General features: G+C 47.6%; 6 protein-coding genes across 7 annotated transcripts; 2 read left to right on the top strand and 4 right to left on the bottom strand.

Annotated features, from left to right (window-relative positions):
* The first annotated feature begins 25571 nt into the window (after positions 1-25571).
* LOC120641034 (E3 ubiquitin protein ligase RIE1-like) lies at positions 25572-27933 on the top strand. The gene is made up of 5 exons (XM_039916996.1): positions 25572-26178; positions 26334-26453; positions 26749-26881; positions 26982-27140; positions 27456-27933. Exons 1-5 carry the CDS (start codon positions 25652-25654, stop codon positions 27615-27617), a joined length of 1101 nt encoding a protein of 366 aa, XP_039772930.1. The 5' UTR covers positions 25572-25651; the 3' UTR covers positions 27618-27933.
* Positions 27934-28401: 468 nt separating this feature from the next.
* On the bottom strand, positions 28402-30738 carry LOC120641016 (pentatricopeptide repeat-containing protein At1g15510, chloroplastic-like). Its single transcript, XM_039916971.1, has one exon. It carries the CDS (start codon positions 30585-30587, stop codon positions 28650-28652), a length of 1938 nt encoding a protein of 645 aa, XP_039772905.1. The 5' UTR covers positions 30588-30738; the 3' UTR covers positions 28402-28649.
* A 257-nt stretch (positions 30739-30995) lies between these two features.
* Positions 30996-34383, bottom strand: LOC120641023 (ankyrin repeat-containing protein At2g01680-like). Of its 2 annotated transcripts, none has more exons than XM_039916982.1 (3): positions 33974-34383; positions 32869-33278; positions 30996-32140 (listed from the first exon to the last, which is right to left on the bottom strand). In XM_039916982.1, exons 1-3 carry the CDS (start codon positions 34260-34262, stop codon positions 31256-31258), a joined length of 1584 nt encoding a protein of 527 aa, XP_039772916.1. In that variant the 5' UTR covers positions 34263-34383; the 3' UTR covers positions 30996-31255. The 2 variants fall into 2 exon arrangements, with proteins under 2 accessions (XP_039772916.1, XP_039772924.1); XM_039916990.1 differs by lacking the exon at positions 30996-32140 and adding an exon at positions 32173-32463.
* A 695-nt stretch (positions 34384-35078) lies between these two features.
* On the bottom strand, positions 35079-38008 carry LOC120641008. The gene is made up of 3 exons (XM_039916959.1): positions 37558-38008; positions 36109-37076; positions 35079-35572 (listed from the first exon to the last, which is right to left on the bottom strand). The coding sequence occupies exons 1-3, from the start codon at positions 37883-37885 to the stop codon at positions 35477-35479; spliced, it is 1392 nt and encodes a 463-aa protein (XP_039772893.1). The 5' UTR covers positions 37886-38008; the 3' UTR covers positions 35079-35476.
* Positions 38009-48285: 10277 nt separating this feature from the next.
* On the top strand, positions 48286-51793 carry LOC120641001 (glutamine synthetase cytosolic isozyme 1-1). Its single transcript, XM_039916949.1, has 10 exons — positions 48286-48542; positions 49283-49322; positions 49541-49644; positions 49740-49788; positions 50205-50311; positions 50400-50487; positions 50592-50720; positions 50808-50882; positions 50969-51220; positions 51302-51793. Exons 1-10 carry the CDS (start codon positions 48469-48471, stop codon positions 51452-51454), a joined length of 1071 nt encoding a protein of 356 aa, XP_039772883.1. The 5' UTR covers positions 48286-48468; the 3' UTR covers positions 51455-51793.
* A 12299-nt stretch (positions 51794-64092) lies between these two features.
* LOC120640994 (mitochondrial metalloendopeptidase OMA1-like) lies at positions 64093-68221 on the bottom strand. Its single transcript, XM_039916939.1, has 3 exons — positions 67104-68221; positions 66861-67012; positions 64093-64691 (listed from the first exon to the last, which is right to left on the bottom strand). The coding sequence occupies exons 1-3, from the start codon at positions 68028-68030 to the stop codon at positions 64442-64444; spliced, it is 1329 nt and encodes a 442-aa protein (XP_039772873.1). The 5' UTR covers positions 68031-68221; the 3' UTR covers positions 64093-64441.
* Between the last annotated feature and the right edge of the window lie 988 nt (positions 68222-69209).

Here is a 69209-nt window from a genome sequence, read left to right as displayed (position 1 = left end):
TGCGTTCGTGCTCTGGGCTGGAGTGGAGGCTGGACCCTGCTGTAACCATCAGTGCGAGCTGGAGCACTAGCTAGTTCGGTGTACTAGCCACTAGCCTGGAGGGGATCCGAGGCGGGAAGTGTTCGCGTCGCATCATAAAAAGGGACTGCTCCTCGTAGCCGGGTCCCCAACGTGAGATGCTCATCAAGGATTGTTCGACACATGCATGAATTATTAAATATAGTTGAAAAAAATAATTAATTACACAGTCTAACTTATTAGCATGAGATGAATCATTTAAGTCTAATTAATTCATGATTGGATATTATTTGTCAAGTAACAACAAAATATACTATAGTAGTAAAATTCAAATCTTTTCGCGAACTAAACACAGCCAGTTTACACCACAGGTGTTATCCGTCCACCATGCAAGGCTTCTACACCACTACACGAGACGTGTCGATCGGTGCGCACTGCCGTGCCAGTGGTTGTAGTTGTTGTTTGTAGCTCTCAACCTGTTAGTGTGCACATCAAAAGGTGTTAGCTCCTGCCTCCTGGTGCACACGCTTCTTTATAGCATACCGTGTCTGTCTGTGCTGATGGAATGCAAGCGAGAGACTAGCCTGTTTGAAACCCCATGCATGTCTGTGTGTGTGTTTTTACTTCACTGAAGGCTCAAGGGAAAAAAAATGGTGACGGATCGAGAAGAAAGTGCACAAAACGATAGCGTTGTCACGTGTCGTACTGGTCAATGATTAGATACGGAAGATAGAGGCCCTGTTTAGATCACAATATGTAAATCTCGTAAACGCAAAAAAAAACTCACATTGAATGTTTCGACACATGCATGGAGTACTAAATGAAGTTTATTTACAAACTTTTTGCATGGATGGGCTGTAAATCGCGAGACGAATCTAATGAGCCTACTTAATCCATAATTTTCAAAAGTGATGCTACAGTAACCATCCGCTAATTATGAATTAATCATAGATTAATTAGTATCATTAGATTCGTCTCGTGATTTACAACACATCTGTGCAAAAAGTTTTGTAAATAGACTTCATTTAGTACTTCAAATTAGCAAGATTCCATCACAATTTTTTTTTTGAAAAACATCTAAACACCGCCAGAATGGGACAGCATTTGCCAATTAAATCGCAGTCAGATCCGCCGTGCCATGCAGTCAGAATGGGAGTACTATAATCGACGACGGAATAATGAATTCGGTGGTTGGTGGAGTACGAGCTTTTCCCCATGGTCATTAGATCGCCTGCTTAGATTGCGTGGTCCCATCAGTATTGGACTACCTACACACACGCACCAAAAGTTCCAAGCCAAAGAGATACAGTCGTTAGGCTGGTCTTAGTGGGGATTTCATGAAGAGTTTCATGACATTAAATATCATCAATTTATTGATGTGGCAAGGAGAGAGAAAGATGGAGTTTCATAGGATGTGAGGAGAGTTTCATCACCATGAAACTCATCTAATACGGTTATCTAGTTTCCTGTCTAGATATCTATGTTCATAAAACTCCCACTGAAACTGGCCTTAGCATCACAAATCAGTCATCAAGAGCAGCAGCGACAGCACAAACCACATTCTCCCAACTCTAATTCAATACTTGTACGTGGGGGGACCCCAGACTGAAAAGAGATCGATCGACACAGGATAATGTACAAAAAAAAACAGAGGAAAAGCGAGGTGACGGACACATGACACGTGGCATGCTTGTGCTTCAAGGCCATCTGGAGGCTTGGAGCTGGATGTAGGCAGTTGAGCATATGCTTCGACCGTCGTAGCATAAAGTGAGGCTTGGATTTGCGTAGTGAGGCTTGGATTTGCGTATGTGAAAGATGCATGCCTCCAAACGGGGGCAAAGCAAGCAAAAGGCACGGGGATCACTGGCCCAATCGCCATTATGATGTGTGGGGGAGAAGGAGCCCCACAGCCCCACTTTGGTCAGGCCACTAGCAGCTAAAAATCATGTGAAGTTGTGCCTGTATACCGTGACCTTCTGCTAACAGTCTATAGTAATCACAAAGGAACAACTGTGCTGCACAGTTCTACAAACCAACAAAAACCTAGAGAGCCTGAAAAGAAATCGTAACCGGAGAGTTCTTTTTTCCTCTCTCTCAACATCACATGCATTTGCACAACTACTGTACTGTACGGTAGGCAACAATAATACAATATTACTCCATCCGTTCCAAATTATAAGTCATTCCAAGAAATTTAAAGAATCAAAATTTTTCAAGTTTGACCAAATTTATATGACAAAATAATAACATTTATGATACCAATTAAGTATCATTAGATTCTTTGTTAGCTATATTTTCATAGTGCACATATTTGATGTCATAAATATTTATATTTCTTTCTATAATTTTGGTCAAACTTTAAAATGATTTCACTCTCCAAAATTCTTGAAATGATTTATAATTTGAAATGGAGGCAGCAGTAGCTAGGCTAGGGTCACCACCGTGGCCGTACGCAGCGCGCACGGCGTGTCAGAATGTAAATGTCGGCGGTCAAGAGTCAAGTCCTGTCAGTCAAATGAATGGGCTGAGCCAGCAGGTGACATACGCAGTCTGTGCGCGCGCGCGCCTGACGACGACCTTTAACTTTCACCTCGACTGCACGCGCCTCCAGCGAGCCTCCAGTCTACCGTCCACTGCTTTCCAGTTTAGGATTCCAAGCTTGTTCATGCAGCAACAGGGTTGGTTTCAGGGACAGCCATGCATGAGGCTTCAGGAGCAGCGCCAGGCCACCGCCATCGCTTTCCGGGAAAGATGCCCCGGCGCCAGTCCCTTGGCAACAGCCGTCCGCGCATGGGATGAGCTGATGAGCCCCAGAGCCGCCGGGCCGTGGCAAAGGAATCCGATGCCAGTGGCCGCCGCCTGCCGGTAGGGTTCGCCGGGTTGGTGAGGCGCACCACGCACCGAGAGAGGGGGACACCAGAAGGACAGCGAAGGGGCGACGGGCGGGTGGATGCATTGGCGCCAACCGCCCAACCGCCAACAGGCCCGGCCAATGGCGCGGCACCGTCGGGCGTCGGCACAGCGCAGCAGATGGGCGTGCGTGCATGCGGATGCGCATTGGTCGATCCAAGGCCAAGACGTAGCTTGAAGGGTCGGACACCGCTCTGCGGCGGCGTCCGGCCAAGATAGCTGGCTGATGCGCCTCCGGTGACCGATCCCATGGCGGTGCGCCGTGGCCGACGGCCGAAGCAAGCGTGTGCCGCCGGAGTCCGGAGCTTGCCGGAGCAGCAGTACAGGCCAAGTCACCATCGCGGGGCTAGCTGAACCCCAACCGCCGAGGCGCCAACTCTCCTCAAAGCTTCACGATCAAGGCTTCCCACCCCGGCCGCGCTGCCGACGGCCGGAGGCGGGGCCATGCGCGCGATACGCGGCTGCACGCAACCTGTGGAGGTCGCCGCTAAATCAGTCACACGAATCGATGTGATCTAGATCAGCCGATCAGGGGTTTAGGATGGAGACCTGCCGTAATGGCATCTCGGCTGCCCGGCTGGCCAGTACGGGGTACGTAACGGGAAGGCGGTCTCCTCTCAGGCTGTCAGCTGCTAGCCTTCGCTGCTGCAAGTGGCGTCAGCTATCGCCATCGATCGGATCGATGGGACGTTGCTTTCGGGGGTGTGGGGTTGCCCATCGAGTTGGAGCGTCGTCCGGTGTTTAAAGATTTTTTTTAAAAAGAAAATAGTGTTTAAAGATTAGGGCTGTTTTGACCTATCAAATGGGTCCCTTGTCTTGCATGCTCGATGCCTGACTTTTCCCTTTGAGAATGAACACTTGGAGCTGTCCTTAGAAGTTGGAAACCTCAGCCATTACCCTGGTCTGGTGCAGTGGCGTATCCAAGAGTTGGATTTATTTATTTTTTATCGAAGAGTTGGATTTAGAGAGTTTATTTCTTCTTCTTCCTCCTCCCTTCTCTCATTTTCTTTTTCTTCTTTTCTTCTTCCTCCACTTTATCTAAGACTAAAAAAATGTTGGGTGCGCTTTGGCACCCTCTACCTCCACGTTGGATCCGCCCCTGCGGTATGTACAAGTAGAACTCCCCTCTGATCCATTCACAATTACCTGCACTTACTAGTGACAGTCTCAGCCCGAGCCTGAAGTCTGAAGTCTGAACCGCTCTCAGGTTCAGGTCTGACGAAACAAGTTCATCTTGAACATTTCCTCCCTTTTCACCTGGTCCGAGAAAATATTGGGAAACGATGTTTGGGCCACATGTGCCGATGTGCGTAAGCTTATTTTTTTCCCCAATCGCGCGGGACCCAGTCGGTAGTGTGAACTGGGCCTTGTTCACACCAGTTCAAGATGAAAGCTGCCTTGGATCTTTGGGCTCTCTTGGGCCGCACGCGTTTTTTTTTCTTTTTCGCGAATGCTTCCTCTCTCTCTCTCAGCGAGATATTTATGTAAAAACTTGGCCTCTTATAAAATTTTGAAGGAGTCAAAAAAAGAAACCAGAAGCAAATGCTGCAATGCAACTGTACCTAGATAGACGCGAACGAGACTGCGATAGAATTCGCAGCAGAGGTGACGATAAAACCAGAAAACTCGACGCCGCACTCGTCGGCTCCCAACTCTCAGCAAGTCAGCTTGTACGAGTACTCTTCTGAGATTGATGCCCAGACAGGCAGACAGCCCGGAATTCAGCAGCACCCTGCAGGCACCAGGCAGTCGATTCTTCTGTTGACCACTGCAACGATCCGTGATCGCAACAGCAGTAATTTTTTGTTAAGCAAAAGTATTCAATGAATGTCGTGACGAATCGTGAACTGCAAAATCGATCAGTACGTCCAAGTGTCTAGTACTCCATCCGTTTCAAATTATAAGTCATTCCAAAAATTTTGGAGAGTCAAACTAGTTTGATCAAAATTATAGAGAGAAATATAAAGATTTATGACATCAAATATGTGCACTATAAAAATATAGCAAACAAAGAATCTAATGATACTTAATTGGTATCATAAATGTTATTATCTTGTCATATAAATTTGGTCAAACTTGAAATTTTATTTTTGACTCTCCAAGATTCTTGGAATGACTTATAATTTAGAACGGATGGAGTAATTAACAAGCTGTCCACAGCCAGCTGTACATATATGATGATGTGCGGCTTTTGATAACCGGCGGCCTGCAACCAACGACCATTTTCAGACTTCCAGTTTCTCATGATGCTATCTGATGATACTCTACCTGGCTTGTTCAGGGGTCTTTGGCGGATAGGAGTACAACATATGTTTGGGAGTGCTCCGACTCCAGCTCCAGCTCCGCATGTCGCTCCGACACGGGAGAACACCAAAAGGCCACACCGAAGTAGTGGTTTCTGAACATCTACAGAGCCGAAGTAGTGGTTTCTGAACATCTACAGAGGAGTCCGAGCCGTTAGGGTGGAGAACAAAAAAAAGTCCGCGGCTCCAGCTCGTCCTAAGAGTAAGACTAATAAGCCCGCCGACTGCAAGGAGGGCGGGGTGGTGACGGGCCCGACTAATTTTTTATGCACAGCAGCAAGCGTCAGCAAATAGAAGCTCGTCAAACATGTATTCGCCCGTCCTGCCGTTTCGAGGCTCGCTCCTACTTTTTCTCTCTTCACGTAGGACTCTACGCCGGCTCCCCGCCAACTACTATACTTGCTCTAAACTGCAATGCATCTGCTAATTATTAAACGCGGCTGCAGGCCTGCAGCCTTGCAGGTCTAGGCTGGACTTCGGAGTAGCATCTTGTTACCGAACTACTACCGGAGAAGTAGGAATCGTCGGCGATATGGTGGAACTGGATGGATCGGATTCTCAGGCGACGGCGGATTACCGTCCCTGCCAACGCCGGCGACTCGCGCTCGGTTCAGTTTAGTCGATACATTCCTGTTCAACTTCTTCTCCACGCAGGGAGACATCTCATATACTACTTCCTCACCACTCTCTCACTTGGGCCTAGCCTGTTACATTCGCGATCCAGTCCGGCCCAACAAACCGGGTGTTCGGCTTGCGGTGGCGCCTTGCCGCTTCCCGCTCTCCCTTAGCTCTTGGCGTAGTAGTAGGTGCTGGTAACTGGTCGGTAACATCCCTTCCCCCTTGAGAACCAGTTTGTCCCCAAGCTGGAGCTTGTGGAAACTGTTGATGGAGAGCTTCTTCATCTTCCCAGGTGGACAACTCCACAGGCCAGTGAGACCATTGTACCAAAACTTGAGAGATGGTACTGTCGTGACGCTGAAGAAGACGACGATCCAGAACCCGCTGGGGCACCTGCAACTTGTGAGACAAGTCAGGGAAATGCTGACTTACCGAAACATGAGGATGCACGGCCTTCTTTAACATGGATACATGGAAGACTGGGTGAACAAGAGAATTCTCTGGTAGTTGCAGTTTATAGGCCACGGTACCCACAGTGGAGAGAATTCTGAAAGGACCAAAATACCGGAAGGCCAACTTGTTGGAAGACCGCTGAGCAAGAGATGTCTGAACATAAGGTTGCACTTTCAAATAGACCAGATCCCCCACCTCGAAACTCCGAGCAGTTCTCTTCTTATCGGCGTGAAGTTTCATGTGCTTCTGAGCACGCAACAAGTGCTGCTGGAGCAACTGCTGCATCAGAGATCGCTCTTGTAACCATTGTTTCAAATCTGGAATTTGACAACAGTCGATGCCATCAATACCCAACTGTCGTGGCTCATGACCATAAAGAACCAGAAACGGTGTCTTATCCAGAGTGGAGTGGTAGGATGTGTTGTACCAGAATTCCGCTAAAGGAAGCCATTGAGACCACTTAGTAGGACAAGCATGAACAAAGCAGCGCAAGTATGTCTCCAGACACTGATTAACACGTTCTGTTTGACCATCACTTTGAGGATGGTAGGCTGAGCTCATTCTTAAGTCGGTGCCAGTGAGCTTAAACAGTTCTTGCCAAAAATGACTTGTGAAGATGCGATCACGGTCAGAAACAATTGCAGCAGGAAGGCCATGCAGCTTAAAGACATTGTTCATGAAGGATAGAGCTACTTGGAATGCTGTAAATGGATGTGTAAGGGGTAGGAAATGAGCATACCGAGAAAACTTGTCCACTACCACCAAAATACAGTTGAATTGAGCAGACTTTGGAAGACCCTCAATAAAGTCCATGGTGACCACCTGCCAAGCACCATCTGCAACAGGTAATGGTGAGAGTAATCCAGGATAAGCAACTCGCTCAGACTTAGCTTGCTGACAAATTGTGCACTGGGCAACAAATTCCTTGATACTGTGCTTCAAACCAGGCCAAGCAAACAATTTCTTTACTCTATTGTATGTGGCCTCATAACCAGAATGCCCTCCAATGGCACTGGAATGGAGAGCATGTAGAATCTTGCTATGAAGAGTAGTACTGTTCCCCACCCAAATTCTATCTTTATACTTGATGAGACCATCTACCAGTTTGTAGTGACCCACTGGAGAAGATGTGGATAGAGTAGTCAATAATTTGGAGGCAGCTTCATCAGATAAATATGCATGTTGTACCTCAGCCAACCAAGTAGGTTGGGCCACAGAGAGGGCAAGCACTTCAGAAGTTGATGGATGACACACTCTAGAAAGAGCATCAGCAACTCTATTATCACACCCCTTTTTGTACTGGATTTTATATTGTAGGCCCAACAATTTTGTAAGTGCCTTCTGTTGCCAAGGAGTAGAAACCCTTTGATCATCCAGATGGATAAGTGATTTTTGATCTGTCTTGATAATGAATTCAGAATGGTGTAAGTATGGGCGCCAATGTTCAACAGCTAGCAAAATGGCGAGATACTCTTTCTCATAAGTTGACAGACCTCTAGATTTTGGTCCCAATGCTCTACTAACAAAAGCAATAGGATGACCTCCTTGCTGCAATACTGCCCCAACTCCCAGATCAGATGCATCTGTTTCAATTTCAAAAGGTTTGGTGAAGTTAGGCATAGCTAACACAGGAGTAGATGTTAAGGCAGACTTCAGAGCCTGAAATGCTGATTCTGTGTCAGGTGTCCAGATGAAAAGTTCCCCTTTTTTCAGCAAATTGGTTAGAGGTTTGGAGAGGACACCAAAGTTTCTGACAAACTTTCTATAGTAACCTGCCATTCCTAAGAAGCTTCTCAGGTCCTTTACATTCTGAGGTATAGGCCAGTCTTGGATTATTTGTACCTTTTTTGGATCAGTAGAAACACCTGATGCACTAACCACATGACCAAGGTACCGAAGCTCTTGCTTGGCAAAACTGCACTTGGATAACTTAACTTTGAATTGATGCTCACGCAAAATAGAGAATACTTGGCTAAGATGAGTAAGATGATCAGACCAATTCTGACTGTAAACAAGAATATCATCTATAAAGACTACTACACATTTGCGAAGTAATGGTGCAAGAATATCATTCATAACCCCTTGAAATGTACCTGGACCACCAGTGACACCATATGGCATAACTTTGTATTCATAATGACCATTATGAGTTTGGAAGGCAGTTTTATAAGCATCATGAGGAGACATCCTGATCTGATGAAAACCAGAGCACATATCCAGTGAAGAGAACCAACAGGCACCATACAATTCATCTAAAACTTCATCAATAATTGGAAGAGGATACTTGTTCTTGACTGTCAAAGCATTGAGTCTTCTGAAATCAACACACAGACGCCAATCTCCAGTCTTTTTCTTCACTAGCAGAATTGGGGAAGAGAAAGGACTGACACTGTGCTGAATCCACCCTTTTTGTAGCATTTCTGTGACTTGCCGTTCAATTTCGTCTTTAAGTGCAGGGCTATAGCGGTAAGGTCGCAAGCGAAATGGTTGAGCACCAACAACTAGAGGAATTTGATGATCACCTGCTCTAGGAGGTGGTATGGTGGTAGGTTCTTGAAAAATGTCAGAAAACTGAACTAGCAATTCTTGAATAGCAGGTGGAAAGGAAGATTCAGTCGATGGTTCTGAATCCACAGCCAAAAGATGCACCATGTGACTGATGGAGTTGTGTTTCATCATTGCATTAACTTGAGTTGCAGAAACTGAAGATCCAAGTATAGTATGAACAGGAATACCTTGCAACCGAATAGTGGAAGAGTTGTGCTCAAACAATAACTATTTGTGTTTCCAATGGATTTGCATGGGACTAAAGGATTCGAGCCAATCCATGCCCAAGATAGCATCATAGTTGCCCAGAGGAAAGATCTTGAATGATGTTTTGAATGTATGACCTTGAATTGCCCAAAGAAGATCAGGGATTTCATGAGTACACCACAGCATATTGCCATTTGCAACTGTAACAGGGAGGGGTTGAGGCAACTGTTTCCAGCCAGGAATGTTGACAGCCAACAGTTCATTAATCACAAAGGTTGAAGTTGTGCCTGTATACCGTGACCTTCTGCTAACAGTCTATAGTAATCACAAAGGAACAACTGTGCTGCACAGTTCTACAAACCAACAAAAACCTAGAGAGCCTGAAAAGAAATCGTAACCGGAGAGTTCTTTTTTCCTCTCTCTCAACATCACATGCATTTGCACAACTACTGTACTGTACGGTAGGCAACAATAATACAATATTACTCCATCCGTTCCAAATTATAAGTCATTCCAAGAAATTTAAAGAATCAAAATTTTTCAAGTTTGACCAAATTTATATGACAAAATAATAACATTTATGATACCAATTAAGTATCATTAGATTCTTTGTTAGCTATATTTTCATAGTGCACATATTTGATGTCATAAATATTTATATTTCTTTCTATAATTTTGGTCAAACTTTAAAATGATTTCACTCTCCAAAATTCTTGAAATGATTTATAATTTGAAATGGAGGCAGCAGTAGCTAGGCTAGGGTCACCACCGTGGCCGTACGCAGCGCGCACGGCGTGTCAGAATGTAAATGTCGGCGGTCAAGAGTCAAGTCCTGTCAGTCAAATGAATGGGCTGAGCCAGCAGGTGACATACGCAGTCTGTGCGCGCGCGCGCCTGACGACGACCTTTAACTTTCACCTCGACTGCACGCGCCTCCAGCGAGCCTCCAGTCTACCGTCCACTGCTTTCCAGTTTAGGATTCCAAGCTTGTTCATGCAGCAACAGGGTTGGTTTCAGGGACAGCCATGCATGAGGCTTCAGGAGCAGCGCCAGGCCACCGCCATCGCTTTCCGGGAAAGATGCCCCGGCGCCAGTCCCTTGGCAACAGCCGTCCGCGCATGGGATGAGCTGATGAGCCCCAGAGCCGCCGGGCCGTGGCAAAGGAATCCGATGCCAGTGGCCGCCGCCTGCCGGTAGGGTTCGCCGGGTTGGTGAGGCGCACCACGCACCGAGAGAGGGGGACACCAGAAGGACAGCGAAGGGGCGACGGGCGGGTGGATGCATTGGCGCCAACCGCCCAACCGCCAACAGGCCCGGCCAATGGCGCGGCACCGTCGGGCGTCGGCACAGCGCAGCAGATGGGCGTGCGTGCATGCGGATGCGCATTGGTCGATCCAAGGCCAAGACGTAGCTTGAAGGGTCGGACACCGCTCTGCGGCGGCGTCCGGCCAAGATAGCTGGCTGATGCGCCTCCGGTGACCGATCCCATGGCGGTGCGCCGTGGCCGACGGCCGAAGCAAGCGTGTGCCGCCGGAGTCCGGAGCTTGCCGGAGCAGCAGTACAGGCCAAGTCACCATCGCGGGGCTAGCTGAACCCCAACCGCCGAGGCGCCAACTCTCCTCAAAGCTTCACGATCAAGGCTTCCCACCCCGGCCGCGCTGCCGACGGCCGGAGGCGGGGCCATGCGCGCGATACGCGGCTGCACGCAACCTGTGGAGGTCGCCGCTAAATCAGTCACACGAATCGATGTGATCTAGATCAGCCGATCAGGGGTTTAGGATGGAGACCTGCCGTAATGGCATCTCGGCTGCCCGGCTGGCCAGTACGGGGTACGTAACGGGAAGGCGGTCTCCTCTCAGGCTGTCAGCTGCTAGCCTTCGCTGCTGCAAGTGGCGTCAGCTATCGCCATCGATCGGATCGATGGGACGTTGCTTTCGGGGGTGTGGGGTTGCCCATCGAGTTGGAGCGTCGTCCGGTGTTTAAAGATTTTTTTTAAAAAGAAAATAGTGTTTAAAGATTAGGGCTGTTTTGACCTATCAAATGGGTCCCTTGTCTTGCATGCTCGATGCCTGACTTTTCCCTTTGAGAATGAACACTTGGAGCTGTCCTTAGAAGTTGGAAACCTCAGCCATTACCCTGGTCTGGTGCAGTGGCGTATCCAAGAGTTGGATTTATTTATTTTTTATCGAAGAGTTGGATTTAGAGAGTTTATTTCTTCTTCTTCCTCCTCCCTTCTCTCATTTTCTTTTTCTTCTTTTCTTCTTCCTCCACTTTATCTAAGACTAAAAAAATGTTGGGTGCGCTTTGGCACCCTCTACCTCCACGTTGGATCCGCCCCTGCGGTATGTACAAGTAGAACTCCCCTCTGATCCATTCACAATTACCTGCACTTACTAGTGACAGTCTCAGCCCGAGCCTGAAGTCTGAAGTCTGAACCGCTCTCAGGTTCAGGTCTGACGAAACAAGTTCATCTTGAACATTTCCTCCCTTTTCACCTGGTCCGAGAAAATATTGGGAAACGATGTTTGGGCCACATGTGCCGATGTGCGTAAGCTTATTTTTTTCCCCAATCGCGCGGGACCCAGTCGGTAGTGTGAACTGGGCCTTGTTCACACCAGTTCAAGATGAAAGCTGCCTTGGATCTTTGGGCTCTCTTGGGCCGCACGCGTTTTTTTTTCTTTTTCGCGAATGCTTCCTCTCTCTCTCTCAGCGAGATATTTATGTAAAAACTTGGCCTCTTATAAAATTTTGAAGGAGTCAAAAAAAGAAACCAGAAGCAAATGCTGCAATGCAACTGTACCTAGATAGACGCGAACGAGACTGCGATAGAATTCGCAGCAGAGGTGACGATAAAACCAGAAAACTCGACGCCGCACTCGTCGGCTCCCAACTCTCAGCAAGTCAGCTTGTACGAGTACTCTTCTGAGATTGATGCCCAGACAGGCAGACAGCCCGGAATTCAGCAGCACCCTGCAGGCACCAGGCAGTCGATTCTTCTGTTGACCACTGCAACGATCCGTGATCGCAACAGCAGTAATTTTTTGTTAAGCAAAAGTATTCAATGAATGTCGTGACGAATCGTGAACTGCAAAATCGATCAGTACGTCCAAGTGTCTAGTACTCCATCCGTTTCAAATTATAAGTCATTCCAAAAATTTTGGAGAGTCAAACTAGTTTGATCAAAATTATAGAGAGAAATATAAAGATTTATGACATCAAATATGTGCACTATAAAAATATAGCAAACAAAGAATCTAATGATACTTAATTGGTATCATAAATGTTATTATCTTGTCATATAAATTTGGTCAAACTTGAAATTTTATTTTTGACTCTCCAAGATTCTTGGAATGACTTATAATTTAGAACGGATGGAGTAATTAACAAGCTGTCCACAGCCAGCTGTACATATATGATGATGTGCGGCTTTTGATAACCGGCGGCCTGCAACCAACGACCATTTTCAGACTTCCAGTTTCTCATGATGCTATCTGATGATACTCTACCTGGCTTGTTCAGGGGTCTTTGGCGGATAGGAGTACAACATATGTTTGGGAGTGCTCCGACTCCAGCTCCAGCTCCGCATGTCGCTCCGACACGGGAGAACACCAAAAGGCCACACCGAAGTAGTGGTTTCTGAACATCTACAGAGCCGAAGTAGTGGTTTCTGAACATCTACAGAGGAGTCCGAGCCGTTAGGGTGGAGAACAAAAAAAAGTCCGCGGCTCCAGCTCGTCCTAAGAGTAAGACTAATAAGCCCGCCGACTGCAAGGAGGGCGGGGTGGTGACGGGCCCGACTAATTTTTTATGCACAGCAGCAAGCGTCAGCAAATAGAAGCTCGTCAAACATGTATTCGCCCGTCCTGCCGTTTCGAGGCTCGCTCCTACTTTTTCTCTCTTCACGTAGGACTCTACGCCGGCTCCCCGCCAACTACTATACTTGCTCTAAACTGCAATGCATCTGCTAATTATTAAACGCGGCTGCAGGCCTGCAGCCTTGCAGGTCTAGGCTGGACTTCGGAGTAGCATCTTGTTACCGAACTACTACCGGAGAAGTAGGAATCGTCGGCGATATGGTGGAACTGGATGGATCGGATTCTCAGGCGACGGCGGATTACCGTCCCTGCCAACGCCGGCGACTCGCGCTCGGTTCAGTTTAGTCGATACATTCCTGTTCAACTTCTTCTCCACGCAGGGAGACATCTCATATACTACTTCCTCACCACTCTCTCACTTGGGCCTAGCCTGTTACATTCGCGATCCAGTCCGGCCCAACAAACCGGGTGTTCGGCTTGCGGTGGCGCCTTGCCGCTTCCCGCTCTCCCTTAGCTCTTGGCGTAGTAGTAGGTGCTGGTAACTGGTCGGTAACATCCCTTCCCCCTTGAGAACCAGTTTGTCCCCAAGCTGGAGCTTGTGGAAACTGTTGATGGAGAGCTTCTTCATCTTCCCAGGTGGACAACTCCACAGGCCAGTGAGACCATTGTACCAAAACTTGAGAGATGGTACTGTCGTGACGCTGAAGAAGACGACGATCCAGAACCCGCTGGGGCACCTGCAACTTGTGAGACAAGTCAGGGAAATGCTGACTTACCGAAACATGAGGATGCACGGCCTTCTTTAACATGGATACATGGAAGACTGGGTGAACAAGAGAATTCTCTGGTAGTTGCAGTTTATAGGCCACGGTACCCACAGTGGAGAGAATTCTGAAAGGACCAAAATACCGGAAGGCCAACTTGTTGGAAGACCGCTGAGCAAGAGATGTCTGAACATAAGGTTGCACTTTCAAATAGACCAGATCCCCCACCTCGAAACTCCGAGCAGTTCTCTTCTTATCGGCGTGAAGTTTCATGTGCTTCTGAGCACGCAACAAGTGCTGCTGGAGCAACTGCTGCATCAGAGATCGCTCTTGTAACCATTGTTTCAAATCTGGAATTTGACAACAGTCGATGCCATCAATACCCAACTGTCGTGGCTCATGACCATAAAGAACCAGAAACGGTGTCTTATCCAGAGTGGAGTGGTAGGATGTGTTGTACCAGAATTCCGCTAAAGGAAGCCATTGAGACCACTTAGTAGGACAAGCATGAACAAAGCAGCGCAAGTATGTCTCCAGACACTGATTAACACGTTCTGTTTGACCATCACTTTGAGGATGGTAGGCTGAGCTCATTCTTAAGTCGGTGCCAGTGAGCTTAAACAGTTCTTGCCAAAAATGACTTGTGAAGATGCGATCACGGTCAGAAACAATTGCAGCAGGAAGGCCATGCAGCTTAAAGACATTGTTCATGAAGGATAGAGCTACTTGGAATGCTGTAAATGGATGTGTAAGGGGTAGGAAATGAGCATACCGAGAAAACTTGTCCACTACCACCAAAATACAGTTGAATTGAGCAGACTTTGGAAGACCCTCAATAAAGTCCATGGTGACCACCTGCCAAGCACCATCTGCAACAGGTAATGGTGAGAGTAATCCAGGATAAGCAACTCGCTCAGACTTAGCTTGCTGACAAATTGTGCACTGGGCAACAAATTCCTTGATACTGTGCTTCAAACCAGGCCAAGCAAACAATTTCTTTACTCTATTGTATGTGGCCTCATAACCAGAATGCCCTCCAATGGCACTGGAATGGAGAGCATGTAGAATCTTGCTATGAAGAGTAGTACTGTTCCCCACCCAAATTCTATCTTTATACTTGATGAGACCATCTACCAGTTTGTAGTGACCCACTGGAGAAGATGTGGATAGAGTAGTCAATAATTTGGAGGCAGCTTCATCAGATAAATATGCATGTTGTACCTCAGCCAACCAAGTAGGTTGGGCCACAGAGAGGGCAAGCACTTCAGAAGTTGATGGATGACACACTCTAGAAAGAGCATCAGCAACTCTATTATCACACCCCTTTTTGTACTGGATTTTATACTGTAGGCCCAACAATTTTGTAAGTGCCTTCTGTTGCCAAGGAGTAGAAACCCTTTGATCATCCAGATGGATAAGTGATTTTTGATCTGTCTTGATAATGAATTCAGAATGGTGTAAGTATGGGCGCCAATGTTCAACAGCTAGCAAAATGGCGAGATACTCTTTCTCATAAGTTGACAGACCTCTAGATTTTGGTCCCAATGCTCTACTAACAAAAGCAATAGGATGACCTCCTTGCTGCAATACTGCCCCAACTCCCAGATCAGATGCATCTGTTTCAATTTCAAAAGGTTTGGTGAAGTTAGGCATAGCTAACACAGGAGTAGATGTTAAGGCAGACTTCAGAGCCTGAAATGCTGATTCTGTGTCAGGTGTCCAGATGAAAAGTTCCCCTTTTTTCAGCAAATTGGTTAGAGGTTTGGAGAGGACACCAAAGTTTCTGACAAACTTTCTATAGTAACCTGCCATTCCTAAGAAGCTTCTCAGGTCCTTTACATTCTGAGGTATAGGCCAGTCTTGGATTATTTGTACCTTTTTTGGATCAGTAGAAACACCTGATGCACTAACCACATGACCAAGGTACCGAAGCTCTTGCTTGGCAAAACTGCACTTGGATAACTTAACTTTGAATTGATGCTCACGCAAAATAGAGAATACTTGGCTAAGATGAGTAAGATGATCAGACCAATTCTGACTGTAAACAAGAATATCATCTATAAAGACTACTACACATTTGCGAAGTAATGGTGCAAGAATATCATTCATAACCCCTTGAAATGTACCTGGACCACCAGTGACACCATATGGCATAACTTTGTATTCATAATGACCATTATGAGTTTGGAAGGCAGTTTTATAAGCATCATGAGGAGACATCCTGATCTGATGAAAACCAGAGCACATATCCAGTGAAGAGAACCAACAGGCACCATACAATTCATCTAAAACTTCATCAATAATTGGAAGAGGATACTTGTTCTTGACTGTCAAAGCATTGAGTCTTCTGAAATCAACACACAGACGCCAATCTCCAGTCTTTTTCTTCACTAGCAGAATTGGGGAAGAGAAAGGACTGACACTGTGCTGAATCCACCCTTTTTGTAGCATTTCTGTGACTTGCCGTTCAATTTCGTCTTTAAGTGCAGGGCTATAGCGGTAAGGTCGCAAGCGAAATGGTTGAGCACCAACAACTAGAGGAATTTGATGATCACCTGCTCTAGGAGGTGGTATGGTGGTAGGTTCTTGAAAAATGTCAGAAAACTGAACTAGCAATTCTTGAATAGCAGGTGGAAAGGAAGATTCAGTCGATGGTTCTGAATCCACAGCCAAAAGATGCACCATGTGACTGATGGAGTTGTGTTTCATCATTGCATTAACTTGAGTTGCAGAAACTGAAGATCCAAGTATAGTATGAACAGGAATACCTTGCAACCGAATAGTGGAAGAGTTGTGCTCAAACAATAACTATTTGTGTTTCCAATGGATTTGCATGGGACTAAAGGATTCGAGCCAATCCATGCCCAAGATAGCATCATAGTTGCCCAGAGGAAAGATCTTGAATGATGTTTTGAATGTATGACCTTGAATTGCCCAAAGAAGATCAGGGATTTCATGAGTACACCACAGCATATTGCCATTTGCAACTGTAACAGGGAGGGGTTGAGGCAACTGTTTCCAGCCAGGAATGTTGACAGCCAACAGTTCATTAATGAAACAAGTTGTACTTCCAGAATCCACTAAGAAAAGTGCCTCCTTATGCTGCAAAAAGGCTCTGAGTCTAATAGTTTTTGAATCCTCGACACCTTGCATTGCTTGAACAGAAATTGTACACAAATCCTCACCAGAATCTGAATCATCCACAGGAAAAGATTCTTGGTCAGAGCAAAGCTGCCAAACTTCCTCGATAGCATGCAGAGTAACTGATGCAGGACACTTGTGACCAGGATTCCACTTTTCTCCACATTTATAGCAAAGCCCTTTTGCTCTTCTATATGCTTTAAGTGCTGTAAGCTTATCATCCACAGCTTTAGATTTGACAGATTCAGGAGGTCTCTTATCTTCGGATAGACTAGAAAACAAGGACTTGTGAGATGAAGCAGGAATGGAAACCCCCGAATTTTTGCTGACATCAACAGAGAATCGCCTTGAATAAGAGGTGCCTTCAGATCGTTTGAATTCCCTCTTGGGACAATCCAGTGAAACTTCCTCCTGCAAAAGTGCCAAAGAGCTAGCAGTATCCAAATCTTGAGGGCGATGGACAATAACAACTGCTCTAATATCATCTTTGAGACCATCAACAAATCTATTAGTAATAATTGAAGGAGCAATAGTGGGTTCATGAGCCAACATTTGATGGACTAGGTCACTAAAAGTTTCTATGTAATCAGCAACAGAGGATGTTTGCTTGTGGTGAAAGAACTGCCTAATAATGTGGTTTTGTTCATCACGATCAAATCTAGCACACATAGCAGCACAAAGTTCCTCCCAACTCAAGGATTTGACATTGGATTGAACAGATTGGAGCCAAAATTCAGCTGAGCCGATGAAATTCATGATTGCTAAATTGATCCAATAGTGTTTATGGACAGAATAAACATCAAAGAATGTTTCAGCCTTACGGATCCATAATTTAGGGTTTGAGCCATCAAATTGGGGAAATTCCAGTTTGGGAAAAACATGGTGGAGATGGGAAGGAAAACTCTGGTCACAGTGCTCCGAGTCACTCAAATCAAAGGAAACAGGAGTGAAGTTACGGGGTTTTGGCGCACCTGTGACCGGAGGCGGATGAGGAACGGTATAAACCACTCCAAATCCAGACCCCCGGTTGTAAGATTCTTCGCGGTGGCCATGAGGCCCTGACGCCGCCTCCTTGGAGGTCGTCACCAGATGTGCGGTGACCGGCGCCTGTTGCGACACCGACTCCGGGATCTCCGATGTAGGATGATCGGTGGAGAAGCCGGTTCTCTTAGCAGCCGATGGAGAGGCGGAGACGAGCTGGTCGAAACGGACACCGAGGTTGTCGACGGCGATCTGAAGATCCGCGACACTCTTGTCTACTCCGGGCTTCCAGGCTTCGAATTCGTCCTTCGCGACGCGCATCTCCGTCATCGCGGACTTGATCTCGGCGAGGCCTTGCTTGTTCTCTTCGAGCATCTTGAGGATACGGTCGAATTGCTCGTCGGTCTTCATGGTGGTCTGCAGACGCGTCTGGTGGTCGTGGGACGCCAGGATCGTGTCTCTGATACCAGGTGTTACCGAACTACTACCGGAGAAGTAGGAATCGTCGGCGATATGGTGGAACTGGATGGATCGGATTCTCAGGCGACGGCGGATTACCGTCCCTGCCAACGCCGGCGACTCGCGCTCGGTTCAGTTTAGTCGATACATTCCTGTTCAACTTCTTCTCCACGCAGGGAGACATCTCATATACTACTTCCTCACCACTCTCTCACTTGGGCCTAGCCTGTTACATTCGCGATCCAGTCCGGCCCAACAAACCGGGTGTTCGGCTTGCGGTGGCGCCTTGCCGCTTCCCGCTCTCCCTTAGCTCTTGGCGTAGTAGTAGGTGCTGGTAACTGGTCGGTAACACATCTCCTACTCCGTGTAGGCTGTATAGCTCACGGGCCACGGGTGTCGTCTGACGAACAACTCGATCGTGAGAGTTTCTGGGTCCTGAATGGATTCTTCATTCTGTATACATGCTAGTACTGTTGCCATGTTGTCGTAAGTATCAGAGTGTGAAAAGAGCTGTGGTTGGAGGTCGCCAATTTTAATTTCTGTGCTGGGGCTTGGGAGATGGCGTGGATAATCGAGATAATCATAGGAACTAGCGAGGTGCCCCGTGCAAATAGCACGGGTAGCTAGCTTTTTCTTCCAACATTTCAACATCTTTTTACTTAAAAATAAATTATTTAAATAATCTACTTTTGTTTTTCATGATAATGGTTTTCTCCATAATTATCATTTGTCATGTCTTCCGCTATTTAACGCAAGGAGATTAGTCCATGTAGATGAACATGTTGATTTATTATTTTCTTTCAAAATTAATGTACTAAATAAAAAGGTATGAGTATAATAGTTTTACTTTGTATTAACATATTCTACATGTTCTCTTTATTTAAATAATATGCTTTTTCTAAATATTAGTTTAAACAAAATACATTTTCATTTGTTTATCAAATTTAGTTATTGATTATTAGTTGATTTTGACATGAATTATTTAGTTTGCTATTTTGGTTCCAATTCAATATAGAGTACTGCTAATCTTCCAACTATTTTAATTCTAAATTTAGTTATTCATGCTTTATCAACTGTATTTATCATGTATTCTTAGATAGACCATTAAATTATCAAAAAAATTAATGGTGTAATTTTTATTATTATTACAGTAATTATAAGCCCTAATTCGAAATTTATCTATCATTCATTAAGTGTGTGTGCCGGACCCTTTATTTAGCAATTTTACTTCCCAGTTTGCATCAACTGAACTAATAAATTTCAAATTTCAAATTTTGATATTGGAATCTTTGTTCTAATAATATTTTTCTTTTTCTAATTCCAAATTTATTTGTTTGTTAATTGGACTCAACATTGCTTCTTTGGATTTTTTAGACCACTGAGTCATCAGAAAACTTAGTAGTGCTTATTTGATAATGCTTTTTACTGGAATTGTAGAGAAATATTTCTATGCATGTGAGATTGGTATTCTTTGTATACTACAAATCAGTATTCTTCAACATTGTCACAATACTATCTAGTCTGACTGTTTTATTTCTTGCAACTTAACCGGAGGAGTTTTGATCCCATCGATTCAAAAAGAATTGTTTCTCTCCATGTGCATAACCTGAAATTTCCTTTTTCCTATTTTCACATTGAATCAAACCTCCTCACCAAAGAGAACCCTTCATCTAGTCTCTCGTCTTTCCTCGCCACTCAATCTACATGCCACTCCACTTCAACACACTTAACAATATGAAAGAGCTTGCGTCTATGTATATCAGGCCCACCGGGTACAACCATCTTAATGCACGGCTTGTCACATGACATTTTTCTTTCATGATTCACTGTTTTCCGTCAGTGGCTATGCTTGGGCGTGTTGAATACTAATTTAGCGTGCGGCGTGTTAAATAACACACCCAATATATTTTATTCAGTGGAGTACAATGGTATTTTCCCACTTTAGTTACTGTATATTTTTCAATTTCTTTTAGCTTATTTGACTGACTGATGCATAAATTGGTCCACTTTAGACTTTTGTCATCTTGTCGATGTATAGCTTCAGACATATCTTTGTTGTTGTTTCTAACTCTTTTCTTTGACTTCATTTTCCTGAGCTATTTTGGCCGATTTCTCCAACTTCAATTTTTTCCTCCAAACATTTAAAATTGATTAGTGTGTTTCGTGTTCAGTGCACCTAATGGAGAAGTTCCATGTTTAGTTCAACTCAGTTGCTGAGTTTAGATTGTGCCTTAGAGTTTGCTATATTGTCTAAGCGAAGAGGAACAACGGCAGCGACTAGTTTGAATCATTTGTTATGTATCATAGGCTATCGACTTAGGGCTAGTTTGGCAGGGCTCCAACTATGGCTGAAACTAGGGCTGGAAAAAAACTCGAGGCTCGCGAGCCGGCTCGGGCTCGGTGCAGCTCGGCTCGGCTCGGAGCGGCTCGCGAGCCTTGAACGAGCCGAGCCGAGCCCAGATATTAGGCTCGTCCAAACAGTAAGCCGAGCCGAGCCGGCTCGCGAGCTGGGCCAACCCAGTAGCAGGCCGGCCCATCCACCCAGCGGCCAAGCCAACCGGCCTCTTAGGGTTCAGGACTCCAGGTTCACACTTCACAAAATTGCAAATCACAAAGCAGATACCAGGAGCCAGGAGGCCAGGAGGCAGGACGCGCCGCGCCGCGCCGCCGCCGCCACCAGCCCGCCGTCCCCTGCCGGCCGCCGCCCTGCCGGACTCCAGAGTGCTAGTCCCCGCCGGCCGCCGCCCTCGCCCCCACTCCGGCCCTCCCGGCCGGCGGCCGCCAGCCCGCTGCCCGCCATGGCGCCACCAGCCATCAGCCGCGCCCGCCGGCCGCCGCCATCAGCCGGGCGCCCGGACCCGCCTCCCGCCGGCACCGTCGGCCGCCCCTCCAGGCTCCAGCCCCCTCCGGCACCGTCGGCCACTCGGCCGCCCCTCCATTGCAAGCGGAGCCGTCGGCTGCATCGGCCGGCGTCGGCGGTGGGAAGAACCGAAGAAGGAGGTGAGCTCGTGGGCGGATTCAAGTAGCAGTGCTGCAGTGGGCCAGTGGTAGTAGCATCAGGGGAAGGGAAAGACGGGCGAGCCGGCGAGCTGTCGAGGTGAGGTGCCGAGGTGCGAGGTGTGTCAGGGTCTTAGGGACTCAGGGACGAGCTTCGGACTGGAAGGAAGGATAGTGTTGTACACTGTACTGAACTACTGATGTACTGCTGTGTGCCGGCTCGCGAGCCGGCTCGAGCGGGCTCGCGAGCCTCCTTCGAGCCGAGCCGAGCCAGGCTCGGCTCGTCCACCCACCGAGCCGAGCCTGGCTTGGCTCGGCTCGTTTCCAACCCTAGCTGAAACAACTTCGGTTGTAGCTCTGGAGTGGCTTCTCTAATGGAGAGAGAGTCATTTGAAAAATATTTGGTGGAACGGCTTCTATTTGTTTTTAATGAATATATGGAAGATGTCAAATGTCCAATGCGCCCCTAGCTATATGACTCGTTGTACAGATGAATTTATCATTTTCCTATAATTTATGTTATATAATGATATAATTATAAAATAATCATTTATTTACCGATGAGGGTTAGCATATTTGTGTCAGCTCGGTCAGGACCTGACCAACCTGACCTTTATTTGCTCAAAAAATAGGCATGTCCTTTTTTATATTTCCTCTTTTATTTGCAGCTAATTAGGAATGAATCGGTCATGTTTTATGATATCACATTTCCTTTTTTCCATTTAAATTTGACGCGAGACATGATTACGAAAAGATGGAGTCCAAGTTCTTTACATTAGAAAAACTAATAAAATCTAATTCTAATAGTAAATACCAAATTAATATCAACGTACTCTTTGGAATAATATAGACCGTTAGATTTTCATAAAATCTGACGGTGCAATCTTTCTATTTTTTAGATTAATGTAGGAATTTTTAGAGCCTCTATCATCCATCTTATCAAAAAACTCGACCGGAGGGGGTATGACGGCCCCCGCCGTGTTTCATTAAGAGGAAGCGACCTTTGGCTTCCCGGTCGAGAAAACCCATCGACCCCTGGCTTCTGTGGCCAGCGAGGGAGATTTCTTTAACCTCAAGCATGAAATTCGATCCCACAGAGTGCTACCGGAGGCATCTAACCAAGTCAGTTACCGACTACCGTCCATCTTATCACCATGGTCATAGATTTGTCTATAACAAAAGTAGTGAGAATATATCTGAACTTGTTTGGAACTCTATAGTAGTTTATGCATTGATCTCTCACTAATGTGGGCAGCTGCACGCCTTCAGCAGCTCTATACAGAACTACCAAGTTTACACATAAAGAAAATTGGAAGCAAATAGAAAACCAATTTGCTATTGCTTAGTATCGAACAAAACACATATTGCACGGGCTAGGCATATGTTTGTTCAAAACTTCAAATTCTTAGTTGTCAATTGATAGACTAGCAGGTCTATAAAGCGGTCTGCAAGTCATGTCATGCCCCCACCCCCCCTTGAAATGCTTTACGATGAGGAACAATTGACCTGCCCCCATTGCTACAAGATGAAATATACACATATTTTCAAGCTGTCGCTGCACTCTAGGTTGATGTGAGGCAAATATCTCATCAGACAACCGCAAGCAAGAAGGTCATTACTCATTAGTCTCATCGAAATCGACGAAGACATGGGGAAAATAAATTTCTATTGAATTAACAAAATATTGTCTTTGTATAATCCTATCTTTTTCTTTTCAAAACTTATGGAGAACTAAAAAAATTTAATTAGGTTGGATTTTGTTTCAAACGATCTCGGAATAGATCTGCCCGATCTTTCTTTATTTTCTCTATCCTGGCTAGAAACGGAGCTAGCATGCTACCTTTCTCAGAGTCCTAGACCTATTACGCCTCTAAAACATTGGTGTCCTACTGTAATAGGAAACACACATTTTTTATCTAACGTGGAATTTTATGTTATATGGATTTTTTATAGGTATAAATTCTTCAGAATAATATAGACTGTTGGATCTTCATAAAATCCAACGGTGCAAGTCCTTCTCTTTTTTAAATTAACGTGTGAATTTCTAGACTCTCCCAGCGAACGAGGTGCCTTCTTTTAACACTATTGTATTGTATTATAAGATAATAGATAGATGATACGGATTACTCTACTGGTTATTCGTGGACCACACGGCCGGCCGCGCGAAATTTGTTAAATATCGCAGGGTAGCGTTGCAGCTGCGGTCTCTACGCGCTGTCCCGGTCCGTGCCGCGGCCTGCTGTCAACTAACCTGCGCGCCGTGTGCGTGGACGCAGGAAACTAATGCCTCCCGCGTACACGTTTCTTTGCTCCCCCATTTTTTTGGGGGTTATATTAGCACCATCCCACGGTCATGGGATACACATCATCGTCTTATCAGTATGGTTTCTGTTGGTCTACAAAAGAAGCGCAAGGTCTTTGCTCGCCATGAATGAGATCGGGGCAAGAAAGGAAAAATAAATACTGCAGCCGCGATGACCCGCCAGTACTACTGAATCGACGATCCATCGAGAGGGGACAGCGAGAGGTTCTGCGGCCATGCAGGGTCGGTTTATCACCACCACCTGTTACTGACGAAGAAGCTTCAGTGACAGTAGTGGTGCTTATACTAGTCGCAGCATGCGCCGAAGTCAAATCACTTGACGAGTAACCTAATCATCCCCCTGGTTTACCTGTCTATACGTTCAACGCCCATGAACTGCCCAGGGATTGGTCGATCCCTCAAACAACGTCTTCCCGTGTTCCAGCTAATCAATGCGTGAAAGGAGTGCTTGTAGTTTTCCAAGAGCAACAGATGCTGCTTCGTGCTTCCTGGCTGTAGCAGGTTACTACTAGCAAGTAATTAACCTTACGTTCGACGAGGTTGCTTCCTGGTTTCAGTACCCGTCTCGATGGCTAGCACTCGAGAAGAAAAACACAGCATAGGACGCTGTATCCCTTCTCCAGCACAAATTCGTAACTTGTGTACCATTTTGAATTTGAACTCACAACATGGATGTAGCCTTCCTTGTACAGTTGTACTACTCCGCGAGAAGAGCAGAAAGGGGATACAGCACAAAGTACTCGGAGGGGAGTTGACCACGCGTGGCGTTCCTTCCACTCCCGAAGCATGAATGCCTCCGGCCCCACGTTGTCAGCCTTGGCGCCCCCGGCCCCCCTCTATTTTAAGCATGCAGGCCCGACGCGCCTCCACGGCCTCCCCTCCCTTCCCACAAAATCCCTCATCTCCTCTCACTGACTCTCTCTACCTCCTCATCAATGCAAGCGTCCACGGATCCTCCTCCCGCGAAGGCGGCGGCGGCGGCGCCGTGTTCCGTGACCGCGCCGACTCCTCCGCGGCCGGGGAAGGCGGAGAAGGGCGCCAAGCCGGGGAGCGCGACGACGCTGCTGGACGTGCAGGAGGTGGAGTGGATCACGCGGGAGCTGGAGCGGCTGCTGGCGCGGGAGCAGAGCGGCGCCGACGACGCCGGCGGGGGCGGGCGGCACCGCCGCCGGAAGCTGGCCAAGCTGAGCCCCGCGGCGCCCAAGAGGGGAGGGTTCGTGGCCGACCTCCTGGGGAGGCACGCCGTCTCCATATGCGGCGGGGACAACGGCACCGCAGACGGCTCCGCCGCCGCGGCCGGGGTTAGCGGAGGAGGGCGCTGGCGAGGCGGCCGGCGGAGCTTCCGGGAGGTGGAGAAGGTATAGATATCGTCACTAGCGCGCAAGTCTCGTTCGTCCGTGATCAATTCGCCGCGGCCGATGAACTCGTCCTTCTGTAAATTAAATTGCCGCGTGGTTAGTGGAGTTCCTTTGCAATGCTGCCTGAATGACAGTGCTTACAGATAATCTAGTGTATACTGATATAGTTCTGCTGTATAATCTTAAGGCTCAATCTGGGTATTGGTTGTAGTTTGGTTTTGATCCGAAGAAAGTTCGTAGTACTAGCACTGTACCCTTGTTGGTTCGATGATGAACGATAGCAGCAGCAGCAGAGATCAATGTAAACGTGTCCACATCACATTCAAAGTTGCGTTGCGTCGCTCAAAGTCTTTGGCTCTTTGCACCACTAAATCTTTTCGACGATACTACTACTATAAGTCCGGCTGCAAAACTGATGGCTGGCAAGTTCCCCAGAAGCGCAATTGAATGCTGCGGTTAATATGTCGCTCTGAATTCTGATCATCAGATCATGTTAACGAGGACAGATTGATCTGAATGGACAAACGCGAGTACGCGACGCGTCTCGAAACATGGTGGGCAGGGATTTTGGGCTGGCCGCCTACAGCCCGAGCTGCAAATGGGCCCAGCCCACCGTTTGGATGATTCAACCCGGCCCAAAACTAGCATAAGCGAACCGCTTGGAAGCGTAGAGAAGCGAGACTCGTGGTGCGGAGGGAGCCGACAGCTCTGAGAGCGGCCGAGAGAGAGACCGAGGGAGGAGTGGTCACCCACCGAAATGGAGGCGGCCGCCACGTCGCCGTCGCCGGAGCAGCCGCTGCTCCGCGCCCCGTCCCCGACGCCCAATCCCCGCGCCGGAGCCAGCTCCGGCGGCCCGGCCTCCCCTTCGCCCCCCGCCGCGAGGCCGAGCCGCCTCGCGGCGCTCATCGGGCGCGCCGCGGGGCGCCGCGGGCCCTCGATGCTGGTGCGCGAGACGGCGGCGCTGCAGCTGCAGCAGAGGCGCGCGGACTGGGCGCACTCCCGCCCCGTCGTCGCGCTCGACATCGCATGGAACGTCGCCTTCGCCGCCGCCGCCGCGGCCGTGCTCGCGTCCTCCGCCCAGGAGAGCCCCGTCAGGCCGCTCCGCCTGTGGCTCGTCGGGTACGCCGCGCAGTGCCTCGTGCACGTCGCGCTCGTCTGCTCGGACACCCGCCGCGGGCGCCCCACCGCGCGCGGCTCAGCCTCCGACATCGAGTCCGCGGGCGCGGGGACGGACAGCTCGGACACCGACGGCGAAGATGACGAAGGGACCGAAGAGAGGAGCAGGTGACGCACGATTTAAACCTCAGCTTCTATCATGTTCGTGATGTGCTGGTATTGGGATTAGGGTTTGTGCAATCAACTTCAGCTCTAAATCGTGCTTGCTTAAGTGTATTTGTTGACTTTCTAACTCCCCTTCATTATTTGGCTTGCTTCTGCAGCTATACAGGTTGCTGCGAGTCTATGAACACGATGATATCGTTTCTGTGGTGGATCATTGGGTTCTACTGGATAGTGTCAGGCGGGGAGGTGCTCGAGCTCGGTGCTCCACGGCTGTATTGGTATGTCAGCTTCTTCTTCTTCTTTTCTGTATTGCAATATGGAATTACAAGATATATACTTCTCAAGGTTTGAATGCGAATGTCATGCTGGAATTTAGTCAATTTGCAATACGCATGGTATATCTTATGGAAGGGATCAAAGCTGTTTGACGTACACTTAAGCAGTTATGCTTCCATTTAAACGTTTTTCCCATTTGATGCCTGCATCTATCTAGTCTGTAATTAAGGTCTGAGCTGTTCTGCTTGTCATTCCTAAATCCTGACAGAGTTACCTGCTTTGCTATTGATTTTGCAGGTTAACCGTTGTGTTTCTAGCCTTTGATGTGTTTTTTGCTGTGTTCTGCGTTGTTGTGGCCTGCTTCATTGGGATTGCGCTGTGTTGCTGCTTGCCTTGTGTTATTGCTATTCTCTATGCTCTGGCTGGCCAGGTAAAACAATGAACTATGAGCTCAAGAAAAACAAGTTGCTTCTGTACCACGTTCATGTGTTACCACACAGTGCTTACTTCGTTTCCTCCTGAATTTGTAGGAAGGTGCATCAGATGCAGATATTGGTCTTCTTCCTAGGTATAGATATTCTGATCCAAGTGAGAACGGAGAAAAAGGGGCAGATGAGGGAGTGATGATCCCTATCCTGAATAATAGCGGGACATCAACAAGTGAGCGTATACTTCTTCGTGAGGATGCTGTAAGGATTTTGTTCCATGCTATATCTAACTTCTTTTAATGACTTACCTGTTTTTTCCATATGAAATTTCTCTACACTACATTATGGCACTTCGGGCATGAATTGCATTACAAATTTCCAGTTGCTTCCCCTGTGTCCATATATATGCACTGGCATGTCAATTCAAAATTTCCACAGTACTTTCTCTTTTTCTCACCAGTTCTTTGGTTTATGGAAACTAGAAACAGATCAAATAATGCTTCCATTTCAATAATAGCATCTTTCTTCCTTCCAACGTTTGCCACAGCGTTTCTGACGGGCTCTTTATTTTTTCAGGAATGTTGTATCTGCCTCTCATCGTATGAAGATGGAGCAGAGTTATATGCTCTCCCCTGCAACCATCACTTCCATTGGACATGTATTACCAAATGGCTTCGAATGCATGCTACCTGTCCACTTTGCAAGTACAACATTCTCAAAGGCAGTGACAGTGCATAACAGACTGTGCTGACATAATTTCCACACCTCAGAACCTGTGTGCATCAACATCCAATTCGTAAAGCAAGCAAGCAAGCGAAGGTTCTGCGATGTCCTAGTGTTTCTGATCTGGTTGTGTGCTGATTTAAGAGCTGTTGTTTCGAGTGACAATGATGTGTGGTTTCCGTTTAGGATATAGCGGTAACCTGTAAATGAATGAAACCTAACTTACAGTGGGCTTTGCTAATATCACCTGTAAATATCTTTCGAGTTGTAATGCTTTTTTTTTCATATGTTTTGGTAATATATTCAATATTTACAAATTTATTTGGCTGAAGTTGCCTAATTTTCTTGCTACACCGATATTGTGTTCTGGCTGGAACTCACGGTCCATCTAAAAGCTCCTTCGCATGATTCTTTTCTGCCCTACGTGATGAATTTAGAGAACAAGCTGAATATGCAAACACAAAATCTTGGAGCAACTCATCTCCATCGAGCAACGTCGGCCAAAGAGCACTTTGTTCAATTAAATTCCATCTCTTGAACTCTAGCACGGATATCATCCCAATTATGAAATTGCTTGAATCTGCTACATCATGAAAATTCTGACTGCGTCTCACGTTGATCTCGCGTGGACATCATTCACAGGGATAACAAACGAGCTAGCAGTGCCAAATGGCACCAGAACATTTGATTTGAGATAAATTTTTAAAGTTGATGTACTATTAAGCAATTGATCTACTCATCTAAATGGAACACAGATGCTCACGTCTAAAAGGAAATAGATACAGATTCTTACAGAACGTCAGCAAACCAGTATGATCACAGAACTTTATAATCAATATTCATGAAAATATACTTCTCTTTTGTGAAGTTAGAAGTTAGAACAATTACAAGACAACATACAAGTCACTGAAGTTAGTGATAAACAACACTAAGAACTATCAATCCTGTTTACAGTCAACAATATCTGCATCTAAGATGTGTATCCACAGTGACAACAGCATTCTCTCTTATTGTAACTCTGATGCAAAATGAGTGATTCTATTGTTCTTAGATCAAGTAGTCGTCTCCATAGACCTTGAAAAATGCTTCATACACATGGGAATTCCTCTCTCTGATCAAAGTGCAAACATTGTGAGCATCCCGCCATCGTCTGCACTTGAAATACATATGAACAAGCAAAGTTTGCAATACAACATTCATTTCAGAGCCTGTCTTGATGAGACGAGCATGTATCTGCCTTCCATAGTGCAGAAGCCCTTGGAACCGGCACAGGTTTAAAAGCCCTGCCAAAGTGTAATGGTCAGGCCTAATACAGGCAAGCTCCATTTGACGGTAAATGTTTATTGTTGCCACTGATTGCCTATCACCCACATAACCTGAAAGCAATGTGTTCCATGATATCAAGTTCCTCTCATTCATCCTGAGAAACAGTAACTGGGAGACTTCAATGCAGCCACATTTTGCATACATGTCGATAAGTTCAGTTTCCAGTACAACATTCATCTGTTTTATGACCTTAATGGCATGGCCATGGATTTGCCTTCCATATTCTTTATACCTTCTATCACCACAGAGCCTCAGAAGGTTCGCAAAGGTATGTTGGTTAGGCTTTATATTTGCGGACTCCATTTTTCTGAAAGTATCAAGTGCTGAATCAACCAGCCCATTTTCAACATATCCAGACAAGAGCGCATCCCATGATACATAATTCCTCTCATCCATCCTGCCAAATACCAAGCGAGCAAGTTCCATGTTGCCGCTTTTACCATACATGTCAACAAGTGCAGTGCCACGGATAACATCCGTATCCAATGCTCTTCTGATCAAAAAACCATGGAATGCACGACCACTATATGTGTCACCCAAGTGGGCACATGCTGCAACTCCGCTGCCAAGGGTGAAACGATCAATAGTGAAACCAGACTCTTGCATTTGAACAATCATGTCTAGCGCCTCTTCACAAAGTCCAAGACGAACATAGCTTGAGATGATTGTATTCCAACTCACTTGATCCCTGCCGATCATTGTGTCAAATACCCCCCTGCAACTCTTCATGCTGCCACACTTGCCATACATGTCAATGAGGCAGTTCCATACGGTGGCATTCATTCCAAACCCAAGGACAACTGCCATAGCATGCATCTGCTTTCCACGGACCAGACAGCGCAATGCACCGGATGCCTGAATTGCCATTACAAGAACAGAAACATTGGGAAGGACGCCGGAATGCTGCATGGCCGAGAATGCAACCCAGGCTTCATACCACTGAGAAGAACGGGAATAGCCACCAATGATCACACTCCAAGAGACCACATTGGGCTCCCTTATCTCATTGAACACCTTCTTCGCATCATCCAGGAGACCAAAATCAATGTACGCGTCGACCAATGACGTACCCACGACGACATGCTGGCACAACGAGCACTTGATGACCAGGCCGTGCACGGCTCGGAGCATCCTGCTGTCCCGTAGGCCAGCGCAAGCTCTGAACACGCTCGGGAACACGAACCTGCTCACGGGAACCCCCTTCCTCCGCATCCTGCGGAAGTGCTCGACGACCTCCTCGTGCTTGCCGGCATGAGCCAGAGCCACGACCGCCCCGCTCCTGCTCTTCTCGCCGCCCTTCGGCGCTCCGCTGCGATTCCGCTCTTCTGCGCCCTTGCCCTTCGTCCTGGGCCTTTCGTCAAGCAGGTTACCCGCGCCCGGAACCGTCGCGACGCTCCTATCCGGCATTCTGTCGAACACGTTACTCGGGTTCGCCGGGCCAGGGCTCTGCTCGGTTCTTGGATTGGGCAGCACGAGGAGTTCTCGCTGCAAGGTGGCCGTAGAGGCGGCGGCGGCGGCGACGCACCGGAGGATGTGGCGTCGCCGGCGCCGGCGGCCGAGGCCCCATCTGAGGCGGGTGGGTTGGTGGGAGGCGGGATTGGAATCGGCGCGAGAGGGAGGGAGCCCCGGAGGATAAGGGCGCAGGAGGCAAGCGGCCATATCTGGTTGCTGTTTGGCTCAAGAGAGCACCAGTGAACCCGGTGTCTCGAGTTATCATCAAAAGATCTCTATCATCAATCAATCAAAACTCTCTAGAGCAGCCGACTCTTTTCTCTCCATTTCCCCTTTTTTGTTGTTTTTAAAGGGATCGAAGCAGTAACATCAGCGAAGTCAAACTTCGTAGTTCGTACATTTTGATGAATAATTATTTCAGGTAATTTTAGTCTGTCAAGATTACACTAGATTTTATGTTTCAATTTGCTTTCATTTGACACTGGGTTTGTAGCTATAAGTTATGTATTTTGCGCAAAAATGATGGATAAAGTCCGATTTTGAAGGCAGTCAAAACAGAGTACACCTATATTCTATTTTTGATTGAAAACAAAAAAAAAACTTGAGCACAGGGTATAGGCATGTAAAAGGGGCAACAATTTCAGAATTCATCTCAGATTCTCAGGCATGCTCAGTACATTATCAGGTACTGTACATCAGCAAGAAGTCCCCGAGTAGACAGGCCATGTCTCTCGGAAGAAAGGTCTAACTGTGGTGCCTGACCACAGACCTAAAAAAGCTACAGCAAAGATATACATGGAGAATCTGTATTCTCACAATTGCCTCCTCTTAATGTTACACGCAGCTACAACAAGAGTAGTTACTGTTAATCCTCCCTACAGGGCATAGATTTTCTTCTCATGATCAGAGAAGGCTTCCAGATCTGAAAAACCATCATGGAGTGACCAGGAGAAGGATTTGCTGCCGCTAGCCCTCTTGATGCGCCGCTGTCTGTCTTTGCCAAACTTGAATCGTGGGCGCAACAGCAGATAGGCTAGGAACAGGAGGGTTCCGATCATGATTGGCCCTCCAATGGCTGATGCAGTGAAGGCCATCCAGGCATGTTGCGGGCCAACTACAACATAGGCGAGTGAGATGAAAGCCGCGCATGTGCTAAGGCATGCGGCCCACATGAGCTTATTTACAATCTTGATGACTTGCTTCTGGGCACCAGTTTCCCAGGCGACCAAGGTGATCTGCACGACAACTACCGCAAGGGAAATGAAAAGAGCGGTGGCATTCAGAAGACAGAAGACACGGAAACCATTGAGTTTGGCTATATGCGCCTCACCAATGTCTCCCCCATTATTCACATCCTGGAAGTATTGACCTGGCAGATTGAATATTGCAACGAATGCAATGGAGGCAATCAAGGTTGCTACCATGGTAACTGAGTTGATGGTGTTCTGAATAGCTTCTCGGTGTAGTTTCTGCAATTCTTTGCGAATCCCTGTCACTCGTTTGTTGGTCTTAGCGTTCTCGCTAAGCTGCGCCTGAACATTGTGCTTGATATCACTCACAGTTCTCCTTAGTTCTGATGCCTCATCAATTTTTCCCACATTTCTGGCATTCTTTGCACCAGCCTCTGTCAGCCACTCTATTATTTCTGTTTTAGACTCACCATATGGAACTTTGTCAGCCAAATCCATAGCTGTTTCATTTTGACTATTGATAGCATTGACTTCAAGTGACTCGTAGCTACTAAGCAGAAGTTGTACCATCTGAAAATAATAGTGCCTGGTAAGGCAAGATGAACTTGGAAAATCAACGTAAAGCATGCTTGGAAACAAGTATGAACCATTCCCATCAGTAACATAGTCTAGCGAGAACTTATATCTGTACAACGTGGTCCTCAACTTCGCATCGACTTCTGTTTGTTGTACTCAATATTAGCTTATCTAGTCTAGCTGCCATACAGATTTAAAACTTAAATACTCCATAAAAATAGAAAAGCAGTCCATCATTCTGCGAGTTTTTGGATGCATATTTCAGTCTTCCTTTATCAGTTCTGCTTCATTTAGACCTATGTGGAGTGGGCGCTGGACTGCAAGAATATTGCACTGAGAAGTCAGCCACACTTCCACTATAGTGGTACAATGATATTAACATCCGAATATATTCTTGCACCTTTGCAATGACTTAGTAATACTAGTGGCAGACAAGTCAGCAGCAACAGCAACTGATATCTTTGTAGTGCTCAAAATAAGATGATTTTTTATTCTTAGATATATTGTTCACACTTTACTTAGGTGCTCTGTTCCACTAGGAAACCAGCAATGGCTAAGATGTGACATGTTTTTCACGTTCAGAAAATTTGGCTGCTTGGGATATACATATTGCGAAAAGAGCACCTAACAGAAATAACAGTGCTATGGCTCTCGATGCATGCGGTAGTCAACTAAAACTAAATAGCCAACTATTTCTATATGACCCTAGAGAAGAACCATACCTGAGGCCTCCATTTTCGTGTAGCTATATGCAAAGCTGTATTTCCCTTCTTGTCACGCACATTGAGGATGGAAACATCAGCCATGAGTAACTCTTCCACTACATCTGTATTTTTACCTTTCACAGCCATGTGAAGTGCAGTTTGTCCCTTCCTATCCCTTATTGGAACGATACCTGGATCCCTCTCTATAAGTGCCTTGACAATATGATGGTATCCAATTCTTGCAGCAGTATGCAGTGACGTCTTCCCGTTTTTCCGAACAATCCTTATGCAGCTATCATCAGTGTCCAGTATAGCATTTACAACATCCAGGTGGTCCTTGACAGCAGCGGAGTAAAGGGGGCTGGTATTGGAAGAGTCGCAGACAGAACAAAGCTTTGGCCACCGCCCCAAGAACTCTTTCACAACCCCTGTTTCCATTTTTGAAGTCATCTATAAGTTATGATATACATTTCATATGAATACAGCCCATCATATATCATAGTTCCAAGTCATCATTGACTTTCATAATTCTGGATGGATATAATATGCTAGGAAGTTTTGAATAGTATTTATTTCATCTTAAAATCATCTGCACCAACATATGCAGCTTACTAAACATTTTATCATGACAACAACATGTACTCTATTATCAGTCCTTTTGCTATGAGCAGAGACCATATAATTCCTCACTTAAGTGCTAAATACTAGCAGCTACAACAGAATTGAATTTTAAGTAGTAGCTGACAATCAATCAACCTAGAACACCCAGAACCGGTAGAACTGCCAGCAGATTAGGGATCACCAGCAAAAGTATCTACTAACCCCTTTTGTTACCTGCTACAACTACAGAACTTGAAAAAAATCCACATACAGCCCGACCAATCACTGCCAGAGCTTGCAGTCCAAACAATCAGGTCGCTCAAATGCGAGCCTAGATCAACTTAATCAAGCCAAGTGTCAAGCCTTTCCCTGGAGGCACTAAAAGAAGGCCTTAACAGTCCAGTCCACATAAGGCAGATGGATCGCGCAGACCTATAGTAATTCTCAATTCACTGGACCCGAGACATCGATCGGCTCCCGGAACTACCGAAAAGGACCGGACGGGGACAAGGGGGTAGCTCACCCGTGTGCCCCTGCTTGGCGGCGACGTGGAAGGCGTCGAGGTCGAGGCGGGAGCGGACGGAGGCGTCCTTGAGGTCGTAGAGCGGGAGGAGGATGCGGACAAGCTCCTCGCTCCCGGCCTCGGCGGCCACGTACAGCGCGGTCTCCCCGGCGTCCGTCTGCGCGGCGGCGAGCGCGGCCAGGGAGGTGCCCGAGGCCTCGGCGTCGGCCAGGAGCGCGCGGACGGCGGCCGCGTCGGCGGATCGGACCGCCGCGAAGAGCGCCTGGTGGGAGAGCGGCGGGAGATCCATCGGGGCTCGGGCTCCGGCGCGGGCGCTGCCGCCGCTCGCTGTGGCTCCACTGCCTGATTGATGATTGGTGCGGTTTACTGGTGGTGGTGTGGACTCGGTTCGCTTTGCTTCGCTGGGTGTGCCGCCCGCCTGCTGCTCTAAATTACTCCCACCGTCCCAGAATATAAGGATTTGCGACTTTTGCTGATCACGTTTGATCATTCGTTTTATTTAAAAAATCTATAAAAATATAAAAACAATTATGATATACTTAAAATATATATGATGATAAAACATGTCATAACAAAATAAATAATATTTTCATAATTTTTTTGAATAAAACGAATGATCAAATATGAATCGCGAAAATCGATAAATGCTTATATTTTGAGACGGAGGGAGTATAAATTATTTAAAAAAATTTGAAGAGTTAAAATTTTTTAAATTTGACCAAATTTATATGACAAGATAATCACATTTATGATATCAATTAATTATTATTAAATTCTTTGTTAGCTATATTTTCATAGTGCACCTATTTGATGTCATAAATCTTTATATTTTTCTCTATAATTTTGGTCAAATTTTGAGATGATTTAATTCTCCAAAAAATTTAAATGATTTATAATTTGGAACGGAGGGAGTATTCTTTTTTTTTTCCTCCGTGTGGGATATCAACAAGCGAGAGGGCAGAAAGCGAGCGGAGCCTTTTGGACGGACGGCCGATGCGCATCGCCACCCACCTTCGAGCTGCACGAGGCATCTTTTGTTGCAGGAAACCAAGTTGCTACTTGTAATAAAAACCCTTTTATTTTGTTCCTGCAGTTTATGGTACTGTATGCAAAAGATAACGTGTTCGTCGAAGGCTGATTTTTTGTGGTGAAGCAGCAGCTCACAGGGGGGCAAACTGTTCAGAGGTGTGAGAAAACACATAAATTGGACAATTGGTTGCATAATTGAAAGGAGGAGGGCAGAACAGAAATAACGACGCTATTGCTCTTGATGCCGTCATACAGGCAACTAATAAAAAAATAGCAACATCTCTAAATAACGACGCTATTGTTCCCGTCAAGGCTTGTAGCGCAGCTGACGGCGGTGAAGAAGATGGACAAGCGGCGACGAAGATGGACAGAAGACATTGAGCACGTCGTGTTGCAGCCACCCTGCGTGATGAGGTTGAGCGCGATGATGTGCAGCGAGAAGCAACCGGAACTGAGAAGGCGGCGTCGCGGCAGTCACTGACGAAACAACGGTTGCTGGTTTTCTCTGGGGCGAAGCAAATCACCCGCATGCATCCTGAGTTCGAAGTGTCCCAGGCTGAAACCTACTACCTGTTAACAAGGCATCTGTAAGTTATACTTTGATTAAGGGAAGACAGAAAAAATAAATAGATGAGCTACATTTCATCATATATATATATATATATATATATATAAAATCCCAGTGCATTATTGGCATTTTGTAATTTTGGATGGTTATACTACGAAGTTTTGAACAGTATACATTTCATCCTAAAAGTATCTGTACCGCCCTATGCATCTTAGTAAACATTTTATCATGACAGCATTATCTACTTTATTAGAGATCATTTGCCACGAAAAAATGTAATTGAAGTCTTGGCCAACGTTTCGTTTTTTTTTTGCATTCTCTTTACCAAGGATCTCATCAAGTTCAAGATTTCTCTCTTTTTTCAAAGATGAGCAGGTCTTCTTGCTTCTTGAGACTCTCCTCTTTCCTTTCTTATGCTCAAGCAAGTCACACATGCTAGGTGAGGTTATTTGATTATGAGATCTAGCAGGTCATCGTCTCTATCGCTATCACTCTTACCATGTTCATCTACATTACGAGATTTGGAAGTGGATGATACCTTGCACCCTTTTGCCATAACATCTTCGTTGTCGGAGTCGGTGCTAGAGTCATTTGAGTCCCATTCTTTACCAATATGAGCTTGGACCTTTTGACTCTTCTTATGACTCTTGCTCTCGTTCTTCTTCTTCTTATGATTCTCTTTCTTTTTCTCATCATTGTCCTTGTTCTTGTTTGGACAATTGAACATGAAATGGCCGGTCTCACCGCACTCATAGCATGTTCTTTTTGAGTGCCTTTCCTTTGATTTCCGTTGCCTCTTGAGAAACTCTTTAAATCTCTTGCAAAGGAGTTCCATGTCATCCTCTTCACTTTCTTCTTCACTTGAGCTTTCTTTAGCTTCTTTTCTTGCCTTCGGAGTGAGACATTTCTTCTTTGAGCTTGAGCTTTGGTTGTTGAGATCCTGAATTGAGTGAATTCTTTCAAGCACATCATAAGGTGTGAGCTTTGCAAAGTCATCTTGCTGACGAATACAGGTGGCCAATATGGGATTTATTGGAGTGATGGCTCGTAGCATTCTTCTGACAACAAATTTGTCCGTCATTTCCTCGCTTCCAAGCCCCTTGATCTCATTCACGATGAGGATTAGCCGGTTATACATTTCCTTTGGTGTCTCACCTTCCTCCATGGAGAACCTTTCCAATTTTCCCGTCAATAGCTCAATTTTTAACTCTCGAAGATGTGGGGTGCCTTCATGAGCCAATTGGAGTGCATCCCACATCTGCTTGGCACTTTTAAGCCCAAATACCTTGATGCGCTCATTTGGACTCAACGCACTATGAATGGCACTTGCAGCCACAGCATTCTTGTGTTCAATTTGTTCTTCTTTGGTAGTTCGGCTGCCAGTATCCTTCACGGTATAACCTGTTTCAACGATCGACCAAACGGAGGGATGGATAGCTTTCAAGTAAATCTTCATCCTTTGCTTCCATGAGGCATAATCTGTTCCATCAAAGGAAGGTGGTGTACCTGAAGAAAACATGTGTATCAAGATGGAACATTCATATTTGCATACAGTCAAGAAGAATTTTAGCTCCACCGTCACCCTCTCCAACACGTGACATCTCAAATCCTCAAAGCAGTTAAGCCTAGTTTGGAAAATTAGGGCCCAAGGATGAGATAGATGCGGGCCCAATAGGCACTTTCGACAAAAATAAATCAGGCATACGGAAGCTGACCGAATGTTCCGACTATTCCGATTCGGACAAGAATTTCCCCGTACAGGCAGCCGAATGCCCGGACCAAAAAATGCCTAAACGGAGCGTCAGATTAGTTTAATCGAGCATAAGGGGTGAATCCTCAGGACTTCCCTCCAGGCTCCATCCATCTGATAATGCAGCGGGATGTTGCTCATCTATGACTCCTACTAACTCACAAGATTCGAGCATTGGAACAGCTCCCAGAATCAAAATGAACAGGGAGGAGCGGAGGCGCGGAGGGGGGGCCTCACCTACCCAGCCCCGCATGGAGAGGACGCGGAAGGTGTCGAGGTCCAGTCGCGCGCTGACGTCAGCGGCCTTGAACTCGTAGAGGGAGAGGATGAGGCGCACGACCTCCTCGCGCTCGGCCTCCGCGGCCACGTACGCCGCGGCCACCCCGGCGAGCGCGGCCAGGGAAGCGCCCGACGCCTCGGCGGCGGCCAGGAACGCGCGGGCGGTGGCCGTGTCGCCGCATCGGACGGCGGCGAAGAGCGCCTGGTGCGGGTGGGAGGGCGGCGGGGGATCCGTCGGGCTCGGCTGCGGCCCCCGTGCGTCACGGGTGGCGCCGGCGCGGGGCATCGCCTCGCGGGTCGGGAGCTGGGGGCGGTTTCCGTCGGAGGGAGGGAGGGCGACGGGCCGACGGCGCGACGCCGCTGTCACTCCGCGGCTTCGCTTGGGTGTGGTGGCCGGCCTCGGTTTGCTTTGCTGAACTGCTGCAACTCGCTGGGATATCAGGTTGGGGAGAGGGAAAGCGGAAGGAGCCGTTGGGGGCACGCCCGACGAGCAGCGCGCGCGCCCCCACCCGCGGCGCCACTCGAGGCAATTTTGAGATTTTGCGAGACCAAAAACGTTCTGATCGTTTTCTTCCAAACAAAAAAAAACATGCTGAAACCATCAGCATGAAATGCAGAAATTTGGGATTTGACACTAACATGAGATTTGACAAAAGTAAATATGTGAGATCATACGCCACCGTCACGCCTCACGGTTGCGCATTCGTTCTGTACATGAGCGCCACTGGAGTTTCACCGAAGGATGAAATCTAGTAGTATATATCTATATAAAACATATCGGGTATAAACTAACATCTTCGTGCGACCGCCCATCTCTAATCATTTTTTTGCAAATCTCTCTTTCTACTCCTGCGCATCTTCTTGGATGTTGGTTCGGTGGTTCATTAGAGTTGGTGCATGCACGCCCACTGAGAAATGAGTTAATACGAACAAATGATAGTTCAAGTTAGCTTCGACTGAAACAAGGGCGTCCGCAATGGTTAGCTAGCGAGATCTGATGTGACAATAAAAAAGTAGGAGGGAGAGAGTAGTCACCGGCAACGAACAAATAGTCGATCTATTTCACGTAGCCCAAAAATATGCGACAAAAACGTGTGGGTCCAATAATATAAAATAATCTTTTTTTATCTCTCACCTTCACATCAGCAGACTACATAACTAGTAATAGCTATTACCACGGACGCCCTAAACATACAATCTAGCTACTCTCAATCTAGCTACTCTAGCTAAGTAGTAGCACGCATGCTATGTTGTGGTACAACCAAGACTGAAATATAAACGTCCGAAAGCAGGAAAAGACATCTGAAAAAAAAAAATGAAGCAGGTGCTGAAAGCCTGAGACGGTGAGACCACTTCGCAAGCTCGCGCTCGTGTCTCTTTCTATGGGCCGGGCGAAGCAGGAGACACTTTCGGCCTGTTATCTGTTTCGCAAACTCCGACGACACTTTTGGCCCGTTAGCTGTCTCCAACTTTCAGCCCGGTCCACCTCGGCGGCCCTCCCACCTCCCACACCGCGCCCGCGGACGCTGGAGCTGCCTGCGTGCAACGCCACCACTCGACGGAGGAGCACGGGGAGCGCCGGGCGCGGTAGGAATGTCGAAATCTCGCTCGGCGCGCGCGGTTGCGGGGGGAAGGTGAGCGACGGCCGGATACCCAAAAGCGAACGCAGAACGGCGTCGGATGATGGTGTCGTGCGGAATCGCTGAGCGGGTACGGCGGCGCGGGCGTTCTTGGCCCCGAGTAAAGTGCCCAAGCGGTAGCCGGTAGGGGGTTCCCAGAGTCAAACCGAGGACGAGGAGTCGTCTCGCAGTTTCCGGCACGCCTCGTCCAGACGGCTGGGCCTGCAGTAGCGGGAGGGTCTGCATCCGAGCGGCAAGTCCTCCTTCCGGACTGAAAAAAATGTGGCCGTGTTCTCTGAACGTAGTACTACGCTCGTTCGTCAAGTCTTCGTGGTGGGAACACGTCGTAAAGTGCGCGGCCAAGGGACCAATGCCATTTGGTGGTTGGCCCGTCGTCCCCGGAGAGTCTTCAACGAGGGCCACAATTCCAAAGCAGATTCCGGAGCTCCACCATCAGACACGAAAATCCGCCGCGAAAACAGTGGATAAAATGGCACGGAGGAATACATCCAAGAGCATGGCCGCGAAGCAAAGCCTACTGACCACTCCCCCGCGCTCTCTCTCACGCAGGCCGTCGTCACATTCATCAGCGTAGCCATCAGACAGCCCCCACACGACTGGTTCCCCCCACGTGACAGCGACGTGGCCCTTATCAATTACTTCCTCCATCCACGAAAAAAATGCAATTGTAGGATCTATGCCGGTCAAACTAGTTCAAGTTTGATCAAATTTATCATAAATAGTATTAGAACTTATATCTCCAAACAAATTTACTAATCTAATAAATAGTATTAGTGTTTATATCTCCAAACAAAAATCCATACCGGAGTAGTACTTATTTGGTATCATGAATTGATGAATATTATTACTTTATTATATAACTTTAGTTAAAAAATGATAATTGCATTACTTTTATAGACGGAGGAAGCTCATTTCCGCGGCTGATTTTCTGCTGGATTTGAGCTCGCGCGAGCAGAAACTCCATGGTTGGCTGGTTACCCTGGCAACGTTCCCTCTGTCACCGGGGCGATGGAAAAATTCAGTGGGAATCTGCGTCGTGCGAGGCAGCAGCTGTTGCTTGCGTTCCTGCTTGTATATCCTTTTTTTTTTGCCCTACTACTAGAAACCAAGGTTACTACTTGTCGGTGTCCGGACCTTGCGGTCTAGCACCAACTAGTAATGATACTGCGTGTCCTAGTATCTAGATGGTTGATGCAAGAAAGAACACAGTGACACCGGGTTTATCCTACAGGGAGAGGGGTACTGTATTATCCTGCACCAGAATGCTTGTAGTAAGTCCATGGGTGTGCTAGAACTGATTTATGTGAGTGCCAATATCAGAAGATGTGAGTGTGCGTGCGTGTGCGACTGAGCATTCTTGGCTTCTTCTCTAGTACGTGGCCCCCGTTCAAGTGCGCTCCGTCCCTCTTTTTATAGACTCAAAGAGGGAGGGTTACATGCGTAGAGAATCAGTGGAGTCATCTTCTTTCCCCCCCTGAATCGGGGAAGAACAGTTGAGGGCCCCTGTCGCCGAGCACTATGGAGCACGTCGCCGGGCGTGGTCATCGTCCTTGGAAACCTTCCAGCCATGTCCGGGGTGCGTCCTTGTACTGTGGCGTCAATCAGCGGTGAGGTGATAACTGTAGAGGCGCGTTGTACCCGCATTTGCCAAGGCGGGGTGCCGAGGGTGCTGCTGATGACGATCTTGCCCCGGTTAAGGGTCGTACCGCGTCCGAGGGTCATCGTCCATGCCTGCCGAGGGTTATGCAGAGGAGAAAGTACAAGGGGTAGGCGGCACAGTGGCGGGGCGGTGTGTGACAAGTCCACACAGCGCTCCGCTCCACGTCGAGAATAGTGGCACAGTGACCGGAGCAGGCGGAGGGGACGCCGGTCAAGTCCGCTGTGCGGCATGGTGGCTGACGCCGGCTGTCGTCGTCTGATTTCGCTCCATTCCGTGGGGTGGTTGATCAATAAATGCGCCCGTCCCGTCGAGCGGTTGGGCTGCTGCCCCAGCCTGCTGAGGGGGGCCTCGAGCGAGGTGGAGTTTTCCCCGCGCCGAGGCCCCGCGGAGGGCTCGGCTGAGGGGGTCTTGAGCGAGGCGGAGATTGCCCCCGCTACGAGGGGCCTCGGCAGAGAGCACTCGAGCGAGGCGGAGTTTGCGCTACGGCTGATGAGGTCTCTGAAGAGCCGTACCGTAGTGTTGGGCCGTGGGCCGAGCGTGCGCTTTGGGCTTTTAGCATCTGGAGAGAATTTGGGCATCCAAGCACAGGTGGCGGCACCGTCCCTGGGGGAATTTGGCCCAAATGTTTGGTTGTGTCGCACAGTTTTGAGGGCGTTTTTAGTCCTTGATTAGGGTGCTCCTAGTTATGATACCCGACACTACTCCTTGTACCTTCTCCCAGAACAGAAACCAAGAAAGCAACGTCCTAGGAAGATTGAAATCGCGCGGTGAATAAAGAAATGGGAAAAGAAACGTTGGTAATGGAGTATTATTGTTATTGGATGCATTGTTAATTCCGTTGTTGAAGCCAAGGAAGAGGGGGGGGGGGGGGGGGGGGGGATGCGGCGGTAGCGCTGATGAACACAGCTGAAACTCCAATGTCTTCAAGAGACATGTCTGGCCGTTGACTCCAAGATGGATTACGAATTTTTTATTATAATAGAAAAAACTCATCTCTCCAGATGATGATGGTGATGATGATACTAAAAACCATTGCGATAATTGGCACAAAACAACTGGCTAGCCAATAATTTCTCAGCTCTTGTGATTTCCAGACGATATTCGCGACTTGAATAGCGGCTGTTACTAAGTAGTAGCGGTGGTAGAGTACGTGCAACCAACATACATTTCTTTTTTTTTCTGGGAAATTGATTCGTATCTCGATCATGGAATCTTTTGCGTTTCAAATTTAACAAAGTCGGATATCTCATTTATCAATATTTTTTCGAGGGGTGAGGTCAGATCTCGGCACCATTCTGCGTTGCGAGATGACCAGAACGAAACAAATTGTTCATGAGGTTCGTGCGCGGCTCTAGCGTGCAGGCACCTGCTGCCGCGTCCAGCGCGATCCCATGCCCGATAGATCCGTCCCCGTCTCGCGATCGCGTGCGTTAACCGCGCCGCTTTACACGTGCGAGAATCACCACATTCTCAGCCAGTCGTGTGAAGGTTTACCCTTCTTTTAACCGAAATCAACAGTTCATAGGATTAACTCTACATGCAGCAGAGCTTTATCCAGAACAGAAGAGTTAATCCTATGACCTGTGCGGAAATGGTAAATTTAGGCAGAAACCACAATGCTTCAATATGTATTCGGTCTGGCCTGTCGAAACTTTTGTCTTCAGTTGGGTCTGATCTGCGTGACAAAAAAAAAAAGAAGAAGATTTTTTTTTCAGCTCGTCAACACCGAAGATGGAAGAGCACAAGAAAAAAAAAACAGAGGAGAAGACAGCAACGCCGCAACGCACTTTCGTTGCTCCCTGCACGGAGCCAGGGTTTCATTGGCCAGCACAGGCCAACTAATTCTCCAGCCCAATCCCCGGTTGCGAATCGTGATGCAACCAAAGGTTCGGAAAATGAGGTGTTACTTACTATGAACGCAGTTTGCAAGTAGCTCCGTGTCGTCAGCAAAATGGTACCTGCTCTTCGCAAGAATAAAATGACTCATGAGCTACTGAATCGGTCAGCATCGATTCAGATTCAGTTCAGGGGTGGGTGACGTCCTGAACTGATCGATCGATCGCCGCCGAGAAAGCTGGGGATCGGAGGCTCATCTTCATCTAGCCATGCCCCATTGCCGCGCATCGGAGTTGGGGAAATGGGGATCGATGCACGGCGCCACTGACGGGAGCGATCTGATTCTGATTCAGCTGGGGAAAAGCGAGTGATTCGAGTTGCGATACAATCAGCGAGCACGGACGATGGAAAAGCCGGGCAACTGGGTACTGTATGCGCTACTGAATATCTGAATGGGCTGGCGACCTGAAAGAATAAAGCAACGTGACGGTGTGTCAGTGTCCGTTCTCCGTGACAAGGAATCGGATGCCATCACTGCCGGCAGGCGCGGCTGAATTTCGCGGCGAGGAGAGGTTTGGCCATCCAAGATCCACATGGGAATTTCCATGAAACTATGGGTACTCCCTCCGTTCCAAATTATAAGTCATCCCAAAAAATTTGGAGAGTCAATATTTTTCAAGTTTGATCAAATTTATACAATAAAATAATAATATTTATGATATCAATTAAGTATCATTAGATTCTTTGTTAGTTATATTTTTATAGTATATCTATTTGATGTCATAAATTTTTGTGTTTCTCTCTATAATTTTAGTCAAATTTTAATATAGTTTTACTCTCCAAGATTTTTGAAATGACTTATATAGAACGGAGGCCGTACAATGTAACTGTGGCTTTTATGGTCCACAATTCGACCGGATGATGATGATCACTATTGGTGTCCGTCTCTGGGATTGGTTCTCTTCCGAGGAGGGAGTCTTTTTCTTGTCCTTTTGAGTGATGGGCAGCACGGCGGCTAGGCCTGCAAGGTCAGGGTGTACATTTTTTGCACGTGGTTAATGGACGGACCACAGGCACACGACTGACCGGAAGCAATGTCTCTCCATTTCATGGCTTACAGAAGAAGGACAGAAGGCATCCAAAGCAAGACCTGAAACAAACAAACACAAAAAAAATACTATTCTTCAGTAAACTTCAAAATACATAATCAGCCATTAATGTTAGCTGGGTGTATGTGCGGTGAGAAAAGAATCAACAAATTAAAGATGTCTCATCATTTCCCCTGAAAAAAGAGGGGTGGCTAACTTTAGCAAGTTCGCAAAACGGAATCAGCAATTAATATTTGCGTGAAGATTCATACGATCAGAGATGGACAGATACAGCAAAATTCACCTCACGCGTCGGTGTAATGAATAAGCAGCCAGGTATTTCTGTACTGTCATCGATGTGCTGGCGTTGAAGCAGTACACAACTTGTGGACCGGGTACATTATTTTTGGACCAGGGCACCAGGCTCACTTTACACATCCCAGAAAAAAAAACTTCTTCTCCTTGCGAAGTGAAACAAAATTGTTGGCTTTTCTTCCTTACCGCAATAACACAAACATCACCATATAAGAAAAAAAAGATACCTTGGAACACAAGCAACAAAATTATTTCACCATTACTGCAATCATAATAACCTTCAAATTATACTTAGTTGAATGCCCGTGTGTTGATACGGGAGCTAAAAATAAAGGGTAAAAAGATGCAAATCTACCAACAAATAATAATGTTCATGATTTGGTGAGATCTTCTTGGTTAGTAGGTGCTCATGCAGCGATACTTAACTATCAGTGTGTGTTTAATTATGTAGAGGATGGCAAAGAATTCAGTCTTGTACGCAATCATAATGGTTTTTAGACAAGCAGTTGGATATGAGCATCTGTACTAGGCTAAATCTCAATGCAATTTCATAAACACTAAAACTCTTAACACATCAATGTTTTTGCTGACGTGGCACTCTAATAAAGAGAGGTGGAGGGGGGGGGGTCGTTCCATCACCACGACACAGCTCGGGCTCAACTATCATTTTGTAAATCTCAATAGGAGTATCATACGATGAGCGAGAAGTGTTATCACCATGACACTTCTCCGGCACAGTTACCAAATTTCTGGTCTTGGTAACTGTACGATGACACTCTCCACTGAAACTGATCTCAGCCAATGTTACGTTATCGTTACTCCAATAGGAAAGAGAGTATTTGAGCATCGATTTGCATGTTGCAGAGGACGGACGATGCGCAGATGAAAAATGCTAGCCTCGACGCTTGTAGTTTCCTCGATGCTCAAACAACAGAAAATAATTTCCTCACCTGCTCTCCTTGTTTTGCCGTCACGTTTGCCCTAGAAGAAAAAAATCTTGTCTATTTGTTTATTATAAAATGGGCCCGAGGATAATTCTTGCACATTGTGGCAATCAAAAATGAAACCTCCGGTTGTGGCATGACATTTGAGGCATCGATTCCGTGATGCACACTATCCTCATTTAATAATTAATCAGGGGGCGTCCACCACATGTATTGTACTAATAAGAGTTTTTTCAGAAATGTTGAATTAGTTTTTTTTAATATGGTTAGATTGGTGTGATCATGCCTGATTGGATGGGATTGCTTCTGCATGGTTGATGCATCGTTTCATTCCCTTTGCCAAGTCTATTTGGATACATTGATTCGTAGCTGTTGCAAGAAGTTACTAACGACAACTCGTCAAATAAATTCTGCCTAACAAAGTGGCCATTCTAAAAAATTGAAGGACACCAAATAAAGCAATCTGGATTTGTGTCGCGCACGTTGCTCCTGCAACCATCGCTCGCAGCCCCGTACTAAGTACGACAAAAGAGGACTTGTATACATCTGCTAATACTGCAACCATAATAACCCTCAAGTTGTATTTTGAAGATCATGTCTTACTGCAAATAGTGTTGCCTCTATCCTCTGCAAAATACTTAAACTACTAAGCGTTAAGGACACAGCACAGTAATAGCACATTGTGACTATGGAGTACTAACTTATATTTACAAAATTTAATAAAGAGATTAGATGTCTAGAAAAAAAATCTGCATATGATTTTTGTGTTTCGAATCCGGTTGCTCTCATCATATGATCAACAATAAACAGTGTTGCCCGACATTTCTTGTACTTTCTCATTAACCCAAAATGTCAAGCAGTAATAACAAGGGAATCATTGTTGTCGAAGTTATTACGGTTGTAATCTTACAAGCTCGATCGATATATATGTCTGAAACACCATGAATTTTTACAACTATGATATATAGTTACTCCCTTTTGCGAAGGATAAGTCCCCCTCTATTTCTTTATATAAGACATATTAGGGTTTGAAAAGACAAAGTAGTTTGTTTCCATTTTTTTCGAAAGGATTAGCCGTACCCAATTGGCGTAACCACATTACTAGCTCCTCAACTAGGTCACATGGCAGGGAAAAATACCGAGGGAATCAGAAAGGAAATGGGGGGTGGCTGATGAAGGCAGCTTGCCCATGGCCCCTGCAAAGAACAATCAAGGAGGCACAGGCACTGCAACCTCCAGCTGGGTAGAAGATCCCTCCCTGGCCCAGGAAGATACCTCGAATCTTCAATCCCAATGGTAGGTACAGTAAAAAAAGCTGGTGCCGATGAGGTGGCTTTAGGTAGGAGCATGATTGAATCAAAAACATTTTAAAATCATATTTCCGGCTCCTTTCTGGACTATCGCCAGACATCGGAAAAGTTTTCAAATGGAAAAAAAGAGTACATTTTTTACTATTAACTATTGTCCGAGTTTGGTTTTGCCTATTGAACTCTAAAATCGGGTATCTTTGACCATCCAACTATCAAAACCGTTCACTTTTGGCCATCCGGCGGTTTTGCAGGGCGGTTTCGCTGACGTGGACGCCACGTGGAGGTGGGGCCCACTTGTCAGCCATCCTCTCTCGTCTTTCTCTTTCTTTTCTCCCCCCTCTCTCTCCTCTCTCCCGGTCCCTCTGCTCGGCGGCCCCCTGCTGCCTGCCGCCGCCGCCCCCCTGCTGTCTGCTGCCACCGGCGCGCCACCGCCCCCTGCTCGAGCAGTGCCGCCGCCCCTACTGCTTGTGCTGCCTGCTGCTGCCGCCGCCCCTTGTTGCAGCAGGCGCCGCCGCCACGTACTGCAGCCGGCGCCAGCCGCCGCCCCTTGCGGGCCCACCCTGTTGCAGCAACGGCGCTGGAGAGGAAGGAGGGAGCGGCGCTGGGGGCCGCCGGGGCAGGGGACGAAGGAGGGAGCGGCGCTGGGGGCCGCCGGGGCAGGGGACGAAGGAGGGAGCGGCGGTGGCGGCCGCCGGGGTAGGGGAGGAAGGAGGGAGCGGCGCTGGGGGCCGCCGGGGCAGGGGGTGCGGCGACGGTGGGAGGGAAGGAGGAAGCGGCGGGAGGGGGCCGCCGGGGCAGGGGAGCTGCGGCGGTGGTGCCCAGGGGAGGTGCGGCGGGTGCGAGGACGAGCGCCGCTGCAGGCTCGCCTGCACGCCGCCGCGGACCACGCCTGCGACGCAGAGCACGCCTCGCCGCGGCGCCCAGCCCCGGCCGTTGTGCTGGCTCCGCGCAGTCCCCGCTGCCGATTCGTGCGGCCCTTGCACCGGCTGCTGCTCAAGCCCGCCGCCGCCCCTGCTCCGGCCGCCGCCGCCCAGCTCCCTACCACCCCCTGCTACGGCTCGCCGCCGTCCAGCTCCGCGCTGCCCCTGCACGGCTCGCCGTGGCCCAGCCACTGCCTGCTGCTCCCTCGCCCTCACGCCTCACCGTGCGCGGCCGCGGCTTCCTGGCGGCGCCACTCGCGCCAGTTGCCCGGCGTTAGGCTGCTGCGCGGCACCACAACGGCCTCGACGCCGGCTCACCGGCCGCCCTCCCACTGGTCCCTGCTCCGCCCGCCGCCGGCCGTCTAAAGGGAGGAGAGAGATGAGAGAGGAGAGAAAGAGGGAGACAGAGAAAAAGAGAGAGTGTGGGGGTAGCACTGACAAGTGGGCCCCACTTCCACGTGGCGTCCACGTCAGCAAAACCGCCGGATGGCCAAAAGTGAACGGTTTTGATAGTTGGGTGGTCGAAGATACCTGGTTTTGGAGTTCAATGGCCAAAATCAAACTCGGGCAATAGTTGGATGGTCAAAAATGAAATTTTTTCTTTTCAAATTTCTTTTGTACCCCTTATGCTCGGAACTCATAATCAAACAAATCAACCACTCCTGGAGATAAAGCTGCCCGCCCAGAATTCAATATTTTGCCCACACCAACCCTTCACGTTCGACCCCACATCTCATGACGCGTGGTCCCCCACGTCCTGGTCCCACTTGTCAGCCTCGAGGGTGGACGGCTACCCGGTGCGTTGTGGTCGCTTTCCGCACCTACCGCATCGAAGAAATAACCGAATAGAGTATTCGCGGAACTCGAAAGGGTAAGAGTTGCTACGGTATTTTTTTTGAAACGATTTGCTACGGTATTCGTACGTATATAAAGTACAGTATACGTATTTTTTCTTTTTCTTTTTTGTGAAGGACGTATTTTGTTTGTTGGGATCAAGGGCAGGAGCTGGACGCCAACTTGTTTCCTATCCCTTGGTCGTCGCCATTATATAGCCGCCCTCCTCGCCTCCGATCTCTTCGTCTCAATCCCTCACCAGTCACCACCCCTCCACTTCCTCCTCCCCAGACCCCAGCCTCTGCTCGTGCCGCCGCCGGCCATGGCCTGCCTCACCGACCTCGTCAACCTCAACCTCTCGGACACCACGGAGAAGATCATCGCCGAGTACATATGGTACGTACGGCAACGTCCTCCTTGTTAATCCGCACGCTACGCCCCTTCTGTCTCGTCGGCCAGAAAGAACCGATCTTGCTGGCCGCCGTCCTCCTTTTTCACGGCGTTTCGGCGTCCGGAAACGGGCTCTTGCCGGCCGCCGTGTGGGAACCAAGGATCTTTGGTGCGTGCGTTTGGGGAGGGGTTTTGGGAGACGAGGGGTTCTCATAGATTATAGATTATTGCAGATTTTTGGCTTCTTTTTCGCCCTCGCCGGCACAAGCAGTGCTAGTATTAGTTGCTGTATTTTTTCCCCCTTCTTCTCTGCCACCCTGTGCAAACACTCTGTTTTCTCTTGGTGATCAATTGGTTTTTATCTGCTCAACTTAAATAAAAATCTGTCATTTTTTCCTGTTTATTCTCCCATGAATATTGGACTCCAGTTTAGGATATGCTTCACGAGAGATGCAGTCGAAGTACTTGCTGTACGTTTCCTTGTTTGTCCTATGGGGAAGGATCTCTAGAGCGGCAGTCTCTGCTGGCCACCTGGTCCCTCACGGCACCGCAGGGTTTCCGTGTGCCACGGGCCACGGCCGGATGACCTGTTGCCTCGCTAATCTTATTATGTTTTACGCGCTAATTGATCCGACCTGTTGTTAACCGCGTCTTAGATTGCTCTGCTCCGAGGAGCATGGCGAGCAGCTGGCCAGTTTGTTAGCGATTTGACCCAATCTTAATGCATGGCTCCTTTTCGGTTACAGGATCGGTGGATCTGGCATGGATCTCAGGAGCAAGGCCAGGGTAAGATAAAGATTCCCAGCGCTAGGACCCCGGGACACTATTTGTTGTGACTCATCGCTTATCACTTATCTCTGAAGTCATCCAATGAGCTGTTCCTCGGCTTATATGTCTGAGCTCAGCTCACTACCACAGCCTTTTTCCTTTTTTATTTTTCAGAACCATTATTGACCTTTTTTAAACACACTAAAACTCATGTTGATCTGGTTGGTGCTGCGCAGACCCTCTCCGGACCGGTGACCGATCCCAGCAAGCTGCCCAAGTGGAACTACGACGGCTCCAGCACCGGCCAGGCCCCCGGCGAGGACAGCGAGGTCATCCTGTAGTAAGTGTCATGGCAGGCCATGCCTGCACGCATCGTTTCTGTTCTAGTAGCAGACATGGATGATCCTTATCTCTTGGGCATGTGCCATCCTGCAGCCCGCAGGCTATCTTCAAGGACCCATTCAGGAAGGGCAACAACATCCTTGTAAGTTTCCACTTTTACCATCCAAGGGACCTGTGTTCATGTGTTGTACTGCTACAGTTCATTGAGCCAGCTCAGCCTGTGAAAAAAAACGTCTTATCTCAAGTAAACTACATGATGTACAGTAAAATATAATTTAGTTTTTAATTAGGCTGATGTATAGGTCGAATTATCTTGATGCAGTACTAAATGTTCCTGATGCAATTTCTGACTCATATCTTTGCCTAGTATGCAGAACTGCAAATCATATGGCATGTTGACTTGGTGTTATGAGCTTAGATATCTTTTCTGTAATTATTAGGTCTGATTCCCCAGTGTACCTAACCATGGTTTAGGAATCCGATTGGTCATTTCGTCAACCTCTCTAATAATAGGGACCACCTTTAGGCGTTCACTGAATGAATTCGTTGGACCTGCAGGTCATGTGCGATTGCTACACCCCAGCTGGCGAGCCAATTCCCACCAACAAGAGGCACAGCGCCGCCAAGATCTTCAGCAACCCTGAGGTTGCCGCTGAGGAGCCCTGGTATGCAAAGTTTCCGCAGATATTTATCATAAGAGCCAAAATGATTGATCTTCGCATGATTGACCGTGATTGTTCCTGCAAATGGCAGGTATGGTATTGAACAGGAGTACACCCTCCTTCAGAAGGACACCAACTGGCCCCTTGGGTGGCCTGTTGGTGGCTTCCCTGGCCCTCAGGTGCGCTATCACTTGATTATCTTGCTTGCTTAAGAGTTGCTTCATTGACTTGGTCCTACATTTGTTGGAGTGTCGCTTGATAGATGTCAATCTTCTGTGTTTAGGGTCCTTACTACTGCGGTATCGGCGCCGACAAGTCTTTCGGGCGCGACATAGTTGACTCACACTACAAGGCTTGCCTGTATGCCGGTATCAACATCAGTGGCATCAACGGGGAGGTCATGCCAGGACAGGTGAAATACTACTGCACTTCCCAACTTGTTTTGTATCCTGAAGCTATCAACTTCCTGACCATGGCAAACACTCTTTGTTGGTTTCAGTGGGAGTTCCAAGTTGGCCCATCCGTCGGCATTTCCGCCGGTGACCAGGTGTGGGTTGCTCGCTACATTCTTGAGGTATGGATGCGAATTCCGGACGATCTTCTTGAACGAACCGAGCAAGATTTGCAACACTTGGGCTAATCTGTCCCCTTTTTCAACAGAGGATCACCGAGATCGCCGGAGTGGTGGTGACATTCGACCCGAAGCCCATCCCGGGCGACTGGAACGGTGCCGGTGCCCACACGAACTACAGCACCAAGTCCATGAGGAACGAGGGCGGGTACGAGGTGATCAAGGCCGCGATCGAGAAGCTGAAGCTGCGGCACAAGGAGCACATCGCCGCCTACGGCGAGGGCAACGAGCGCCGGCTGACCGGCAGGCACGAGACCGCCGACATCAACACCTTCAGCTGGGTACGTGCCGGAACACCTTGCCGAGTGAAGTGAAACAGGAAACCCGTGTGCCAACTTGGTTTGGGTGTTTGTCTGGTGCAGGGAGTGGCCAACCGTGGCGCGTCGGTGCGCGTGGGCCGGGAGACGGAGCAGAACGGCAAGGGCTACTTCGAGGACCGCCGGCCGGCGTCCAACATGGACCCCTACGTGGTGACCTCCATGATCGCCGAGACCACCATCATCTGGAAGCCCTGAAGCGTCGCTGCCTGAATTCCATCCAGCTCCACGTCTCGTCTCGGTCGGTCCGCCGCCATGGCTGCCTCCGGCGACCGCATTGAGCTGGGCACGGCAATTGTCCAATGAATCCGTTCCGTTCCATTGCATTCTGTCCGATTATACGCTGCTGCTGCTGCCACTACTACTTCTGCATTTAGTTAGATCTGTGAAAGGGTTGTGCGAAAACAAAACAAAAAACATTGTTTGCTTTGATGCTTCCCACTTCCCACTTCCCATGGGTGGTCTGATCACTTGTGTAATCCTCTCCTCCAATAATATGGCCGTACCGCAGCGGTGGTACCATCAGTACTTGCATCACTAGTGCTCGTCCTTTCTACAAGCAATGTGAGTGGGTGTAAATTCCAACCCCAAAAGTGGCTTGCTTTGCTGCGCCTCCAATGGCCACGGCTTTCTCCGGTTGGTTGCTGACGCGACGAGGAAATCAATCATGGCTGTGCCGAGTGCGGGCAGTGCGTGGGCGCACTGGCGCTGCGGATTAAAGTAGTATGTTCCAGGTCAGATTCTGAACGGGCGGCTTGTCATCTTCTCCCCGAAAATTCAGCACCACACGGAGCTCTAAGCTGCTGGATTTTCCGGCGACGAACTTATCGCTCTTAAATCTTGATCGGTTGGTTGAGAGATGGAGAGAGGCAGAGGACGCTCTTAAATCTTGATCGGTTGGTTGAGAGATGGAGAGAGGCAGAGGAGGGGTCACGGCACAGGTTGATGCTTGTCTTCTTGCATGGACGGGGAGAAGTGGAGAGCACGAGAATCCATCAGAAATCGCGCTGATCGAGCGCGATTCCATCAGGGATCGCGATGAGCAGTTGAGCGCGATTCCGATCGCTCCCACAGGGATGCCGCTGTCCCACTGTAACACTCAGATGTTAATCCACTAGTTAGTTAGATTAATCTTATGTTATTAGTTTCAAACCATGCGACGAAGCACCAAACTTGTTTTTGTCAGCCCTGGGCCAGTTCAGCCCGGACCGGTCTAGCCCGAGTTGGTCGGGTTGGGCCCCACAGCATTTAAATCTCTCTCTCACTCCCACACCAGAACCCATGTCCTCAGCGCCCAGCTCTCTTCCTCCTGAGCTCCCTCCTCCCCAAACCCTCCTTCCTAAATCCCTCACCCCAAATCCATTCCAAGGCTAGGGGAGCTTCAAATCGGAGTCAAGGATCATCTCCTCCACATTCTCCTCCATGGGGTGACGCGGGATTTGCAAGTTCTTCGTAGGGAAGGAGCCATTCAAGGTAAATTAGAAGATTGGATCGATCTCTTGTTCTAGAAGGTTTTAGTTGGTGTTCTCTGGTCAAAAGCGTCCCCATGAACCCTTGAACTAGATCCTAAAAGGTATTTGGAGTTGGTGGGCGATTTTCGTCGCGCCAAGAAATCCTAGGTTTTCACTGGGTAGGACCGGTCTGACCGGTCGGAGGGACCGGTCTGACCGGTGTCACGGTAGGTTCAGTAGGACCGGTCTGACCGGTGGGGTGTTGGCTGAGAAGGTGAAAGTCGGGGTAGTTGGTACAATTAGTTAGAAATTATTTTGGCTATTAGTTACTTATAATTTTTATAACTCATGCATGCATTCTTATGTCATATGCATATGCACACGTGAGGTCGTATACGAGGTGGTTGCGGAGCCACAGGAGCCGCAGGGGCAATCCCCGCAGCAGGAGGATCGTGGGGAGTCGGCCCAAGGCCCAACTCACCCTAGTGTTGAGCAGCAGACGCAAGGCAAGCCCCGGTGCAACTCCTATTATTTCAAATTATAACACCTATATATGTCTCTACTACTTGTGCATTAGGTTTAGGAATTTCTTGGAACCCTAGCTGCATGATCCCTGGGTTTCCTCGAGTTTATACTAGTATGTATAGGACGATAGAAGTGCTATGCTGAATAGTTCCCGATAGAAGACGAGTGACCTCTTACCACTCGCGAGATATATGATGTTTAGAAGTCGAGTAATTTCCGATTACTCGCGAGATACAGAGTATAGTCATATTCCAGTACATGAGTTGTGAAATTGGTACGCAATGAATGGAGAATTGAGACCGGACGGGGAATGATGATGTATAGGTATGGCAGCAGGACAGGGTTCCTGGGTGTTTTAGTCCCGTCTGTGTCGGTTAAGGACCGAGCCGTTGTTGGCTCTGCTGATCATGTTTGAACTGTACTAACCGCATACCGGGAGTAGGAGATAGTCGAAACCGATAAGCCGAGTACTGCCTTGCTTTGAAAGTACAGGAACCCGCACCCAACTCCTGGGGCGAGTCGAGTAGTCGCGGAGAATTGGGATGCATATGTTTACTTTTGGTGGTCTCACGTTGAGCTCGGCTGACCATATGTCGTTGGGCTGGTTCCTGTAGTTCGAGGCGGGGTGGAGAATGGTTGGCATGTATAGTCCGACGGGACAAATACGTGCTATGTTGGTTAGGTCCACCTTGCAAGGTTAAATCGGATTGATTCGCCGTCAGTCGCTCTCGGATATGAGCACCTTGATCACCGAGTCGTAGCGTAGTGCGAGTAGGGATGATCAGTGATTAATATAAGGTTTCTCTATATTGGTTTTATACCTGTTGCTCCACCATGTTTTCTATAGTTAGTTTATGCTAATGATAGATCATGGTTAGATTATATATACAATCTGGGCTAAAATCATGAAAGTAAGGACTTACTTTAGCCGCGGTTTCTGCAAAATAACCACCAGCCAAAAGCCTTGCATGTCTAGTTATGTGGGCTAAGTTATACCCACTGGTCGGGTAAGCCTTGCTGAGTATTAGAATACTCAGGGTTTGTTACCACATTTATTATTACAGGACACCCGGACGTCGACTGCTGCCCCTGTTGTGTCAAGTTCATCCGCCGGGATGCAGAGGGGTGGCAGGTCGAGGAGCGGGACCCTTAGGTTAGGGCGCTGTCGAGTTGTACACTTGTGGGCTGAGTGTGCAGCCTTTCTGTTTTGCGTAGACCGGTCTGACCGGTCCGTGGGACCGGTCTGACCGGTGGAGTTGGCAGCGGGGTGCCGACCGGTTGGGTGAACCGGTCCGACCGGTCGGGGTGGATCAGAACTGATGTAAGCTAGAGTAGTTGTAGGATCTTTGTATTCGACTTCAGTCATGTCTATGTAGGTGTTAATCTTGTAAATTATTTATGTATTTGAACTCGATTTGTAAAACTAAATGTTTCGTGTCGTGAACACTCTTTTATTTTCAAGTAATGAGTCGTGTTTGTACAATCTGCGCCCACCTTCGCGTGGGACTACCGGTGTTGTTTCGATCGGGCCGTGGGTTGAGAAAGGATCGCCAAATTAAGCCATTAAGCTAATGCGCCCGATGTGTTCAAATGACGGCCATTACGCTTAATTATAGATTTAATTTGGTGGTTCCGTCACAGCTGGTATCGGAGCCGAAATGCACTGGGGGTGGTACGAGCATGACTAATTTTTGAATATTACAAAAAAAATTTGGATTCTGACTTAGAATGGGATCGGTATACTAATATGAGGGGGATGTTGTTCGTACTAAGCCCTATGTATATGGTCTGTGTTCGAGTCGTAATAGATGTTCAGTTTTGGTTGAGGGAATTACGTTGGTTGGTTGAGAGAATTACGTTGGACGTTCATGCATCATGGCTTTTAAGATTTTTGGTTGCATGTGAAAGTTTGGCACGGGAGTTCATGTATTATATCATGCATCATGGCATCGTGATTTCCAAATTTGCAGAAAATAATTTGAAACATGGGGTTGGTGCACAGTTAGGACTTAGAAGTTTATTTCTGCTGGGGACCGGTCTTGGCCACCGGTCCGACCGGTTGATCTACGTAGAGCCCATGCAGAGCCATGCAGACTGGTCTAACCGGTCGGTTGCACCGGTCTGACCGGTTGAGCGCAGACAAAGACCCCTAAGTTGTGTTCAAATAATTGATTTTCGGGGATTTCTTCCAAGATTAGGGTGTTAGTTGCTGTCAAGATTTTTCTTAAGTAATTAGAAAAATGTAACTAACCCAATCATGGTTGAATGCCGAATGGAAGAGCCACCAAACTATCCTGAGTTGGCCCAGGCCATTGCGGCCATGCTCACCGGACGCGATGAGCAGAAGGCACTCCTCCGTGAGCTTGTGGCGCAGGGTAGAGCGCCGCGGCCTGAACATCACCACCAGCCACCTGCTCCTGGATATCCGGAGTTTTTGGCCACTCAACCACCGCTCTTCCATAAGGCGGATGAACCACTAGAGGCGGACAGTTGGCTTCGGACCATCGAGTCTAAGTTTACCCTGCACCCATACAATGATGGGGATAAAGCGGGATTGGCAGCCCAGCAGCTGAGCGGTCCCGCACGCACATGGTGGGAGAATCATGTGGCAATGTTCCCCGCGGACACCCGGTTCACTTGGGCTCAGTTCAAGGAGGCTTTCAGAGCGCAACATATTCTAGTGGGGGTGATTAGAAGGAAGCTCACTGAGTTCTTGGCCCTGAAGCAGGGCAATAACTGTGTACTACAGTACTCCCAGGCTTTCAACACACTGGCACATTATGCTAGGTACCATGTAGACACCGATGAGAAGAAGCAGGCGTGCTTCAGGCAGGGGCTTAGCAGCAAGCTCCAGGATCGTCTGGCCATGATCAAGTTTGATACCTTTAGTGAGCTAGTCAATGGGGCTATCATTCAGGAGGACGCCCACCTAGCTCACAAGGCAGAAAAGAAGAGAAAGGCGCCGGCAGCGGGATCTTCTAGTAGTGCTCCTCAGAGGTTTCGCTTGGTGCAGTCGGGCCCACAGCGAGCCCCCTTTCAGCTCCAGCCACAGCAGCAGTGGGGATACAGGCCCCCTCAGTACACTCAGCCACAGGGGACAGTCAGACCTCCTGCTCCTCAGCAGAATGAGCAAAAGGTCTGGGTGCAGCAGCCGGGTGTACGCCCCAATTTGTTTCCGTGCTACAACTGCGGGCAGCCGGGTCACTTTGCACGGAACTGTCCAATGCCACCCAAGCAAGGCCAGCAATCGAGCCAGCAGGGTCAAAAGCAAAGTGTGGCCCTACTTCAAGCTGGGGCAAGTGCACTACACCACCCTCGAGGGTATTCTAGAGGGAGCTCCAGTGATGGCGGGTACGTTTTCAGTAAATGAATATCATGTTACTGTCCTGTTTGATTCTGGAGCGTCTCATACTTTTATTAGCAAGGAGTGTGCTATTAGATTGGGGCTGAAGATAGAGAGTATGCCCAAGCCGTACCATATTCACTCACCTGGGGAAAAGTTAATCACCAATCAATTTGTCAAGCAAGTACCCCTACAGTTGCAAGGAAAAATTTTCCTACGGCCCTGATAATGTTACCAACCCAAAGGATTGATATGATATTGGGCATGAACTGGATGGAGGGTCAGGGAGTTACTCTGGACACGACCTCACAATCTGTGCACATCAAATCCTCTATTCATGGTAGTATGACTTTGAATTCGAGGGATCACGTGTCTTTGACTCACACGGTGAATCACGCCGAGGACAAGAAGTTAGCAGATATACCAGTGGTGTGTGAATATCCGGACGTCTTTCCGGTTGATTTGCCTGGAATGCCGCCTGATCGTGACATGGAGTTTACCATTGATTTGCAACCGGGTACGGCACTGATTTGTAGGAGGCCTTACCGGATGCCACCCAATGAGCTGGCGGAGTTAAAGAAACAATTGCAGGAATTGCTTGATAAGGGCTATATCCGTCCTAGCACGTCACCTTGGGGCTGTCCTGCACTTTTTGTGAAAAAGAACGATGAAAGCCTCAGGTTGTGTGTGGACTATAGACTTCTGAATGCTGTCACAATCAAAAATAAATATCCCCTTCCCCGGATTGATATTATGTTTGATCAGCTATTCAGGGCCAAAGTATTTTCCAAGATTGATCTCCGCTCTGGCTATTATCAGATAAAGATTAGAGCCGAGGATATTCCCAAGACGGCTTTTTCCACCAGATACGGACTTTTTGAATATCTGGTCATGTCTTTCAGGCTAACGAATGCCCCAGCTCATTTCATGTATCTCATGAACTCGGTGTTCATGCCCGAGCTAGATAAGTTCGTCGTGATTTTCATTGACAACATCCTGATATTTTCCAAGAATGAAGAAGAACATGCAGAGCATCTCCGCATTGTGCTTCAGCGCCTGCGGGAGCACAAGCTGTACGCCAAATACAGTAAATGTGATTTCTGGCTCAAGAAAGTCCAGTTCTTGGGCCACCTCATCTCTGACAAGGGGATTTTTGTTGATCCTAGCAAGGTTCAGGATGTCCTGAATTGGAAGACTCCAGAGTCTGTTTCCAAGATCCGGAGTTTCCTTGGGCTAGCAGGCTATTATCGCCGGTTTGTACCGGAGTTCTCAAAAATTGCTAGGCCCATGATTGAGTTACTTAAGAAAGGGGTGAGATTTAGTTGGGACGACAAATGCGAGCATGCCTTCCAGACTTTGAGAAAGCTTTTGACGTCTGCCCCTGTCCTCGTTCAGCCAGATATTACCCGGCCTTTTGATGTGTATTGTGATGCAACAGGTACGGGTCCCGACTACGTTCTCATCCCTGTTTGTTTTCGACGGATATTATTCGGCCATTAATACTTGTTGTAATGCATCAGGTACGGGCCTAGGCTGCGTCCTTATGCAGGATCAGCGAGTGATTGCTTATGCCTCCAGAGCCCTCGGACGGCACGAAGAGAATTATGCTACACATGATCTGGAGCTGGCAGCAGTCGTGCATGCATTAAAGATTTGACGCCATTATCTTCTGGGCAATCCCATTCACATATACTCAGACCACAAGAGTCTTAAGTATATTTTCACCCAGAGCGAGCTGAATTTGCGCCAGAGACGGTGGTTGGAGCTGATCAAAGACTATGATTTGGAGATTCATTATCACCCGGACAAGGCTAATGTTGTAGCCGATGCCTTAAGTCGCAAGGCAAGTTGTAGCTGTGTGTCCGCTACAGTCCTACATGAAACCTTGTGCCAAGAGATGGAGAAGATGAACTTGGCTATTGTGTCTGAGGGAACACTGGCTAATATTACCATCACCCCTACACTTCGTGATCAAATTGTTGCTGCTCAGAAAAATGATGTGGGCATGGGTAAGATCAGACAACGGCTCAGTGGGAATGATCCTCAGGTTCAATGCTTTCATCAAGATAGTGAAGGGGTTATATGGTTCACGAATTGGTTAGTTATACCTAAAGATTTGGGGCTTCGGAAGCGGATTCTAGATGAGGCTCATCTCTCTAGGTATTCCATCCATCCTGGCAGCAACAAAATGTATCAGGACCTCAGACAGTGGTTGTGGTGGACAAGAATGAAGCGGGAAGTCGCCCAATATGTGTCTGAGTGTGACATTTGTAAAAGGGTGAAAGCGAGCCACTTGAGGCCAGCTGGTCTTCTACAGCCCCTGACTATTCCATCAGGAAAATGGGAAGATATTAGTATGGATTTTATTATCGGACTTCCCAAGACTGCAAAGGGATATGACTCCATTTGGGTTGTAGTGGATCGCTTCACGAAATCCGCTCATTTTATTCCATTCAAAACAGGGTATAAATCCCACCAGTATGCCGAGTTGTACATTGCCCGGATTGTGAGTCTTCATGGTATTTCTAAAACCATTATATCTGACAGGGGCTCATAGTTTGTTGCACGCTTTTTGGAACAGTTGCATGCAGCTATTGGTACTCAACTCATCCGCAGCTCGGCTTATCATCCCCAAACTGACGAATATACGGAGAGAATAAATCAGATTCTTGAAGATATGCTTCGAGCTTGTGCACTCACCTACAGCCAGAAATGGGATGATTGTTTACCTTTGGCTGAGTTCGCGTATAACAACAGTTATCAGGAGAGTATCAAAATGGCTCCCTTTGAGGCCTTATATGGGCGAAGATGTAGGACTCCATTGAACTGGTCGGAAGCTGGGGAGAGGAATTTCTTTGGGCCGGATATAGTTAATGAAGCTGAAGAGCAAGTTCAGCTCATACAGAAAAATTTGAAAGCGGCTCAATCCCGCCAAAAGAGTTATGCGGACAAAAAGCGGCAAGATATCTCGTTCCAAGTGGGGGATCATGTTTATTTGCGGGTATCTCCAATGAAGGGGGTCCGGCGGTTCAGGGTCAAAGGGAAACTCGCACCTAGCTATGTTGGGCCTTTTCCCATTCTTGAGCGGTGTGGGCCAGTGGCATATCACCTGGAACTCCCTGCACGATTATCCGCAGTGCATAACATATTCCATGTCTCGCAGCTCAGAAAATGCCTTCGTGTTCCCACCAAGATTGTGGATATAGATGAGTTACAATTGGAGCCCGATCTTGTGTATCCCGAGCACCCGGTGAGAATTGTCGATTATAAGACTCGAGTCACTCGAAATCACACTAGCAATTTTTATAAAGTGCAATGGAGTAATCACTCCGAGCGGGAAGCAACTTGGGAGACGGAGGAATTTGTTCGGACTAAATGTCCGGAACTATTACAAACATATCAAGGTACTCATCAAGTCCTAACTTTCCATTTAGCGCATTTATTAAATCTCGGGACGAGATTTCTTTTAGGGGGTAGGATTGTAACACTCAGGTGTTAATCCACTAGTTAGTTAGATTAACCTCCGGTCATTAGTTTCAAACCACGCGATGAAGCACCAAACTTGTTTCTGTCAGCCCTGGGCCAGTTCAGCCCGGACCGGTCTGACCGGTATGGGCGACCGGTCTGACCGGTCTAGCCCGAGTTGGTCGGGTTGGGCCCCACAACATTTAAATCTCCCTCTCACTCCCACACCAGAACCCATGTCCTCAGCGCCCAACTCTCTCCCTCCCGAGCTCCCTCCTCCCCAAACCCTCCCTCCTAAATCCCTCACCCCAAATCCATTCCAAGGCTAGGGGAGCTTCAAATCGGAGTCAAGGATCATCTCCTCCACATTCTCCTCCATGGGGTGACGCGGGATTTGCATGTTCTTCGAAGGGAAGGAGCCATTCAAGGTAAATTAGAAGTTTGGATCGATCTCTTGTTCTAGAAGGTTTTAGTTGGTGTTCTCTAGTCAAAAGCGTCCCCATGAACCCTTGAACTAGATCCTAGAAGGTATTTGGAGTTGGTGGGCGATTTTCGCCACGCCAAGGAATCCTAGGTTTTCACTGGGTAGGACCGGTCTGACCGGTCGGAGGGACCGGTCTGACCGGTGTCACGGTAGGTTCAGTAGGACCGGTCTGACCGGTCTGATGGACCGGTCTGACCGGTGGGGTGTTGGCTGAGAAGGTGAAAGTCGGGGTAGTTGGTACAATTGGTTAGAAATTATTTTGGCTATTAGTTACTTATAATTTTTATAACTCATGCATGCATTCTCATGTCATATGCATATGCACACGTGTAGCAGCCGCGGCAGAGGAGGTCGTATACGAGGTGGTTGCGGAGCCACAGGAGCCGCAGGGGCAAGCCCCGCAGCAGGAGGATCGTGGGGAGTCGGCCCAAGGCCCAACTCACCCTAGTGTTGAGCAGCAGACGCAAGGCAAGCCCCGGTGCAACTCCTATTATTTTAAATTATAACACATATATATGTCTCTACTACTTGTGCATTAGGTTTAGGAATTTCTTGGAACCCTAGCTGCATGATCCCTATGTTTCCTCGAGTTTATACTAGTATGTATAGGACGATAGAAGTGCTATGCTGAATAGTTCCCGATAGAAGACGAGTGACCTCTTACCACTCGCGAGATATAGGATGTTTAGAAGTCGAGTAATTTCCGGTTACTCGCGAGATACAGGGTATAGTCATATTCCAGTACATGAGTTGTGAAATTGGTACGCAATGAATGGAGAATTGAGACCGGATGGGGAATGATGATGTATAGGTATGGCAGTAGGACAGGGTTCCTGGGTGTTTTAGTCCCGTCTGTGTCGGTTAAGGACCGAGCCGTTGTTGGCCCTGCTGATCATGTTTGAACTGTACTAAACGCATACCGGGAGTAGGAGATAGTCGAAACCGGTAAGCCGAGTACTGCCTTGCTTCGAAAGTACAAGAACCCGCACCCAACTCCTGGGGCGAGTCGAGTAGTCGCGGAGAATTGGGATGCATATGTTTACTTTTGGTGGTCTCACGTTGGGCTCGGTTGACCATATGTCGTTGGGCTGGTTCCTATAGTTCGAGGCGGGGAGGGGAATGGTTGGCATGTATAGTCCGACGGGACAAATACATGCCGTGTTGGTTAGGTCCACCTTGCAAGGTTAAATCGGATCGATTCGCCGTCAGTCGCCCTCGGATATGAGCACCTTGATCACCGAGTCGCAGCATAGTGCGAGTAGGGATGATTAGTGATTAATATAAGGTTTCTCTATATTGGTTTTATACCTGTTGCTCCACTATGTTTGCTATAGTTAGTTTATGCTAATGATAGATCATGGTTAGATTATATATACAATCTGGGCTAAAATCATGAAAGTAAGGACTTACTTTAGCCGCGGTTTCTGCAAAATAACCACCAGCCAAAAGCCTTGCATGTCTAGTTATGTGGGCTAAGTTATATCCACTGGTCGGGTAAGTCTTACTGAGTATTAAAATACTCAGAGTTTGTTGCCACATTTATTATTACAGGACATCCGGACGTCGACTTCTGCCCCTGTTGTGTTAAGTTCATCCGCCGGGATGCAGAGGGGTGGCAGATCGAGGAGCGGGGCCCTTAGGTTAGGGCGTTGTCGAGTTGTACACTTGTGGGCTGAGTGTGCAGCCTTTCTGTTTTGCGTAGACCGGTCTGACCGGTCCGTGTCTGACCGGTGGAGTTGGCAGCGGGGTGCCGACCGGTTGGGTGAACCGGTCCGACCGGTCGGGGTGGATCAGAACTGATGTAAGCTAGAGTAGTTGTAGGATCTTTGTATTCGACTTCAGTCATGTCTATGTAGGTGTTAATCTTGTAAATTATTTATGTATTTGAACTCGATTTGTAAAACTAAATGTTTCGTGTCGTGAACACTCTTTTATTTTCAAGTAATGAGTCGTGCTTGTACCATCTGCGCCCACCTTCGCGTGGGACTACCGGTGTTGTTTCGATCGGGCCGTGGGTTGAGAAAGGATCGCCAAATTAAGCCGTTAAGCTAATGCGTCCGATGTATTCAAATGACGGCCATTACGTTTAATTATAGATTTAATTTGGCGGTTCCGTCACACCCACGAGGTCACATCGAGGGCCCGAATTTTCCTTCGTGGGTGTGTTTAGGTCCACGAAATTTTGGGAGAAAATGTCATATCGGACACTGTAGCACACTGTAGCAATTTTCGTTTGTTTGTGGTAAATATTGTCCTACCATGACCTAACTAGGCTCAAAAGATTCGTCTCGCAACGTACATCAAAACTATGCAATTAGTTTTTTTATTTCCTATATTTAGGACTCCATGCATGGATCATTTGCTATATTTAATATTTCGATGTGAAGGAAAATTTGGAAAGTTTGGAAATTTTGTGGGAACTGAACACAGCCCGGGAATAGATGCTGCTATAGGAGCTACTACACTGTACCAATCACTGCCCCCATCCCTGACCACCATTCTCCCGGGTCGATTGGTCCGATCGGATCTGGTCGAACAGTTCGAGCAGCGTGCAGTTTGCGGCGCCAGCAATCCAGCATGTTGTCATCGTCTCGAGATCTCAACAGCCCAACCACACTCGGATGGCCGGCCTTTCTTGACGCCGATTTACAAAGTTGACCCGTGGGTACACAGCATCCTCACCAACTCCAGCGACAATTGTACGGGCAAAGCTTCACTGCTCGGCTTGGACGGCGACGCCATCGTTTTCTCCCTAATCTCCCTCACTCCCTTCTCTGCCTGGTCAAAGCTTGGCAGCATCTGGGTTAATCACACCATAGCACACTGAGAGTCTGAAACATCTTGTATCGCATCCTCGCACGTCTCAGCACTGAACTTTGTTTTTCCAGCGTCTCAACTCCCAACAACATTTTTTGTGTGTTGCCGAGTCAAGTTGGTTCGAGCAGAACAGTGGCCCAAAGGCACGGTTTAGGCCGGCCATCCTTTTGCGGCCGGAAAGGGCTGATTGGCTGGCACGATCAGTCACCATGGATGGGCGCAGAAAGCAACGAATCAGCAAGCGACACTTCGGGACGCCAAAAGCTAATCGCAGCTGGCTGTCTTGGAGCCATGGATTAGCTCTGATTTTCATCACAAACAACTCTGTTTCCGAGGAAAGCATCATTAGTATATTGTGAAAATGGCAGCAATCTGCATCTCTGATTGGAGAAAACTCCAGCGAAAGCGACAGAAACAGGGTGTAGCCTAATCAGGCGATGGATATTAGCATTCATAAATCACCAGATGTTGCTCGATTCCATATTTTTTCAGAAAGATGCTGCTCAGTTCAATTCAACTATATCCGATGCCGGTGATGGAAGCAAGCTTGCTGGCTTTAGTGTTATCTCGGCAAAAAAGCTGAGCGATGGCTGGGCGCACATCATTTGTCATGTACTGACAGATGACCGTGCAATTTGGTGTCCTGGCTAGAGGTCATATTTGCGTACGAAATAATTCGTGAGAGTTTATCAAAGGACGGGCGAAGCACACCAAGAATCCAAGAAAACCGTGCATGCGTGGTGACTCGTGATGAAGATCAATCATTCAAGATTGAGCCATGCTTTTCGAAAAGAAATGATGAGCCATCAGCACGAATGGACCAAACGACATTGGAGCCAGGAGCTGCTGTCAACAAACAATTATTGTTGATTTCAAAAAAAAAAACAATTATTACACTATGGACAACTTGGTTTCCTTTTTCCTGATCACGATTGAAGCAGCTAAGCTCCAGTTTGGGGTGAGACGGAGGCCCATTCAGCCACACAACATCTGAAGGTAACAAGGGACACGAAACATTCTTTCATCTTCCACTAGTTGTGCTAGGATGACCAACCTTTTTGTAAAGCATTTGAAACAAGCAGAGGAGTAAATCCCAGAATCTAGAGGAAACCTTCAGTGCCTTGGCCGGCACTAACTTCCCTGTATAATTCCAGTGCCTCGTTCATGACATTAGCTCGCGAGAGAAGCTCTGCTCTCTTCTTACTCGAAGGATGAGTTGAGAGATAATTGTTCAGTGCTGAATCTCCTCCTATCTTTCCTAGTTTCTCATAGACTGACGGGGCTACTCGTGGATCATAACCAGCAGCACCAAGTAGCAGGAGTCCAATGTGATCAGCCTCTATCTCCATCCTACAAGAACACGAGTAACAAACAAGATCAGAAGAGTTTCTAACAAGCAACAAGGTAGATCAATGGTCAGCAGACAAACTCAGGACTTGACTCTTCTAATGGAACTTGGTCAACCACCTTAGGGGGCAGTTATGTCTAAATGACACAAATTACTAAGGCTTCTACTGAAGATGGATAACCGACAGGATTTGCTCCTGCAAGTCACATGGTAAAGGTGGAAGGCAGCTAATTACACTATCTGTATAAATAAATGATGTAGTAGCTTTCTAGCAATGAAGAAGCATTGTTTCAATAGACCTCACTAAACATATCAGCAGTTCAGTACTCAAAATGATGCAACATTTCAGCTGTGCTGAGGTAAGCAAATTATGTAACAAATTGACTGCAAAGTAACCAAACGAAAAAAAAAAGTAATTGTCCTTTGACTAAGTTCCATAATAATGTATGAAGAAAGCACAGCATCTATCTATATAACCTATATAGATGCACCCCACTAAGAGTCATTAACTCTATTTCTCTCAACATGCAAGCTATCCACGTCATTTAGGAATCCACTACATTAGACGCCACGTCACCATCCACTAAAATCATCTATTTATTTTTTACATCAATTTTCTGTGACTAATAGCATCCATGCATGCAACTATTAGTCTTTGCGAGTACCACACTACAATTTCTACACGGAGGATCAATCACTTAAGAGCCGTTCTCAACAAAATGAACATGTTTTCATATATAATGTCATTAGCAAAAGAATGTTGCCATACAATCACCTTAGTATTTCTATTTTCAAATTTCAACTTAAAATTCTATTTAAAAAATTCTCGCAGCAACGCGCGGGGTATCACCTAGTTTAAAATTTACTTCTGCAACCTCATTTTACTAAGGATGGAGAGGTTAAATTCTTCTACAAGTAAATGATATGGTGTGCCTCCTCTCACAAAGATTACAATTCAACGATGCTCAAAGTGGAACATGATGAACTTGGCATGGTCACTGATCGTAACCTTAAGTAAACATGGCCAACCTATTGCTGTTATTAGCATATGACATGCATCTCAATTCGCAACTATAGACTAGTTCCATCTTAGGAAGTGAGGCTGGTTGGGGTGAAAGGTATGATTGTGCATCCCAATCACCCAGGTTCAAGACCTCTTCAACTAGAATTTGGGTGCCTAATAAAAAACATCTAGGTCGGATCTTGACTAGCCCCATCATTCAAATGGCAAGATAGACAATTTCCGCATCCTTCAGAAATTTCTAAAGCGTAGAGCCATAAGTAAAGATTTATGGACAATTCACCTGTCACACTACATATTATAAAGACCTACGTGATAAAGCCCTAGTGGTTGTGCCAAAAGTATACTATTCTAGACAGTTTGATAGGCTGGAAGAAATTCCATGTCAATTGCCAATGCAAGCAACTGAGTACTGGCAAGCTTACTGAAACTACTTTCCAAAACAAAAATGGATGACACATGTTTGAGGATTTTTTTGAAAACACAATGCGGAGTATCCATAAAAAGAAGTGTGAAATTGAGAGATAAGCCTCTCTCCAACGTCTTGCTAGGGGGCAATAATTAGCAGTCATGATCTCATTTCTAAGTGTCAAGCACAAGGAATTATACTAATAACAAGAGTGATAGTTCTTAGAAACATAAATTTTGAATCCTAGAATGACTTGTTTTGGGGGACGGATGGAGTATGTGTATCTAGGACCAGGAAAAATGCATCTGAAAAATTTGATGTTCTATGCCCTCTGCCAATCCATAAAAGGCCATGACCTGACAAACCACGGTTGCGGTTTATACTGTTCTTGAAAATTTAAAACAGCAGTGATGTCAAGTGGCAACAAATACTAAACTGACTATTGTATCTACACAGCTGATGTCAGTAACAATAACAGGACTTAGTGAAGTTTCTGATACATTTGCTCATTGACCGGTGATACAATGAACTGACAGGCATGTCACAACTAGTCTTTGTGTGCCTACTCTCTAAGGAGATTGGACCCAAAGGCATGGCACATATTAAGATCTACTTATAAAGCTCAATTTTTTCCTTCTTACCGACTCTTAGCAGATTGCGAGTATCTCATTTAGTGATATATGCAGCTTATCACATGCAGAATGTGCATCACAATGTGCAAAATGAAACAAGAAGGCATACCTCCGTGAGAAGGGCAGCCTAAGGAGTAATGTTGACATTGTATTTATCAGGTCTGGCATATAGATAAACTGCAGGGCAATAATCTGCAGGATTGCCACCCACATGTTCTTTGTGATCTGCTCTGCGGCGTGCCTGGCAATAGCGTGTCCAACCTACAAAAACGGGCTGCAACATAAGTTCCAATCCTCTGTGTCTCTATGATCATCCAAAATCACGATGAGTCTGTGATCCATATAATCATACCTCATGCCCAAGCACAGTGGCAACCTCAGCGTCTGCCCTGAATTTGTCCAGCAACCCAGTGAAGACTACAATCTTGCCACCGGGCAGGCACATTGCATTGACGATGTCGTCTCTGACAACAATCACCTCCCAATTGAGCCCGTCAAGGTGACCCGTCTGCGGCTGCGCCCCCTTCGCCTTACCCCGGCTCCGGCTCTCAGTGACCCACCTGTCATCCAGAACCTCGTCGTCTCGCTGGGCCGCAGCAGCCGCTGTCGCGTTCTTGCGAGGGGACCCACCGAGCATCGCGGCAACAGCGTCGGCGTCGCGGTTCCTGATGGTGTCGTCGTCGGAGATGCCGCCATACCCATACGAGGCGTCCTCTCCGTACGAGGCGTCGTATCGCTGGTGGCCGGCAAGGCCACGGTGCACGGCGCGGACGATCTCCGAGGCGATGAGGCGGACGCGGATGCTGTCGGGGTGGAGCGGGGGCAGGATCTTGGGCCCGAACTGCTTCTTGAGTTCGGCGAACTGGGACTCGCCGAGCTGGCGCTCGAGCTTGGGCGAGACGATGATGAAATGGGAGCGGTTGGTGTAGGGCACGGCCTCGAGGTGGCCGAAGTAGATGGCGACCGCCCCGCCCCCGGTGATGAAGACCGCCGCGGTGAGCTTCCGCTGGTCGTGGTACCACCGGGACCCGCCGCGGCGGCGGGTGAAGTGGATGACCTCCTGCCTCGGCCGGGAGGTGTAGTAGTGCCTATGGCCGGGCAACCGCGGCGGCGGTGGGGAGACGGCGGGCTTGTTGCGGAGGATGCGGGAAGCGTACAAAGAGTAGTACCGGGATGCCGGCGACTGCGGCGCCGTCGCCGGCGGCGGCGGCGTGGCGACGTGGGGCCTGTGGCGGAGGAGCCGCGAGAGGACGGAGCGCGAGTTCTTCAAGCAGTTCATGCTGCGTAATTTCCCCCTTCTTTTTTGGGGGATTTTTCGGGGGTGGCGTTCGATCGCTGCGGGGGATTTGGAATTGGGGTTTGCAGCAGCTGCCAGATGGCCGCGCCACCGCGCAGCGCAGCAGCCAGCGGCGGCCGGCGGCGGCGAGCGAGCGCGACGCGTCACGAGTCGTCGTCTCTGGAGTCTCGACTCCTTCAGAAACTTCCGCAAGGCCCATACTTTTACCTACTTTTTGGAGATGGACGGGACTATTATGCCTAATTGGGCCCGGATTTGATGGCGAAGGATTGGTCCGGCCCACTAGTGATATCACGGCACAGATGTTCCCTCCCTCCCACAATCACCGTGTTCGGCTGGTCTCCAGCCCTCGAGCCCTACAATATTTTTCTCTCACACAACTCCAGCTCCAGCCTCCAGCCACCAGCCAGGTAACAGTATTTTTCTCTCACACTACTCCAGCTCCAGCCTGCCGAACACGGTGAATATCAATGCATAGTCCCTTATTTTTTGTGAAAAAGACTTTATACTCAAATCAATGCATAGTCCCTTATTTTTTGTGAAAAAGATTTGAATACTATCTCGTCTTTTGCGAGAAGAATTCAAATATTGTCTTATATTTTATGGGAGAAGACTCTGACACTCTTATCTTTTATGGTAGTTGGATCAAAGAAGCAATTTTTTATGGGACAAATTTTAAATTCTAGATGTGCAATTATTTTAGACGAGGAGAGTAGATTTGATTATAAGGAATTCGATAGTGCAATCCGAATTTGGACATTTCAATTGAAAATTACGAATTTACTTTCTTCAAATCTCTTTTTTATACATCCTATCGGGAGATGCCCGCGTGGACCGACCCATAGCATTCTTTTCAGGGCGTTGCTTGGAACAGCTGGGGAGCAACGCCTCAAACGCACCTCCAGTCGACGATAGGCCGACGCGCTGGCCATGGCTCGTGACGACATCTCATGCCGCTGCGCCAAGAGGAAGTATTATAGCAGACTACAAACAACAGACTAAATGTTGAGATGGAGGAGAGAGAAGAAAAAAGAGAAAAAGTAAGCTGCAAGCTTATAGTCAGTTTCGACACAAGAATCGAAAAAACTTATAAGATAGATAAATGGGCCACGTATTAATAATGGAGAGCTAAACTACTATACTAGTAGACTAAGAGATGGG

This window comes from Panicum virgatum, chromosome 1K (assembly GCF_016808335.1).
Source record: "Panicum virgatum strain AP13 chromosome 1K, P.virgatum_v5, whole genome shotgun sequence".
In the NCBI taxonomy this organism is placed as follows: domain Eukaryota; kingdom Viridiplantae; phylum Streptophyta; class Magnoliopsida; order Poales; family Poaceae; genus Panicum; species Panicum virgatum.
This window is presented reverse-complemented; position numbering and strand designations above follow the sequence as displayed.

What these genes read in the sequence shown, in the direction of transcription:
- LOC120641034 (XM_039916996.1), top strand. Translation starts at nt 25,652, where the DNA reads ATGGAGGCGGCCGCCACGTCGCCGTCGCCGGAGCAGCCGCTGCTCCGC. An exon ending in TCTATGCTCTGGCTGGCCAG is followed by an intron (nt 26,882 to 26,981) that starts GTAAAACAATGA and finishes CTGAATTTGTAG; the next exon opens with GAAGGTGCATCAGATGCAGA. An exon ending in TACTTCTTCGTGAGGATGCT is followed by an intron (nt 27,141 to 27,455) that starts GTAAGGATTTTG and finishes TTATTTTTTCAG; the next exon opens with GAATGTTGTATCTGCCTCTC.
- LOC120641016 (XM_039916971.1), bottom strand. Translation starts at nt 30,587, where the DNA reads ATGGCCGCTTGCCTCCTGCGCCCTTATCCTCCGGGGCTCCCTCCCTCT.
- LOC120641023 (XM_039916982.1), bottom strand. Translation starts at nt 34,262, where the DNA reads ATGGATCTCCCGCCGCTCTCCCACCAGGCGCTCTTCGCGGCGGTCCGA. An exon ending in CGCCAAGCAGGGGCACACGG is followed by an intron (nt 33,279 to 33,973) that starts GTGAGCTACCCC and finishes AAATGGAAACAG; the next exon opens with GGGTTGTGAAAGAGTTCTTG. An exon ending in CACGAAAATGGAGGCCTCAG is followed by an intron (nt 32,141 to 32,868) that starts GTATGGTTCTTC and finishes TATTATTTTCAG; the next exon opens with ATGGTACAACTTCTGCTTAG.
- LOC120641008 (XM_039916959.1), bottom strand. Translation starts at nt 37,885, where the DNA reads ATGCCCCGCGCCGGCGCCACCCGTGACGCACGGGGGCCGCAGCCGAGC. An exon ending in CTCCATGCGGGGCTGGGTAG is followed by an intron (nt 37,077 to 37,557) that starts GTGAGGCCCCCC and finishes TGTTTTCTTCAG; the next exon opens with GTACACCACCTTCCTTTGAT. An exon ending in TTATGGCAAAAGGGTGCAAG is followed by an intron (nt 35,573 to 36,108) that starts GTATCATCCACT and finishes CCTTGTTAACAG; the next exon opens with GTAGTAGGTTTCAGCCTGGG.
- LOC120641001 (XM_039916949.1), top strand. Translation starts at nt 48,469, where the DNA reads ATGGCCTGCCTCACCGACCTCGTCAACCTCAACCTCTCGGACACCACG. An exon ending in ATCATCGCCGAGTACATATG is followed by an intron (nt 48,543 to 49,282) that starts GTACGTACGGCA and finishes TTTCGGTTACAG; the next exon opens with GATCGGTGGATCTGGCATGG. An exon ending in GGGAGGTCATGCCAGGACAG is followed by an intron (nt 50,721 to 50,807) that starts GTGAAATACTAC and finishes TGTTGGTTTCAG; the next exon opens with TGGGAGTTCCAAGTTGGCCC.
- LOC120640994 (XM_039916939.1), bottom strand. Translation starts at nt 68,030, where the DNA reads ATGAACTGCTTGAAGAACTCGCGCTCCGTCCTCTCGCGGCTCCTCCGC. An exon ending in CCACTGTGCTTGGGCATGAG is followed by an intron (nt 67,013 to 67,103) that starts GTATGATTATAT and finishes CCGTTTTTGTAG; the next exon opens with GTTGGACACGCTATTGCCAG. An exon ending in AGGCTGCCCTTCTCACGGAG is followed by an intron (nt 64,692 to 66,860) that starts GTATGCCTTCTT and finishes GTGTTCTTGTAG; the next exon opens with GATGGAGATAGAGGCTGATC.